At 45.3% G+C, this 72,089-nt stretch overlaps 2 protein-coding genes across 4 annotated transcripts in view; both read right to left on the bottom strand.

The window, feature by feature from the left end:
• Positions 1-10,665: 10,665 nt before the first annotated feature.
• LOC148511935 (platelet glycoprotein IX-like) lies at positions 10,666-42,394 on the bottom strand. 3 transcript variants are annotated; one of them, XM_088482484.1, is made up of 2 exons: positions 42,323-42,377; positions 10,666-11,574 (listed from the first exon to the last, which is right to left on the bottom strand). In XM_088482484.1, exon 2 carries the CDS (start codon positions 11,555-11,557, stop codon positions 11,018-11,020), a length of 540 nt encoding a protein of 179 aa, XP_088338610.1. In that variant the 5' UTR covers positions 11,558-11,574; positions 42,323-42,377; the 3' UTR covers positions 10,666-11,017. The 3 variants fall into 3 exon arrangements, 2 of the variants coding, with proteins under 2 accessions (XP_088338610.1, XP_088338611.1); XM_088482485.1 differs by lacking the exon at positions 42,323-42,377 and adding an exon at positions 37,703-37,719; XR_015880209.1 differs by lacking the exon at positions 10,666-11,574 and adding an exon at positions 37,730-37,810 and having other exon boundaries at positions 42,323-42,394.
• Positions 42,395-54,938: 12,544 nt separating this feature from the next.
• LOC148511936 (platelet glycoprotein IX-like) overlaps positions 54,939-72,089 on the bottom strand; it is an 18,371-nt gene continuing 1,220 nt past the window's right edge. Inside the window, exon 2 of the mRNA XM_088482486.1 lies at positions 54,939-55,729. Coding sequence (XP_088338612.1) covers positions 55,119-55,718 — 600 coding nt within the window. The 5' untranslated portion in view covers positions 55,719-55,729 and the 3' untranslated portion in view covers positions 54,939-55,118. The remainder of the gene's footprint in view (positions 55,730-72,089) is intronic.

Consider the following 72,089-nt stretch of genomic DNA (forward strand, 5'->3'; position numbering starts at 1 on the left):
CACCAATATTGTGCGGGCATTAACATCTGGGCAAATTCCAGCACGTCCCATGTTTTGCTCACACAATAAACTTGGTGGTGCAGAATTTTCTGAAAAGCGACAGGGGCGTGCAGGAGACGCTTTGGGTGGCCCGAAAAATTTCTGCCCACTTTTGCCATTCAGCGACTGCGTGCCGAAGACTGGAGCGCCAGCAAACACTCTTGAACCTGCCCCGCCATCACCTGAAGCAAGAGGTTGTGACACGGTCAAACTCAACCTTCTATATGCTTCAGTGGATGGAGGAGCAGCAAAAGGCCATACAAGCCTATACATCCACCTATGACATAGGCAAAGGAGGGGGTATGCACCTGACTCAAGCGCAGTGGAGAATGATTTCCGTGTTGTGCAAGGTTCTCCAGCCCTTCGAACTTGCCACACGTGAAGTCAGTTCAGACACTGCCAGCTTGAGTCAGGGTCATTCCCCTCATCAGGCTTTTGCAGAAGCAGCTGGAGAAAGTGAAGGAGGAGCTAAGACGGAGCGATTCCGCTCGGCATGTGGGACTTGTGGATGAAGCCCTTCATTCGCTTTGCCAGGATTCCAGGGTGGTCAATCTGTTGAAATCAGACCACTACATTTTGGCCACCGTGCTCGATCCTAGGTTTAAAGCCTATGTGGTGTCTCTCTTTCCGGCCGACACAAGCCTGCAGAGGTGCAAAGACCTGCTGGTGAACACACTGTCAGCTGAAGCGGAACGTGACACGTCAACGGCTCCTTCTTCATTTTCTCCCGCAACTGGGGCTGCCAGGAAAAAACTTAGGTATCCTAAGCAACCCGCTGGCGGTGATGCAGGGCAGGCAGGACCAAGTTTGGACATCTGGTCCAGACTGAAGGACCTGGCAACAATTTCTGACATGTCTACTGTCACTGCATATGATACTGTCACCATTGACAGAATGGTGGAGGATTACATCGGAGACAGCATCCAAGTAGGCATGTCAGACTGTCCATACCTGTACTGGCAGGAAAGAGAGGCAATTTGGAGGTCCCTGTACAAACTGGCTCTATTTTACCTGAGTTGCCCCCCCTCCAGTGTGTACTCCGAAAGAGTGTTTAGTGCAGCCGGGAACCTTGTCAGCGAAAAGCGTAGGAGGTTGCTTCCACAAAATGTGGAGAAGATGATGTTCATAAAAATGAATTATCAGCTCTTCCATGGAGACCAGCCTCCAGAACGTACAGAGGGACCTGTGGTGGTGGATTCCAGTGGGGACGAGTTGATACTATGTGAGGATGAGGATGTATACACTGAAGAGGGTGAGGAATCGGTGGATGAGGAGGATGAGGATGACATCTTGCCTCCGTAGAGCCAGTTTGTGCAGGGACAGATTAATTGCCAGCTTGTTTTGTGGGGGCCCAAACGAACCAATCATTTCAGCCACAGTTGTGTGGCAGACCCCTGGCGCTGAAATGATTGGTTTGTTAAAGTGTGCATGTCCTGTTTATACAACATATGGGTGGGTGGGAGGGCCAAGCACAATTCCATCTTGCACCTCTTTTTTTTCTTTGCATTATGTACAGTTTGGGGCCTAGTTTTTCAAACTGCCATCCTGTCTGCCACTGCAGTATCACGCCTAGATGGGTCACGTGTTTGTGCTGCCCACTCGTGTCGCTTAGCATAGTCATCCAGCTACCTCGTTGCAACCTTTTGGACATAAAAACACTATTGTGAGGTGTTCAGAATAGACTGGAAATGAGTGGAAATTAAGGTTATTGAGGTTAATAATAGCATAGGAGCAGAAAAACCTACAAATTCTGTGATTTTAGCTGTTTTTATGCTTTTTTTCAAAAAAATACAGATCCAAAACACAAAACCCAGAACCCCAAAACACGGAAGGGTGGTTTTGGCAAAACCAATCCAGATCCAAAACACGAAGAAAGATCCAAATCCAAAACCAAAACACAAAACACGAAAAGTGGCCGGTGCACACCCCTAATATATATACACACACACACATATATATATAACGATTACATAGTCGAGTCACATTATTATGACAATCAGCTAATAGCCAGGGTAACGGCCGTGTGCAGCATGGACAGCAGTTAGACGGGCTGGGAGTGACTCAATATGGTGCTGGTAGGTTGGCACAGTATCTGGATCCATGCTGACTACATGAAACTGCGCAAAAGAAACAATAGCTAAAAATTCACAATAAAACATATTTATTAAAAATGTATCATCCAAACATTGCAACATAATGTATCTTTATATAACCAAATAAATCACATATAACATGTAAAACAACCCCTCAGTAACCCCTTGATCAGGGGCGTATCTATAATGGGTGCAGGGTGTGCGGGGAACACGGGCCCCTGGGTCCAGGGGGCCCCCGCACCGCACACCCTGCACCCATTATATTACTTACCTCTCCTAAGTCCCACATCGGCGCGGGGGTCCGGTGCTGTAAAACGACTGGAAAGTGGCTGCGGTGGCCATTTTCCAGTCGTTTGTGCATGCGCAGTACAGGGAAAATGGCCGCCCATTTTCCCGGTGCCCTGTGCATACACTATAGACTCTGGGCACACTCTAGTGCCCAGAGTCTATAACTCCGGCATTGGCCGCTCACAGCTCAGTGCGCTGCCGGCCGCAGAGCGGAGAGGAGGGGGCCCGTGTCTGAGACTGCACAAGGGGCCCCCTCCTCTCTAGAAACGCCCCTTCCCTTGATGTTTGTTCCTATCGGAATGAGCACATTAGAAAATGGTAATCAGAAATGTTAGAGTCCCAAACTCCAACTGATAATACGATATTATACGTAGTGTGCAAACCTGAGAGCTAGGTCAATTTTCACCAAATTCCAAGGTGATTTAGCCAGAAGGCTATTTACCACCCTGCAAACGATGTGAATATTATGCAGGTTTTAATAGTTCTGTCTGTCCTGATAATAATAAGTACCCTTTAAAGGGCTATAGCTGTAGTAGAAGAGGCAGTGATAATATTCACACACACAGTCATCCGTGTATTAATGCTGCAGCTCTAAATCAGCGTATACTGTATACACTGGAATGTCCCATCCGTCTTGAGAGGTACTCTTTTTAGTGGGTTGTAAGCTATATAGCTTCCTCAGCTGACTTTATGTGATTATTATGTGTTTTTATATGTCATTTTCTATGTGTGTCTTATCATTATTTTAATATCTTTTTTATAGATAATAAATTGAGTTTAATATACTAAGGTGTTACTCATATGTTTCCACTTAATTATCAGAGCACAGTGTTTTTTTCATATTGCTCCCCCACTGGCTCTCAGTCAAAAGTGCCCATTATGCAATGCCCCCTGTATTTGTGCCCTTTATACAGTGCCCCCTGTAGTTTTCCCCTTTATGCATTGCCCCCTGTAGCTTAGCTTTGCCCTTATGCAGTGCCCCCAGGCTGGCCCCTTATGCAGTGCCCCCGGGTTAAAATAGTGCCCATTAGGCAGTGCCCCCAGACTGGTCTTGGCCCCAGCCCAGAACTTACCTTTACTTGCTCGCTGCTCGCGCTCCCACTCCCATTGCCTCGTTCTGACTGGATCTAACTAGATCCAGCAGGCACGCGGGGCAGGCTCCTCACGACACGGGTGACGTCATGACGTCACCCACGCAGTGCATCACTGGGAACGCTGGCCTCTGAAGCGATCGGAGGCTTCTTTAGCCTCTGGTCACTTCAGAGGCCAGCGTTTCACAGCAGGGGTCGGCGGGGAAAGTGCCGGGCGGTAGGTTGTTTCTGCCATGCGATGCGCCCGCAGAAAACAGCCTGTGGAGAACACTGCAGTGCCCCCAGTAGTAGTCCCCCCTATGCTCCATTGCCTCCAGTAGTAGTCCCCCCTATACAGTGCCCCCAGTAGTAGTCTCCCCTATGCTGCATTTCCCCCAGTAGTAGTCCCCCCTATGCTGCATTACCCCCAGTAGTAGTCCCCCCTATGCTGCATTGCCCCCAGTAGTAGTCCTCCCTATGCTGCATTGACCCCAGTAGTAGTCCCCCCTATACATTGCCCCCAGTAGTAGTCCTCCTATACAGTGCCCCCAGTAGTAGTCCCCTCTATACAATGCCCCCAGTAGTGGTCCCCCTATACAGTGCCCCAGTAGCAGGCACCGCTCCCCCCATAAAGTTCCCCCAGTAGCGGCCACCCCCTATACAGTGCCCCCCCCCTGCTGTTCCAGGCTTACACAGACAAGAAAAAAAATACAACTTACCTGATCCCCCGCTCCTGACGCGACTGCCGCTGTCCGCTCCAAGTCCCGGATCTTCTTGCACTATGGGAGAGATATCATCACGTCTCTCCCATCATCCGCTGCGGGGACAGCCGGAACACGGAACTCTTGAGTGAGCTCCTGCCGACTCCCTCCGTGGACGATGCAGCAGCCAATGAGAGTCTTTCTGACTCTCATTGGCTGGCTGCTATAACAAACACACAGCCGCCGTTTGGCTGCTGGTGGCACTGCAGGACGGCACCCCCCCTTTGGTCGGCGCCCCTGGCGAGTGCCATCCTGGCCAATGGGTAGATACGCCCCTGATCTCGACTGTCAGGATTTTGACCAGATCCCGTTTGTTCAACCCCTTTAACCAAGGTTTAGGTTTTGGCAGTGCCCCACACCTTGCTTTTTATAGTGAAGTTAGAGCATCACCCTGTCCTAAGCAATTTTTAAATGACTGGATAGATGATTGAGAAATTAATGTATTAATGGATAGGTATTTCCAACTGTGGGGTTTCTTTCTCTTTAATTACGGCATTAATATTGCTTCTCCTTTAAGTGAATTTCAAAATCAGATATTTGCTTACATTCTTTTCATCAGCTATGATGATAAGTGAAATAGTATGATTTGCAAACACTGAAAGCAATGCCAGCAATTGTTTATTTGGATTGTGGAGAAACTGACAGAGAGGAAGATGGATTTATAGCTGAGATGCCAGAATGTGCCACGTCTAGCAGATGGTAAATGCTACTTGGACAGAAGCAGTGCAGAGAGATGCCGAAATATTTGCTAGGCAGATGGAATCCAGCTACAATAAATTAGCCTTGATCCAGCAGGATAGCTTTACAGAATTCTGAATAACACTGAGAATATGGAATAGTTATACTTTAATTTACATCAAGGGGAAACCACTGTAATTATCTGGAAGGAGAGATAAATCAAACAGTGGGAAGATAAATTTCTCCATCATAAATAAACAAGTGAGATTGTTGATCACATATTTCAGCAAACTGTACAATTTGTAACTGGATAGAAGATAAATATCAACTAAATATATGAATAGAATTTTAATTGTAGTTAATTATCAGAGAGCAAACTTTCTCATTGGCCATCATTATGCACCATTTCTTGGTATTAACCTGTTATGGTGAAGATACAGGTAACAGCATCCTGGATTGATTGTTGTTCCTCTTGGGATCCCTGATCAATGGATAGACTTCACAGATAAGGGAACTTGGAAGCAAAGTGGCTGTATTTGCGGATATCCATGAAATTCAGATTTACTAATGAGTTTTATCACCAAAACGAGTGATAAATGTCACTGTGTATGATAAATGGTGCTCCAGCCAATCAACTCCCAACTGTCAACTGTTAGAAAAATGACAGTTGGGAGCTGTTTGGCTAGAGCACCATTTATCATACACAGTGAAATGTATCACTCGTTTTGGTGATAAAACTTGTTAGTAAATAGGGGCCTTACTACCTTATGCTAATGTGACACTCTGTTCAGCTAATGTGAGGGTCCATCGGGAAATGGAAAGCTGGGCCACCCTTTGGTTTTACACCAATGGCCACAACTGTAATCATCAGTATCTGCACTTGCACAAGCCCCAAGACAGGTCCAAGAGATACGTCAAAAACAGGCTTCTCTTCCCCGTACGTATCACTCAGTCACATGGAGCTTTTCATACACATCCACGACACTCACATGGCACACCCACAAGTCAGGGAGCTTTTCCATGTGGTCGCATTATAGACAGCGAGTTCTCTCTCCAAAATGACCAGTTTCACAGAAAGACAGATCCGGCCATGTTCTGCCAGGTTCACAAAAGGCCTGAGATATGAATAATGCATAAATACAGAAACTGGCTGTTTGTATCCATGCACAGAAATCGGTCCGACTAAGAATTACCCCAATGTGCTCCTGACGGAAATGCCCGATGCACAGAAAGGCATTGAGCTTGTCTCTTGTAGCCTCCGAGTTAAGCTTGATCTTTTCACTTGTCACCCACCTCTAGGGAAGATCAGCCAGTCCTTGATGTATGAAGCTTAATTCTGTATTGCACTTACGAACAGGATACCACTATCTGACTTCACACTACACAGATTTCTGACAAGGTGTGGTACCCCTAGTCTTGGGAGTGTCATTTTTGAGTACCAGTAAATGTAAAATCTCTATATATGTACATGCAAGGGTGTATTGATGGTGACCTTTAACTGTATTTCGTCCATGGTATTGTCCCCATTTATGGACTGCCCTGCCTGTCAGGGACTCCAATTGTGGCATGGCATGAGATCAGGATTTCCCCATGGACCTTAGCAGGGGAGTCCTGCTTGTCTACGAGCTTGGAGCAGAGTGGCTCACGCGACCCCGGCGGGAAGAGAGCCGGCACGTGCTGAGGTACCCGGAGGTAGAGTTTATAAAAAGGACTGCATGGGTGATGGTTAGCTGAGTCCTGAGGCAGCTGAATCAAGCACAGGGTCTGCGCACTTACTGTGAAGCAAAGAGGGCCACTGAGAGGGTCCGGAGGGGGTAAGTTGGGGGCAGCAGTCCGTTGCGCTGTGGTGATCGGCAGCCGGGACATGACTGCCTAGTGCTGGTCCCCGGGAGCAGAGCGGCTGAATGGCAGGGAACTCCCACAGCTTGATTGACGGAGGCTGCTGGAGGCGGAGCTGGGGCCGGACTGGAGGAGAGTCAAGCCAGCCCTACAGGGTATTCCTCATAGAGCCAGTAGGCAGTCAGGAGGCAGGCTGAGGGCGGCGACGAGGTACTGAGGGTACAGTGTAGGATGGAGCCGACTGAAGGGGTGGTGATTATCCGGAGAAGCGACTCCCATCTCCTTACTAGGCACTTCAGGAGAGGTCTGTAAGCGCACAAACACAGCCTGTCAATTCACTAATTAGCCGGCCACTTGAAGTCAATACCGACTTGTCAGTGGTAGAGAGCTAGCTCCTACTCTGATACATTATTACACTCCATATAATCAGTGTAACCAGTATAGCTTCTACAAGGGAAATAAAGTGCAAGTATTGCTAGGTACTTCCTAACAAGAGGATTCATTGCAACCCTTCTCCATTAGCAGCTTGCTACAGTAGTATCCTAATTAACTGTCAACACATAGATAAAATAAAGCAATTGACACTGAAGACAAAAGGACAATTCAAGTGTCATTTATTGAACTTATGGCCCGGAACAATTAGATCCGGGGAGGAGCTACAATCGAGGAGTTGCTACATAAGTTACTACATAGACCAATTAATTGCACCACAAGCTCAACTACCCTACTTTATTGATTCAGCATTCTTCTCAGCTTTAAACCCTTGTTGGGCAGGATAGGATTATAAAGCTACTACAGTGCACCACCATTAAAGAAATATCTGGCCAGCAACTGTTATAAGGTATAGACTTACATAGTTAAAGCTAGCTATTTAGGTTTGCAGAATATATATATAGTGAGCAAGGTTGTAAAGTTGTACAATATTCTCTTTTCTTGCTGTGTGTCTTAAACTCATCCAATCTCGCAGGCATACCGACCGGGAAAGGAGGTGGTTCCTGTATAATAAAACTTAATCGGAACACTTGTGTTTTCTGTGTGAACTCTGAAATTGAAATGTACCTCTTAATGTGTCTGTATGAACCAAAGTGATAATTCCACTGTTTGCTCTATCTTATATTTTTTCCTGTTATTGCTAATAAAATATAGCCTTGAGTACCAATTGGTCTGATATTGCTGGAATCACAGGATAATTGACATATCCCAGTCTCGGGTAACTTCACAAAGAGCTCCCTTAAATAGAACCCTATAGCGGGGTATTACACAAGGGAGCAGTTCCCCCATCTTAGCCCCACTCACACCATCAGCTGTGACCCATATCTAGGTAAACTATTAAGGTCTGATTCAGAGGCTGATGCTAAGTCCGCCGGTGCATTTAGTTGGAAAAGTGTCGGCTGCGATAATATGCAAATGCCAGTATCAGCCTTCCCCTGGTGCAATAGCCTGCGTTTCATGTGCAAAGAATAAAACACCCACTTTCCAGTGTCTCTGCATGCTGTAACCCCTGACAGTGATTGTTTATAAGCCACAAACTGCATCATGTGCACCATTGCTTGCACCATCAACACTTGCACCAGCCCATCTGACTATGGCCTCTGCGACTGTGCATATGGGAATGCAGCCGCTTACACTGACATATCCACAATATTCCCACAACATTCCCATAATACGCTCATGAGAAGGACTTTTTTTGCATTCACTTCTGACCACCTCTCAGTCACCGCCCAGGAACACCCAGCACTTTGCCTCCCCATTTTTGATACTGCCTGTCCTGATTGCAATAGCACCTTTTTTGTGTAAACTTTGTGTAAAGCGTGCGCTGTAGGGCTATTCAGCATTTTTCATGCATGCACAGTTGCAAATACAGTAATCGCTTACTCATGTCAGAGCTTACTATCTAACCAGCTGAGGAGCACCCGGTGTCTCACTTACTATACTGACTGAAGTAGCAGTGTTACTGATAGTGGAGAAAGTTGCTTTTCAGTGGTGGTGGTAGGGGCAGAGCAAACTGGGTCACCTCACATTATTTATAGGTAAGAATGGCACATTTTATTCTGACACTGTCTCCCTGTACTTCTCTGATTGGCTGGAATCAAAGATGGGGATGGGGGAACAGAGAGAAGGCTGGAAGCAGTGGTATCACAAGGGGGAGGGGGGGTGCGGCCCGCACCTGGGTGTCACCCGCCGTGAGGTGACACCAAGGTGCAGACTCCCCCTCAGTGACAGGAGCCAGATTCTGCACTGTAGTATTAAGTGCAGCACTCGGTTCCTGACATTGTGAGGGAGTCAGCACTGCAACCACAAGGAAGTCCGCACCTCCCCTCCTGCACATCCGACTTCCCCCACCGGTAAGAAGAACGGGACCACGGAGGTTCGGCCCATAAGGCCACGCCCACATCCTGCAAGGTAACGCCTTGTCTCACGAGGCCATGCCCTTTTTCAGCATCCCACCCCGGGTGACACCGCAGGGAGGGACGCCACTGGCTAGAAGACAGACGTTTTTGCTGCTCTTCTCACATCAGCAGGGTCATCATTACGCCATCCTGAGATGACACTTTATTTTTTAGAAGTGACACAGAAGCTGAGCTGTCCTACTATGAATCGCTCTCCCAATACTACTATATGTATGGGTAAGCGATATGTACCCTAATCGGGCACAACTGGAGAAATCTGAGTTTTCTCCACGGTAAACCCTTCTCTGAATTGGGTGAAGCAGTGAAAAACCCTGTTATCACTGATAAAGGGTGTTTCACTGCAACATGAATATACCCCTAGGTCTCTATGTGATAGCTGTAGCAAAAACAAATGGAATGTAGTTAGTATGCCGGTGAACGGGATGCCGGCCGTCAAAATCACGGCATTGGAAGCCCGACCCAGGACTAAAGATAGGCCTCGATATCACAACGCCAATCTATATCCCAATGCCAGAATCTCGACAGCCACCATCCCAAACGAACTTACATCGGGGCATCTTAGCTGTTAATCGCGGTGGGGAGAGGGTTAGGTTTAGGCACCACAGGTGGTTTAGGGTTAGGCTGTGGGGGGAGGTTAGGGTTAGGCACCACTGGGGGGTTAGGGTTAGGCATTAATGAGGAATGGTTAGGTTTAGGCACCAAGGGGGTTAGGTTAGGTTTAGGCACTAACAGGGATGGTTAGGGTGCGGGATGGGTAGGGTTTGTGGGAGAAAGGGAACGGGTTAGTATACTTACCCAATCCCTGTCAGGATACCGAGCATCAGGATGTCGCTGTCTACATTTTCACAGCAGGCATCCCGACTGCAGGTATTTCATACCCAACCCAAACAAACAACAATCGCCAAAGGTGTAGGCTATAGTTGTATTGGTATTTAAGTACCTAGATGGTAGATTGCACAATTTGCAAATTCCCAAGTATGGCATCTCTAAAGCTGTATACAGTATACAGTATATCCCCAACTGTCAATATTTTGTTAAATCTTAATATGATAATTTCTTTCCATCTTCTACATAGTTCATGTCAATACATTATTTTCAAATCAGTTTCCACATTACTATTTATTGTGAAGGTAAATGTGATCACAGCCGCGGAACGAACGGAATGCATAATATTTTATTTTCTCCTTATCAGTTTGAAGTGTTCTGATATGTAAATGAGCAAATGGACTAAAATAACCTTTCCCACAAAACACAGCCGTGTGCTTGTACAGGTTGAGTCTCCCATATCCAAAATGATTGGGACCAGGGGTATTTTGGATAACGGAATATTCCGTATTTTGGAATATTTGCATATCATAATGAGATATCTTGGGAATGGGACCCCAATATACACACAGAATGCATGTATGTGTTATATACACCTTATACACACAGCCTGCAGGTCATTTTATACAATATTTTCAATAATTTTGTGGCTCAGGCAAAGTTTGTGTACAGAAATTAAATTCATTAATGTTTCATATACACCTTATACACATAGCCTGAAGGTAATTTTATACAATAGTTTTAATAATTTGTGCCCTAGACAAAGTTTGTGTACATTGAACCATAAAAAATCAAAGGTTTCATTATCTCAGTCATGACAAAATAATTCCGTATTTCGGAATATTCCGTATTTCAGAATATTTGGATATGGGAGACTCAACCTGTATACAGTACATCTCCTTGTATCTGTGCCCAAGAATATTTTTAATCAACACATTTCACAATTACAGGTATTCTGGGGAGATTTCAGGAATGCATATATGAATTAGATTTTATATATTCCATATTTCATGTCATTTTCTCTTACTGATTTCAAATTTCATCATTTTAAAAGTTTTCAAGCATAATATCATAACAAAGAACAAAACTAAAAGTAAAGTATAAAGAAAAGCATCATTAAATAGAAAGTCTGAACAGAGTCTTGAGGGCCTGGAGCAAGAAGTGATTTGTTTTCCTGATAACTGGCTCACTTGCTTCCCATACAATGAAGATGGTGAGATACACTTTATCCCGCTAATTGTGTCCATGCCTCCATCAGCAAGCCATATAGTTAAGTACCAGATCTTGCAGTCACAATGCAGTGGGTTGGAGGATAAGTTTAACTTTTTTAAGTTTACCAAGTTGTCAAAGGCTCCGGCAGGGACTGTTGTGAGTAGGTTCTCCTGCAAATACAATTCTTCTGTTTCTTCAGGGAAGGATGGGATGTCCTTCAGATTCCTAAGATTGCAGTCCACCTTTAATGCCTTCCCAGTCAAGTTGGTACATTTACATTTTACTGGGCAATCACCTTCCACAGCAACTGTCAGGAACCAAAGTCCAAGAAGAACTAACATTTGTAGTAGCTGCCATCCTGAAATTAGAAGATCAAAGTGAATTGTAGACCTTAGTGCAAAATTATGATGATCACCTGTATAATCAGACGATATCAAACTACACTGCAGAAATACTAGTAAAGTCGAAAGATGGGGAAGGCACTTAATGTACCCACTCTTCCTTATCCTGGCACCTATATACTTAGGGAACCCTTGTATGATAGAGGGGCGTCTCCTCTTTCAAACAATCAACCTTTTAGTAGAAATTTTTATGTACTCATGATACAAAAACACCCTGTACTACAGAAAGCATTGAGAAGTCCAAAAACTATGGATTGCAAGATCCATCTCCTGCACCCTGGTATCAATAAACAATGTCTACTTACTAAATTGCTATGCCTTGTTGGCTTCTCTATTTTTCCTCCATGGTTTACGCATTTCATGCAAATACATCACAATAAAATGCATTATTATTTTCAACTGTAGATTTTATTATAAAAACCTACATTTAGAATCTGGATTTTTGCTATTTTAGAAAGCTGGCGCTTAAAAAAAATAAACATGTTTGCATTTAGTTTTGCGATTCTTTATTAAAAATTAAAAAAAACACTTTTATTTATCTTTTTATGTAGATTGGCTTGTATTGTGAAGGGAAATTAGCAACTGATGGTAATTAGTGGAAATTCAGTCTTTTGAAAATAAAAATAAGGTATTTGTGTAGGTACTGCAGAAATAGTGATTGATGTTGGAATGTGACCAGCCCAAAGAGGCTCAGCAATCATTACGGCATGGATATATAATTTCTTCTTAATTTCTCTTCTAAATCTTTAAAGTGTAAAGGGCATAATCAATTGAGCACGAGGTTTAGCGAGGAAAAAACCTTGCGTCCCTCGTGCCCAATTTTGGATTACTGCAGGTATGCGTGCTCCCGATGCCCGTTGTATCCAATTAAAAAAAAGTGGTCTTATTTTTTCACGCGGCACGGGGTTTCAGCTCTGAAAACCCTGTGCCGCGTGAAAAAAAAAGAAAAATAATTCTACACTTACCTGTCCGGGGGTCTACGATGGTCTCCGCGGCTCCCGGTGGCCTCCCCTCCATCTTCTCACTGGAGAGGGGGCTGCTGGGAGTCCCGGGAGCTGCTGGGAGGCTCCAGGGGCTCGTGGGCGGAGCAAGGGCTGCTGAGAAAAGTAGTTCTCCCAGCACCCATTACGGGGGGCACATAGACACTGGGGGGGCACACACATCGGGGTCACACACGCACAACACTAATACACACACACACTTACAAACACTAACAAACACTCATACACATACTCACCCTGCTATAGAAGACCCGGCTTCTGACGCTGGATGCAGAAGACAGCGCTGCAGAAGGTAAGCAACTAATTGCTTAATTAGTCCTCACATGGGGTGGTGGAGCCGCCGGGGTCCCAGAGCAAGTCCTGCTGATTTTACCTAAACTTAATGATTTTAGACAAAAATCAGATTTACTCTGGAGGTGCGAGAATAAAAAGCTCCCAGGGCTCAAAAAAGGAAAAAATCCGCTCCTAATTGAATAGCAAAAATCCTGCAGGAAAAACCTCACATGTGCTGGATTTTTGCTTTTCTCGCCGCCCGATTGAATATACCCTTAAGAAAGAGAGGGTAGCTGAGGTGCTTTTTATGGCTGCTAAAATCACATAAACTTATATTTATACACCCACAAGGTGCTCCAAAAGTCTCCTAATATAGGGAATATTCCATACATAAGGGAAATTTACACTTTTTAACAAAATGTAAAATATAAAGCTCTTCTTTGGACAAAGGCATTCAACATTTTCTGAATGAAGTTACATTCGGTTAAAAAGTGTTAATTGTCCCTATGTATATACATATGTATATATCTTTAGGACAAGGTCAAAAGAGAGCGCTACACATTAACTGTAATGATGTTGAATAATCTTTAAGAATATATAGAAACAGATAAACAGTCAATAAAATAAGTCCTCAAAAGAGAAAATACGATATCTTGAATCAGTCAAATAAATTTATGTCAGCACATCAACTGATTCAAGATATCGTATTTTCTCTTTTGAGGACTTATTTTATTGACTGTTTATCTGTAAAAAGGTAAGCATACCAAATGTACAATATACAACACTTAATAAAATACTCCCGGGAGTGGGATTATAAATGACAATCTAATTACAATGTTAACTAGTATATAAACATAAGATCAACACATATAAATCAGCTTGTGATAGGTATTTCTCATGATCAAATTAGCCACTATAATGTCGTTTGGTTACAAGAGCTGTCCCAGACAGACCTGCAGCCAGGCCCACCTATGGACCTGGCTGCAGGCTACAATGGTATTCTCTGAAAATGCAAGTTCTTCTAGAAAAAAAAAACAAGGTATTATTTCTCTGGGTTGGGTACTGCATATAAAAATGACTGATCCTGATGAATGCGAAGGGCAGAAATGTGGAAAAATAGGCTCAGCATAGGGTGCGAAAAACCTCAGCAGTGAAAGGGTTAATAAACCTTCTTATAATGCATAAAATCTTTTTCTCCTTGGACAATAGGCCTGATTCAGAGATGTACACTAACGCATTCGCAGCTGTAAGCAGCGGCTATGCGAAAGTACTGTATGCTAATGCTGTAAGTAGCGGCTGTGCGAAAGTACTGTATGCTAATGCTGTAAGTAGCGGCTGTGCGAAAGTACTGTATGCTAATGCTGTAAGTAGCGGCTGTGCGAAAGTACTGTATGCTAATGCTGTAAGCAGCGACTGTGCGAAAATACTGTATGCTAAAGCTGTAAGCAGCGGCTGTGTGAAATTACTGTATGCTACTGCTGTAAGCAGCGGCTGTATGAAAGTACTGTATGCTAATGCTGTAGGCAGCGGCTGTGCGAAAATACTGTATGCTAATGCTGTAAGTAGCGGCTGTGTGAAATTACTGTATGCTAATGCTGTAAGCAGCGGCTGTGCGAAAATACTGTATGCTAATGCTGTAAGTAGCGGCTGTGCGAAAGTACTGTATGCTAATGCTCTATGCAGCGTCTGTGCGAAAGTACTGTATGCTAATGCTGTATGCAGCGGCTGTGCGAAAGTACTGTATGCTAATGCTGTAAGCAGCGGCTATGCAAAAGTACTGTATGCTAATGCTGTATGCAGCGGCTGTGCGAAAGTACTGTATGTTAATGCTGTAAGCTGCGGCTGTGCGAAAGTACTGTATGCTAATGCTGTAAGTAGCGGCTGTGCGAAAGTACTGTATGCTAATGCTGTAAGTAGCGGCTGTGTGAAATTACTGTATGCTAATGCTGTAAGCAGCGGCTGTGCGAAAATACTGTATGCTAATGCTGTAAGTAGCGGCTGTGTGAAATTACTGTATGCTAATGCTGTAAGCAGCGGCTGTGCGAAAGTACTGTATGCTAATGCTGTAAGTAGCGGCTGTGCGAAAGTACTGTATGCTAATGCTGTAAGTAGCGGCTGTGCGAAAGTACTGTATGCTAATGCTGTAAGTAGCGGCTGTGCGAAAGTACTGTATGCTAATGCTGTAAGCAGCAGCTGTGCGAAAGTACTGTATGCTAATGCTGTAGGCAGCGGCTGTGCGAAAATACTGTATGCTAATGCTGTAAGTAGCGGCTGTGTGAAATTACTGTATGCTAATGCTGTAAGCAGCGGCTGTGCGAAAATACTGTATGCTAATGCTGTAAGTAGCGGCTGTGCGAAAGTACTGTATGCTAATGCTCTATGCAGCGTCTGTGCGAAAGTACTGTATGCTAATGCTGTATGCAGCGGCTGTGCGAAAGTACTGTATGCTAATGCTGTAAGCAGCGGCTATGCAAAAGTACTGTATGCTAATGCTGTATGCAGCGGCTGTGCGAAAGTACTGTATGTTAATGCTGTAAGCAGTGGCTGTGCGAAAGTACTGTATGTTAATGCTGTAAGTAGCGGCTGTGTGAAATTACTGTATGCTAATGCTGTAAGCAGCGGCTGTGCGAAAATACTGTATGCTAATGCTGTAAGTAGCGGCTGTGTGAAATTACTGTATGCTAATGCTGTAAGCAGCGGCTGTGCGAAAGTACTGTATGCTAATGCTGTAAGTAGCGGCTGTGCGAAAGTACTGTATGCTAATGCTGTAAGTAGCGGCTGTGCGAAAGTACTGTATGCTAATGCTGTAAGTAGCGGCTGTGCGAAAGTACTGTATGCTAATGCTGTAAGCAGCGGCTGTGCGAAAGTACTGTCTGCTAATGCTGTAAGCAGCGGCTGTGCGAAAATACTGTATGCTAATGCTGTAAGTAGCGGCTGTGTGAAATTACTGTATGTTAATGCTGTAAGCAGCGGCTGTGCGAAAGTACTGTATGCTAATGCTGTAAGCAGCGGCTGTGCGAAAATACTGTATGCTAATGCTTTAAGCAGCGGCTGTGTGAAATTACTGTATGCTAATGCTGTAAGCAGCGGCTGTGCGAAAGTACTGTATGCTAATGCTGTAAGTAGCGGCTGTGCGAAAGTACTGTATGCTAATGCTGTAAGTAGCGGCTGTGCGAAAGTACTGTATGCTAATGCTATAAGCAGCGGCTGTGCGAAAGTACTGTATGCTAATGCTGTAAGCAGCGGCTGTGTGAAATTACTGTATGCTAATGCTGTAAGCAGCGGCTGTGCGAAAGTACTGTATGCTAATGCTGTAAGTAGCGGCTGTGCGAAAGTACTGTATGCTAATGCTGTAAGTAGCGGCTGTGCGAAAGTACTGTATGCTAATGCTATAAGCAGCGGCTGTGCGAAAGTACTGTATGCTAATGCTGTAAGCAGCGGCTGTGCGAAAATACTGTATGCTAATGCTGTAAGTAGCGGCTGTGTGAAATTACTGTATGCTAATGCTGTAAGCAGCGGCTGTGCGAAAGTACTGTATGCTAATGCTGTAAGTAGCGGCTGTGCGAAAGTACTGTATGCTAATGCTCTATGCAGCGTCTGTGCGAAAGTACTGTATGCTAATGCTGTATGCAGCGGCTGTGCGAAAGTACTGTATGCTAATGCTGTAAGCAGCGGCTGTGCAAAAGTACTGTATGCTAATGATGCATGCAGCGACTGTGCGAAAGTACTGTATGCTAATGCTGTATGCAGCGGCTGTGCGAAAGTACTGTATGTTAATGCTGTAAGCAGCGGCTGTGCGAAAGTACTGTATGCTAATGCTGTATGCAGCGGCTGTGCGAAAGTACTGTATGCTAATGCTGTATGCAGCGGCTGTGCGAAAGTACTGTATGTTAATGCTGTAAGCAGCGGCTGTGCGAAAATACTGTATGCTAATGCTGTATGCAGCGGCTGTGCGAAAGTACTGTATGCTAATGCTGTAAGCAGCGGCTGTGCGAAAGTACTGTATGCTAATGCGGTAAGCAGCGGCTGTGCGAAAGTACTGTATGCTAATGCTGTAGCTGCCTGGAAATTTATTGGGACTCCCACTAGCAGCTTCACAGGTTCAAGCAAGTGCGTACAACACATAGCGGTGATCGCAGATACTTATATAATCACACATCTGAGTAACCCTATGGTCATGCAGAATAGCTGCGGGAACTGAGACACTGGTGACATGGTTTCTGCATACAGTATGGTAGTTGTTGGCTGACATATAACACAAACACTCCTGCGTTATTGCTGCCAATCCCCAAATCACCCCCAAATGGTCCCTGACTGTCAATCACTTTGCAAAGAAATTCTTACTGCGAGCGACACCGCTAAGTTACCTTGGCGCGTGCACAGTGCGAGAGTGACACATGCGCAGCCAGATGATAATCGCTCTACTGTGTAAATATCGGCATTGTGTACACCTCTGAATCAGGCCCAAAGTCTGGTATATTCTATTATTTCAGCTTCTTCTAGAACAGTGATTCTCAAACTCGGTCCTCAGGACCTCACACAGGTCACATTTTCCAGGTGCACAGGAGGTGCACAAGTGTATTCATTACTCACTGACACATTTTTAAAGATCCACAGGGGGCACTAATTATTTCACTTGTGATTCTGTGAAGAGACCTGGAAAACATGCACTGATTGGGGTCCTGAGGACCGAGTTTGAGAACCTGTTTTCTAGAAGATCCTTCCCAATGTTGAGTAAATTAATAAGAACATAGGCCCTGATTCAGAGCCGGACGCTCTGACCAGAGCGCTCGCTCTGAATCAGGGCCCACCTCCATTAATATGGAGCGTCCTCCTGGATGCTCGTATAGCTGTGGGTCACCACCCACAGCATATACGAGTGTGCAGGATGATGGTCGCGATGGTCTTGACCATCGCGACCATCGAAACTGCGAGCAAAAGCCTGCGGTTGGGTTTTTCAACCGCAAGGCCAGGAGTGATTTTGGCTCTATCAGAGCCAAAAGCACTCCCACTGACATCACTAGTGATGTCAGTGGGGCCGGCTTCAGACGGTAGGCGTTCCTTTGGGAACGCCTCCGTCTGGCAGGCACGCTCCCGGCACGCCCACCAAAGGGGGCGTGCTGTCACTCACCATCGACAGCACGCCCCCTTTGGTGAGACACTCCGAGCGACGGAAAGTCCTTCGCTCGTCGGGTCTCGCGCATGCGCACGACGGAGCTCCCTGCGTCGTGCGCATGAGCAGTGGGGACCATCGACCCACTTGCGAGCGGACAGCCGCTCGCGAGTGGGTCTGAATGAGGGCGATAATTATCTGTTGATAGTTGTATGGGGTGTGGATAGTTGTATGGGGTGTGGATAGCTGTATGGGGTGTGGATAGTTGTATGGGGTGTGAGTATGTTTATAATTAAACATAAAACTTAGAACTTTCTTCCGCCTTTAAAACTCTGTAACAATTAACCATCTTTGACTTACACATGTTTAGATGGATATTAATTGCTATCTGGGCTCATGGTTCTTCTTTTAGGGAATCTATCATAGAAATCCAATGAAGAGGCATTTTAATTGTCACATTTTTGCTTGTACAGTACATGGCTATTTTCCAAAGCTGATAACATTCTAAGAGGCAAAGATGGCAGTTAAATTTATGGGGCGTGAAATTAAAAGATGAAAATTTGATAAGGCAAATATGATATAACATATTTATAGAAAAAAAGTCTGTTTTCTTACTGCTGTTGGCATAAAACTTAGTTTTAGTTAATTTTGTATCAGAAATAAATATTTTAAGTACAGGTCTAGAAATGTACAACACTCTGAGACAGGCAGCTTCAGCACACTATATATATATAGAATGTGAAAAACTAGTAACAATTTAAATGAGAAGCCCAGATAATTAAAACATTTGAATAATAATACCCATTCTCCAACTAATAGAACCACAGTGGCAGTGGCGTAACTAGGGTATTTGGAGCCCAAGGCAAGTAAAAAAATGTAGCTCCCCCTCCCAGAGTATGCACGTGCTTTAGGCGAACGGCAAAAAAGTGGGCGTGGTCATTGAAAATTGGGGCCGTATCAACATGACATCACCGTTTATCGTCACTCTGGGAACATTCCTCTCCATTCCATATGCACCTTAATGCCCCCAGTAGTAGTGCCGCTCTTGCAATGCCCACTGTAGTAGCGCCCCTTATGCAATGTCCCCAGTAGCAGTGCCCCTCATGCAGTGCCCCTGTAGTAGTGCCCCTTATTCAGTGCCCCTAGTAGTGCCCCTTAATCAATGCCCCCAGTAGTAGCCCTTATACAGTGCCCCCAGTAGTGGTTCCCCCCTATACAGTGCAGTAGTTGCCCCCCTATGCAGTGCCCCTTACATATATAATACAAAGACACACAAAAAAATCCCTAACACTTACCTGACTCCTGCTCCCACCGCCATCCGCTCCTCCGTCCTCCCGCTCGGCACTATGAGAGAGATGTCATGACATCTCTCCCATCACCCACTATGAAAGACGTAAGGCGAAGCTAATGAGTGAGCTCCAGCCCAGCTGTATGACTCTTATTGGCTACTTAATTAGATTCACAGCCGCCGGGTAGTATAAGTGTACTACCCGGCACCTGTGGCAGTGTGTTTGCTTCTGTGTAGTGAAATCACTGTCCTGGACCACGGCCAGGGCACATGCCCTGCTCGACCCTCCCCTTAGTTATGCCACTGCACAGTGGTCCAATATCTGGGAAATTATACATACAGGACCTCATTCAGAGCTGCTCGTAAGCGGCCGCTCGTTCGCTCCGAGCGATGTTCGCACATCTGCGCATGCGTATGGGTTTTAGTACGCATGCGCGAACCAGTCAGTGCGGTCGAAAATCGTGTGCTCGCAAAAAATAGCGAATGTCTGCTAATTTGAGTGACAGAGTGAGGCGTTTGTGGGTGGTAACAGGGGAAGGTGCTTGAAAACGGGGAGTGGAGATCAGAACGCAGGCGTGCCAAAAGGTCAAAACGGGCGTTTTAAGGGTGTGCATAATTAACAAAGCAGCGTCATCGACCACGTCAGTTGGGTGTCTTTTAGCCTAAACTGCTCGCATGATTGCGGTAGGAAAATGCAACCACAAGAATAGCGAGCAGTTCATACACCTTTCGATGTACTCGATTAATCAAATAAATAGCGGAGATGACGTATGATGCGAGCGGCCAGGGGGCGTTTTTTTCTAAATAACGACCGCATGTTTTGTATGCTCGTTCAGACATAGAGGCGTCAACAGACCGCAAAGAGCGAACGGTCAATTTAAATAGCCAGCCTCTTTTTCTGAACGAGCGAGCGCAAATAGCGTCCGGCTCTGAATCAGGCCCACTGTATAATATACAAGACGCACAGTTGCACTGTGAACACAACACGCATAGTAGTGACTGTACGATACCCCGCATACGATGCTGTTCTGATTATTAGCGTTGTGCGTCCGCAACTGCCCCAGGTTAAAAGTCCTCATTATACAGTTTCATACATTTACTGAAACATATAATATGACGAACCCTGCAAAACACGTGCCACGGTGTACTTCACAAACACGTAGACGCACAACGTTATTTAGCGACTATAAGCAATATCCTTACACTTACACACTGCACACTTACATAAAGAGGTTCCCTAGTATTAAGGTTAATATTTAAGGTTTTATTCATTATCAGCAATGTTGTGGAATACATATTATTTGATATCTGAGGACTAGTACATGATAAACAGACCTTGTTTGGTGTCATTCTAAACTACTGTGTATTTGCAGATTTCCGGTTCCATTGGTGAGGAAATTGCAACATGTGTCTGCAAATTATTGCCTATCTCTGTAAGGGCATATATGCAGGCTCTCTGAAACTAGATGGCAGTCACCTTTTCTTTGCTGTTGACAGAGGTCTCATCTTTGATGCCGGGATCTGGATCCAGAGCACATGCGTATGTAATGACTGTACCTTGTGACTGTATAATTTGTTTGCACTAATTGTATTTAGATCACAGCGTGTAACCATCTGCTTTTTGTTGAATAATATCTTTTTGTGCTTTGGAACCACAATCAAAGTCTGAAAGCAATTATTTCTTGTGCGACTCATACGCTAAATAGCGACATTTTTACAGTGTATAGATAGGTAGGAATCGATACTACTCGCTTGTGCCGCCAGCTAGAGAGTAGGAGCCTGGACGGAGACTGCACAGTGGTCCAATATCTGGGAAATTTACGGTTCAGCAGTGGTGTATCTATAATGGTTGTGGGGTATGCAGTGCACACTGGCACCTGGGTCCAGTGGAGTCTACACCGCACACCCTGCACCCATATTTTTTAATACTTCTCCAAAGTCACATGCGCTGCACAAATTACCTTGAAAATGGTGCAGCTGACATTTTCCTGGTAGAATAGTAGCAGGGAAAAAGGTTGTCGTGACATTTTCCTGGAGACCTGCACAGTAGACTCTGGCACATTGCCAGAGTCACCTCGCTTGTGCCGCCAGCTAGAGAGTAGGAGCCTGCACGGAGACTGCACACGGGCTCCCTCCTCACTTAATATGCCCCTGTGGTTTAATGCCTACTCACCGAACTGACAGTCATTTCTCAAGCCATAAGAACCGAGAGCAATGTAAGTACATAACCTACACTGAGTGGCCTTAATGCAGCTGTTCAGGGCAGACCATCTGCTTCATCATTTCTTTTGTTTACTAAACAGGAGGGAATTGAGGCTTTGGACTGTGAGACTGTGTGGTGGATCTACTAGTTGGGGATTGTTAATGTATTGATAAATAATGTTAGTGTCCTGAAATTAACCTTTTAATGAAAAAAAGAATGATCTAGTAGACAAAGCACATCTTGTGCTATATAACTATAGCCACAGCAGCCCTTACTGCTGCCACAGGCCCTGAGCTAGGTCTGAAAATAGTTGACAAGGAACAAGGCAAAGGAAAATGCAAAAGGATAAAGATTGTGAAAAAAAAAATCAGAGGATAACAATAGGCTACACTAATACAAACTGATCCATGGTGAGGCAAAAATGAGTACAGGATCCATAGTTACCGGACTGTAATTATATCGGAATCATTATGTAATGCCGGCTGTCGGGATGCCTCTTGTCAGAATACCGACAGCGGCATCCCGATGGTTGGTATCCTGACAGAGGGCCTGATTCAGACCCGCTCACGGGCGAAGGACGCTCGCAAGTGGGTCGATGGTGCCCGAATGCGCATGCACACGAAGGAGGGAGCTCCGTCGTGCGCATGCGCGACGCCCCGGCGAGCGACGAGGAATACATCGCTCGGGGTCTCGCACCAAAGGGGGCGTGTTGTCGATGGTGACTGACAGCACGCCCCCTTTGGTGGGCGTGCCGGGGGCGTGGCTGCCAGACGGAGGCGTTCCCATGGGAACGCCTACCGTCTGGGTCCGGCCCCACTGACATCAGTAGTGATGTCAGTGGGAGTGATTTTGGCTCTGACTCCTGGGCTTGCGGCAGCGAGACCCTACCGCAGGGTCTCGTCGCAAGCCCGATGGTCGCGATGGTCTTGACCATCGCGACCATCATCATGGACACTCGCATAAGCTGTGGGTGGTAACCCACAGCTATGCGAGCATCCAAGAGGCCGCTCCATTTTTAGGGAGGAGGGCCCCAATTCAGAGCGAGCGCTCTGGTCAGAGCGTTCGGCTCTGAATCAGGCCCAGAGGTCAGGTAAGTATACTTACTCTCCCCCCTAACCCTCCCCTCTGGTAGCCTAACCCTAACCCTTCCCACCCCGCACCCTAACCCTCCCCATTAGTTCCTGAACCTATGTCCCCCTCCTTCGTGCCTAAACCTAACCCTTCCCCCTTAGTGCCTAAACCTAACCCCCCCCCAGTGGTGCCTGACGCCAACCCTCTCCTCTTGCATTGCCTAACCATAACCTCCCCCCCAAAACCTAAGGCTAACTCCACTAACTGGGAGGGCATGGGAGGGCATTCCACAGGGTGGGCGCAGCCTGAAAAAAGTCCTGTAACCGTGCATGGGAATAAGTAATGTGTGGGGATGAGAGACGCAGATCTTGTGCAGAGCGAAGATGTCGGGTTGGAAGATATTTTGAGATAAGTGAAGAGATGTATGTTGGTGTGGTATGGTTAATAGCTTTATGTGTGAGTGTAAGTATTAAATTGAATACGGTAGAAGACCGGCAGCCAATGAAGGGACTGACAGAGTGGATCAGCAGATACTGAACGTTTGGTGAGAAAGATCAACCTTGCAGCTGCATTCAAAATGGATTGTAGTGGGGAGAGCCTGTTTTTGGGAAGACCAATAAGGAGACTATTGCAATAGTCAATGCGGGAAATAATGAGTGCGTGTATTAGAGATTTTGCAGTGTCTTGCGTAAGATGTGGTCAAATTTTGGCTATGTTTTTTAGATGTATGTAACAGGATTTAGAGACAGATTGAATGTGGGGAACAAAAGACAGTTCAGAGTCAAGGATGACACCTATGCAGAAAGCTTGTGGGGTGGGGTTGATTGTTGAGTTGTCAAATGTAATAGAGATATTAGGTTGATAACTACTATTGGCCGGTGGAAATATAATTAATTCTGTTTTGGATATATTAAGTTTGAGGTGGCGAGATGACATCCAAGATGAAATGGCAGAGAGACATTCAGTGACACGGACCAGCACAGATGGTGACAAATTTGGGGAGGATCGGTAAATTTGAATATCGTCCGCATACAGATGATACTGAAAACCAAAAGAGCTGATTAGTTTGCCAAGAGAGGTGGTATATATTGAGAATAGCCTAGGACCTAATACTGAGCCTTGTGGTACTCCAACTGATAGAGGTAGCAAAGTGGAGGTAGAATCAGAAAAGCGAACAGTGAAAGAGCGATTAGATAGGTAGGATGAGAACCAAGAAAGGGCTGTGTCTTGAAGACCTAGAGATTGTAGTGTTTGTATGAGAAGAGAGTGGTCAACAGTGTCAAAGGCAGCAGAGAGATCTAGAAGAATTAGAAGTGAATAATGGCCTTTAGCCTTGGCAGTGAACAGATCATTTACTACCTTAGTCAGTGCTGTCTCAGTGGAGTGTTGGGAATGAAATCCTGACTGAAGTGGGTCCAATAAGTTGTGGGTATTAAGAAAGTGTGTGAGGTGAGTGTAGGCAAGTCTCTCCAGTAGCTTGGAGGGGCAAGGTAGCTGGGAGATAGGACGGTAATTTGAGAGAGAGTTAGGGTCAGAATTTTGTTTTTTCAAAATGGGAGTGATCACTGTATGCTTGAACAGTGATGGAAAGTTACCAGTAGAGAAAGAGAGTTTACAGATTTTAGTTAAGTGTGGAATGAGCACAGGAGACAGAGCTTTACTGATTTGTGAGGGTATAGGATCAAGAGGACAGGTAGTAGAGTAGGAGGATGAGAAGAGTGTAGCTACTTATCAGCGTCTCCATTTAGACCGGCAGCCTCGCAGCCGCCGGTCAGCTGACTACATCCCATTATATCTTCCAACTTACTCCAAAATGTTTTTTCTATATTTCTACTATGGAAAACTAATTAATGATGGTCTATTTAAGTCTTGCAACACATTTTATCGATTTCAGAGAAATATTATTGCACTTTCCCCCTAAGGGCGCTGATTGAAACACTAGTATACGTTTGTAATAAGGATCATTATGACTAGGGGTGTGCACCGGCCACTTTTCGTGTTTTGTGTTTTGGTTTTGGATCTGGATCTTTCTTCGTGTTTTGGATCTGGATTGGTTTTGCCAAAACCACCCTTCCGTGTTTTGGGTTCTGGGTTTTGTGTTTTGGATCTGTATTTTTTTTAAAAAAAGCATAAAAACAGCTAAAATCACAGAATTTGTTGGTTTCTCTGCTCCTATGCTATTATTAACCTCAATAACCTTAATTTCCACTCATTTCCAGTCTATTCTGAACACCTCACACCTCACAATAGTGTTTTCATGTCCAAAAGGTTGCACCGAGGTAGCTGGATGACTATGCTAAGCGACACGAGTGGGCGGCACAAACACGTGACCCATCTAGGAGTGACACTGCAGTGGCAGACAGGATGGCAGTTAGAAAAACTAGGCCCCAAACTGTACATAATGCAAAGAAAAAAAAGAAGTGCAAGATGGAATTGTCCTTGGGCCCTCCCACCCACCCTTATGTTGTATAAACAGGACATGCACACTTTAACAAATCAATCATTTCAGCGCCAGGGTCTGCCACACAACTGTGGCTGAAATGATTGGTTCGTTTGGGCCCCCACAAAACAAGCTGGCAATTAATGTGTCCCTGCACAAACTGGCTCTACGGAGGCAAGATGTCATCCTCATCCTCCTCATCCACCGATTCCTCACCCTCTTCAGTGTGTACATCCTCATCCTCACAGAGTATTAATTCGTCCCTGCTGGAACCACAGGTCCCTCTGTACGTTCTGGAGGCTGGTCTCCCTGGAAGAGTTGATAATTCATTTTATGAACATCATCTTCTCCACATTTTGTGGAAGCAACCTCCTACGCCTTTCGCTGACAAGGTTCCCGGCTGCACTAAACACTCTTTCGGAGTACACACTGGAGGGGGGGGCAACTCAGGTAAAATAGAGCCAGTTTGTACAGGGACCTCCAAATTGCTTCTTTTTCCTGCCAGTACAGGTACGGACTGTCTGACATGCCTACTTGGATGCTGTCACCGATGTAATCCTTTAACAGACAGACGCACGCTTGTCGCTGCTGCTTTGAGGATTCAAGTGCGGCTACAGCCCACACAATTCACAAAGACAGAAAAAAAAAAAGAATATTTTTATTGTTTGTGGAGCACACTTTGAGGGTTACACCACCCTTTAACAGACAGACGCACGCTTGTCGCTGCTGCTTTGAGGATGCAAGTGCGGCTACAGCCCACACAATTCACAAAGACAGAAAAAAGAAGAAGAATATTTTAATTGTTTGTGTAGAACACTTTGAGGTGTCACCACCCTTTAACAGACAGACGCACGCTTGTCGCTGCTGCTTTAAGGATGCAGGTGCGGCTACAGCCCACACATTTCACAAAGACCGAAAAAAAAAAGAACAATATTTTAATTGTTTGTGTAGAACACTTTGAGGCGTCATCACCCTTTAACAGACAGACGCACGCTTGTCGCTGCTGCTTTAAGGATGCAGGTGCGGCTACAGCCCACACAATTCACATAGACAGAAAAAAAAAGAACAATATTTTAATTGTTTCTGTAGCACACTTTGAGGGTGTCACCACCCTTTAACAGACAGACGCACGCTTGTCGCTGCTGCTTTGAGGATGCAAGTGTGGCTACATCGCACACAAGTCACAAACACATTAAAAAAATAGTTTATTATTTTTTGGAACACTTTGAGAGTTACACCACCCTTTAACAGACAGACGCACGCTTGTCGCTGCTGCTTTAAGGATGCAGGTGCGGCTACAGCCCACACATTTCACAAAGACTGAAAAAAAAGAACAATATTTTAATTGTTTGTGTAGAACACTTTGAGGGTGTCACCACCCTTTAACAGACAGACGCACGCTTGTCGCTGCTGCTTTAAGGATGCAGGTGCGGCTACAGCCCACACATTTCACAAAGACCAAAAAAAAAGAACAATATTTTAATTGTTTGTGTAGCACACTTTGAGGGTGTCACCACCCTTTAACAGACAGACGCACGCTTGTCGCTGCTGCTTTAAGGATGCAGGTGCGGCTACAGCCCACACAATTCACAAAGACAGAAAAAAGAACAATATTTTAATTGTTTGTGTAGCACACTTTGAGGGTGTCACCACCCTTTAACAGACAGACGCACGCTTGTCGCTGCTGCTTTGAGGATGCAGGTGCGGCTACAGCCCACACAATTCACAAAGACAGAAAAAAGAACAATATTTTAATTGTTTGTGTAGCACACTTTGAGGGTGTCACCACCCTTTAACAGACAGACGCACGCTTGTCGCTGCTGCTTTAAGGATGCAGGTGTGGCTACAGCCCACACATTTCACAAAGACCAAAAAAAAAAGAACAATATTTTAATTGTTTGTGTAGCACACTTTGAGGGTGTCACCACCCTTTAACAGACAGACGCACGCTTGTCGCTGCTGCTTTGAGGATGCAAGTGTGGCTACATCGCACACAAGTCACAAACACATTAAAAAAATAGTTTTTTATTTTTTGGAACACTTTGAGAGTTACACCACCCTTTAACAGACAGACGCACGCTTGTCGCTGCTGCTTTAAGGATGCAGGTGCGGCTACAGCCCACACATTTCACAAAGACCAAAAAAAAAAGAACAATATTTTAATTGTTTGTGTAGAACACTTTGAGGGTGTCACCACCCTTTAACAGACAGACGCACGCTTGTCGCTGCTGCTTTAAGGATGCAGGTGCGGCTACAGCCCACACATTTCACAAAGACCAAAAAAAAAAGAACAATATTTTAATTGTTTGTGTAGCACACTTTGAGGGTGTCACCACCCTTTAACAGACAGACGCACGCTTGTCGCTGCTGCTTTAAGGATGCAGGTGCGGCTACAGCCCACACAATTCACAAAGACAGAAAAAAGAACAATATTTTAATTGTTTGTGTAGCACACTTTGAGGGTGTCACCACCCTTAAACAGACAGATGCACACTTGTCGCTGCTGCTTTAAGGATGCAGGTGCGGCTACAGCCCACACAATTCACAAAGACAGAAAAAAGAACAATATTTTAATTGTTTGTGTAGCACACTTTGAGGGTGTCACCACCCTTTAACAGACAGACGCACGCTTGTCGCTGCTGCTTTAAGGATGCAGGTGCGGCTACAGCCCACACAATTCACAAAGACAGAAAAAAAAAGAACAATATTTTAATTGTTTGTGTAGCACACTTTGAGGGTGTCACCACCCTTTAACAGACAGACGCACGCTTGTCGCTGCTGCTTTGAGGATGCAGGTGGAATCTAGATGGGATTTGGAACCGAGGACACACTACCTCCATCAATTGTCTAAATCCCACTGCACTAATGTCGGATACCGGACGCACGTCTAACACCAACATAGCAGTCAAGGCCTCAGTTATACGTTTTGCTTCAGGATGACTGCTGTCGTACTTCATCCTCATCGCTAGGGACTGTTGGAGGGTCAATTGTTTAGTAAAAGTAGTGATGTTCCTACTTCCTCTCTGGGATGATGAACAACTCCCAGCAGCAGCAACAGCACTAGGAGGAAGAGGTTCTTGATCTTTCCCTATTTTATTTTTATCGGAGAAAGTTTGGTCCTCCATTTATGTTATATTGATATATATACGTGCGGCTAAAGCGCACACAAACACAGAAAATATTATTTTATTTTTGCTGGAGAGTAGTGCACTTTGTGGGTTACACCACCCTTTAAGAAATGAGCCAGCCGGCTCTTTACTTATGGGACACAGGCGCACGCTTGGCGCTGCTCCTTTGTTGATGCACGTGCAGCCACAGTGCACACAATTCACAAACACAGAAAATAAACATTTTTTTGGTTTGGACTGGAGTGTACTTTCGGGGGTTACAGCACCCTTAACGGTCAAGCCAGCCGGCCCTTTACTTATGACACAGGCGCACGCTTGGCACTACTTTGTTGATGCACGTGCGGCTACTGCGCACACAATTCACAAACACAGAAAATATTTTTTTTTTAGGTTTGGACTGGAGTGTACTTTCGGGGGTTACAGCACCCTTAACGGTCAAGCCAGCTGGTCCTTTACTTATGACACAGGCGCACGCTTGGCACTACTTTGTTGATGCACGTGCGGCTACTGCGCACACAATTCACAAACACAGAAAATAATTTTTTTTTGGTTTGGACTGGAGTGTACTTTCGGGGGTTACAGCACCCTTTAACGGTCAAGCCAGCCGGCCCTTTACTTATGACACAGGCGCACGCTTGGCACTACTTTGTTGATGCACATGCGGCTACTGCGCACACAATTCACAAACACAGAAAATAATTTTTTTTTGGTTTGGACTGGAGTGTACTTTCGGGGGTTACAGCACCCTTAACGGTCAAGCCAGCCGGCCCTTTACTTATGACACAGGCGCACGCTTGGCACTACTTTGTTGATGCACGTGCGGCTACTGCGCACACAATTCACAAACACAGAAAATAATTTTTTTTTTGGTTTGGACTGGAGTGTACTTTCGGGGGTTACAGCACCCTTAACGGTCAAGCCAGCCGGCCCTTTACTTATGACACAGGCGCACGCTTGGCACTACTTTGTTGATGCACGTGCGGCTACTGCGCACACAATTCACAAACACAGAAAATAATTTTTTTTTGGTTTGGACTGGAGTGTACTTTCGGGGGTTACAGCACCCTTAACGGTCAAGCCAGCCGGCCCTTTACTTATGACACAGGTGCACGCTTGGCACTACTTTGTTGATGCACGTGCGGCTACTGTGCACACAATTCACAAACACAGAAAATAATTTTTTTTTGGTTTGGACTGGAGTGTACTTTCGGGGGTTACAGCACCCTTTAACGGTCAAGCCAGCCGGCCCTTTACTTATGACACAGGCGCACGCTTGGCACTACTTTGTTGATGCACGTGCGGCTACTGCGCACACAATTCACAAACACAGAAAATATATTATTTTTTTAGCACTTGGGGGGAGCACCCCTGATGGACAGAGCACCCCCTGGACAACACTACAGCACTCCTTTAGGACTGGGACACTGCACAGGACTTTGGAGTGGACACAGCCCCTATGGAGAACTGACTGCACAACACAGTCCAGCCAGCCCCTATGGACTTTGAAGTAGTGGACACAGCCCCTATTAACAACAGCAGCACAGCACAACACAGCCAGCCCCTATGGACTTTGAAGTAGTGGACAACAGCAGCACTACACTACACTACACTACACAGCCCTAACTCCCACCCTCCCTCTTCACTGTCCACAGCCGAGTGAGAAAATGGCGCCGACGCGGGTACCTTATATAGGATCCAAAACCCGCGAGACTCGGAAGGCGGGATGATGACGTTTTGCCTCGATTTCAGATCCGAGTCAGGCGGGAAAAGTCGAGCCTGACTCGGATCGGACTCGGATCGGGGGGGCTCGGGGGGGTTCGGATTTCAGAAATCCGAACCCGCTCACCCCTAATTATGACCAACAAGTGTTTATTGTGATTATATTTCCCTCCTGGATTTTAGATTAACTACTTATTGTATTTTTATTATTATTTTTATTATTTACTCCTGGGAGATATATTGTATTTATTATATTCAAATAAATATTTATTCTTAATGTTTTGTATTGCATTTCAATATTCTTGAGTGCCTCAGCACACCAATTTCTTTTTGCAGTACTTCTTGTGTGGAGTTAGGCATTCTCCACGTGTTGTTGCTGGTTGGCTGCTAGAATATTACCATTTGTGTTCAGCACAGTTGTTGAGGCAGGCGCTAGGTTATATCTGTTGTCTATATGTGAGGCAGGTGCTAGGTTATATCTGTTGTCTATATGTCAGGCAGGCGCTAGGTTATATCTGTTGTCTATATGTGAGGCAGGCGCTAGGTTATATCTGTTGTCTATATGTGAGGCAGGTGCTAGGTTATATCTGTTGTCTATATGTGAGGCAGGGGCTAGGTTATATCTGTTGTCTATATGTGAGGCAGGCGCTAGGTTATATCTGTTGTCTATTTGTGAGGCAGGAAAGTGCTGGAGAAGTGCTGTATTTAATAGAAAGCGCTACCTGGGAATGTGTGATGGGGAGAGGCTATAAGTGTCTTGGATCCTCACTAGTTGGGAATAGAAAAAGCACATTTGCTGCAGTATCACTAGGACTAAAATGTTCTCTAAAGAATAGATACATAAAATTAGGTGTTGGCTGTTCATATACAACTTATTGTAATGGGTAGATACACTGTAGTAGTGTGCATCCCTCGCTAATATATATAGGTATTTAGAATTTAAATAAGTGGAAATAGAACTTGCAGAACACTCATGAATAGGACTAAAAACCTTTATGGATAGAAATGAAGGATTGAAAATAATGATGATAGGTAGCTATCAGCTGGTTATTGCTGCTACCAATTGCTTTTTTTATTAATTCTTGACTTTATATTAGGGGTGAGCGGGTTCGGATTTCTGAAATCCGAACCCCCCCGAGCCCCCCCGATCCGAGTCCGATCCGAGTCAGGCTCGACTTTTCCCGCCTGACTCGGATCTGAAATCGAGGCAAAACGTCATCATCCCGCCTTCCGAGTCTCGCGGGTTTTGGATCCTATATAAGGTACCCGCGTCGGCGCCATTTTCTCACTCGGCTGTGGACAGTGAAGAGGGAGGGTGGGAGTTAGGGCTGTGTAGTGTAGTGTAGTGTAGTGCTGCTGTTGTCCACTACTTCAAAGTCCATAGGGGCTGGCTGTGTTGTGCTGTGCTGCTGTTGTTAATAGGGGCTGTGTCCACTACTTCAAAGTCCATAGGGGCTGGCTGGACTGTGTTGTGCAGTCAGTTCTCCATAGGGGCTGTGTCCACTCCAAAGTCCTGTGCAGTGTCCCAGTCCTAAAGGAGAGCTGTAGTGTTGTCCAGGGGGTGCTCTGTCCATCAGGGGCGCTCCCCCCAAGTGCTAAAAAAATAATATATTTTCTGTGTTTGTGAATTGTGTGCGCAGTAGCCGCACGTGCATCAACAAAGTAGTGCCAAGCGTGCGCCTGTGTCATAAGTAAAGGGCCGGCTGGCTTGACCGTTAAAGGGTGCTGTAACCCCCGAAAGTACACTCCAGTCCAAACCAAAAAAAAATTATTTTCTGTGTTTGTGAATTGTGTGCGCAGTAGCCGCACGTGCATCAACAAAGTAGTGCCAAGCGTGCGCCTGTGTCATAAGTAAAGGGCCGGCTGGCTTGACCGTTAAGGGTGCTGTAACCCCCGAAAGTACACTCCAGTCCAAACCAAAAAAAAAATTATTTTCTGTGTTTGTGAATTGTGTGCGCAGTAGCCGCACGTGCATCAACAAAGTAGTGCCAAGCGTGCGCCTGTGTCATAAGTAAAGGGCCGGCTGGCTTGACCGTTAAGGGTGCTGTAACCCCCGAAAGTACACTCCAGTCCAAACCAAAAAAAATATTATTTTCTGTGTTTGTGAATTGTGTGCGCAGTAGCCGCACGTGCATCAACAAAGTAGTGCCAAGCGTGCGCCTGTGTCATAAGTAAAGGGCCGGCTGGCTTGACCGTTAAGGGTGCTGTAACCCCCGAAAGTACACTTCAGTCCAAACCAAAAAAAAAATTATTTTCTGTGTTTGTGAATTGTGTGCGCAGTAGCCGCACGTGCATCAACAAAGTAGTGCCAAGCGTGCACCTGTGTCATAAGTAAAGGGCCGGCTGGCTTGACCGTTAAGGGGGCTGTAACCCCCGAAAGTACACTCCAGTCCAAACCAAAAAAAAAATTATTTTCTGTGTTTGTGAATTGTGTGCGCAGTAGCCGCACGTGCATCAACAAAGTAGAGCCAAGCGTGCGCCTGTGTCATAAGTAAAGGGCCGGATGGCTTGACCGTTAAAGGGTGCTGTAACCCCCGAAAGTACACTCCAGTCCAAACCAAAAAAAAATTATTTTCTGTGTTTGTGAATTGTGTGCGCAGTAGCCGCACGTGCATCAACAAAGTAGTGCCAAGCGTGCGCCTGTGTCATAAGTAAAGGGCCGGCTGGCTTGACCGTTAAGGGTGCTGTAACCCCCGAAAGTACACTCCAGTCCAAACCAAAAAAAAATTATTTTCTGTGTTTGTGAATTGTGTGCGCAGTAGCCGCACGTGCATCAACAAAGTAGTGCCAAGAGTGCGCCTGTGTCATAAGTAAAGGGCCGGCTGGCTTGACCGTTAAAGGGTGCTGTAACCCCCGAAAGTACACTCCAGTCCAAACCCAAAAAAAATTATTTTCTGTGTTTGTGAATTGTGTGCGCAGTAGCCGCACGTGCATCAACAAAGTAGTGCCAAGCGTGCGCCTGTGTCATAAGTAAAGGGCCGGCTGGCTTGACCGTTAAGGGTGCTGTAACCCCCGAAAGTACACTCCAGTCCAAACCAAAAAAAAAATATTTTCTGTGTTTGTGAATTGTGTGCGCAGTAGCCGCACGTGCATCAACAAAGTAGTGCCAAGAGTGCGCCTGTGTCATAAGTAAAGGGCCGGCTGGCTTGACCGTTAAAGGGTGCTGTAACCCACAAAGTACACTCCAGTCCAAACCAAAAAAAAAATTATTTTCTGTGTTTAGCCGCACGTATATATCAAATCGATATAACATAAATGGAGGACCAAACTTTCTCCGATAAAAATAAAATAGAGAAAGATCAAGAACCACTTCCTCCTAGTGCTGAAGCTGCTGCCACTAGTCATGACATAGACGATAACATGCCATCAACGTCGTCTGCCAAGGCCGATGCCCAATGTCATAGTAGAGGGCACATACAATCCCAAATGGCAAAGTTCAGGAAAATGACCTTGAAAAAGACATTTAAATCAGCTGAAGAGAAACGTAAACTTGCCAATATGCCATTTACGACACGGAGTGGCAAGGAACGGCTAAGGTCGATCCCTAGTATGTTCATGACTAGTGGTTCAGCTTCACATGACGATGGAAGCCCTCCTCCCACTAAAAAAATCAAAAGAGTTAAGCTGGCAAAAGCACAGCGAAGAACTGTGCTTTCTAAGAAGATATCACAAATCCCCAAGGAGAGTCCAAGTGTGGTGGTGGTTGCGATGCCTGACCTTCCCAGCACTGGACGTGAAGAGGTGGCTCTTTCCACCATTTGCACGCCCCCTGCAAGTGCTGAAAGGAGCACCCACAGTCCACTTGCTGATATGCAAATTGAAGATGTCACTGTTGAAGTACAACAGGATGAGGATACTGGTGTAGCTGGCGCTGAGGAGGAAGTTGGCGAGGAGGATTCTGATGGTGATGTGGTTTGTTTAAATCAGGCTCCGGGGGAGACAGTTGTTGTCCGTGGGATGAAAAAGCCCATCACGGTCATGCCTGGGCAGAAGACCAAACATTCCACCTCTTTGGTCTGGCAATATTTCTATCCAAATCCGGACAACAACTGTCTTGCCATATGTACCATATGTAAAGGTGAAATAAGTAGGGGTAGGGACGTCAACCACCTAGGAACATCCTCCCTTATACGGCACCTGCAGCGCGTTCATAAAAAGTTACTGTCAAGTTCAGAAACTTTGGCTAAGACCGTAAGCAGTCCAGGGACACCTAAATCCCGTTGTCCTGTTGTATCCAAGCGCCTGCAAACCACACCGTCAACTCCCTCCTCGTCAATTTCCTCCTTAGTCAGGATCGGAAGTAGTCCTGCAGGCCATGTCACTGGCATGACTGACTCTCCTATCCGGGATTCCTCTGGAGGATCCTGCATTGCTACGCCTACTGCTGCCGCTGCTGCTGTTGCTGCTGCTGGGAGTCGTTCATCATCCCAGAGAGGAAGTAGGAACACCACTACTTTTACTAAACAATTGACCCTCCAACAGTCCTTAGCGAGGAGGATGAAGTACGACAGCAGTCATCCTGAAGCAAAACGTATAACTGAGGCCTTGACTGCTATGTTGGTGTTAGACGTGCGTCCGGTATCCGCCATTAGTGCAGTGGGATTTAGACAATTGATGGAGGTAGTGTGTCCCCGGTTCCAAATCCCGTCTAGATTCCACTTCACTAGGCAGGCGATACCGAGACTGTACAGAAACGTCAGAAAAAGTGTCCTCAGTGTCCTGAAAAATGCCGTTGTACACAATGTCCACTTAACCACGGACATGTGGACAAGTGGAACAGGGCAGACTAAGGACTATATGACTGTGACAGCCCACTGGGTAGATGTATCACCTTACGCAGCAACAGCAGAAGCGTCTCTAGTAGCAGCATCTCAGAAACGCCAGCTCGTTACAAGGCAGGCTACGCTGTGTATCACCAGTTTCAGTAAGAGGCACACCGCCGACAACCTCTTAGAGAAACTGAGGGAAATCATCGCCCAGTGGCTTACCCCACTTAGACTCTCCTGGGGATTTGTGATATCTGACAACGCCACCAATATTGTGCGGGCATTACATCTGGGCAAATTCCAGCACGTCCCATGTTTTGCTCACACAATAAACTTGGTGGTGCAGAATTTTCTGAAAAGCGACAGGGGCGTGCAGGAGACGCTTTGGGTGGCCCGAAAAATTTCTGGCCACTTTCGCCATTCAGCGACTGCGTGCCGAAGACTGGAGCGCCAGCAAACACTCTTGAACCTGCCCCGCCATCACCTGAAGCAAGAGGTTGTGACGCGGTGGAACTCAACCCTCTATATGCTTCAGAGGATGGAGGAGCAGCAAAAGGCCATACAAGCCTATACATCCACCTATGACATAGGCAAAGGAGGGGGTATGCACCTGACTCAAGCGCAGTGGAGAATGATTTCCGTGTTGTGCAAGGTTCTCCAGCCCTTCGAACTTGCCACACGTGAAGTCAGTTCAGACACAGCCAGCTTGAGTCAGGTCATTCCCCTCATCAGGCTTTTGCAGAAGCAGCTGGAGAAAGTGAAGGAGGAGCTAAGATGGAGCGATTCCGCTCGGCATGTGGGACTTGTGGATGAAGCCCTTCATTCGCTTTGCCAGGATTCCAGGGTGGTCAATCTGTTGAAATCAGACCACTACATTTTGGCCACCGTGCTTGATCCTAGGTTTAAAGCCTATGTGGTGTCTCTCTTTCCGGCCGACACAAGCCTGCAGAGGTGCAAAGACCTGCTGGTGAACACACTGTCAGCTGAAGCGGAACGTGACACGTCAACGGCTCCTTCTTCATTTTCTCCCGCAACTGGGGCTGCCAGGAAAAAACTTAGGTATCCTAAGCAACCCGCTGGCGGTGATGCAGGGCAGGCAGGACCAAGTTTGGACATCTGGTCCGGACTGAAGGACCTGGCAACAATTTCTGACATGTCTACTGTCACTGCATATGATACTGTCACCATTGACAGAATGGTGGAGGATTACATCGGTGACAGCATCCAAGTAGGCATGTCAGACAGTCCATACCTGTACTGGCAGGAAAAAGAGGCAATTTGGAGGCCCCTGTACAAGCTGGCTCTATTTTACCTGAGTTGCCCCCCCTCCAGTGTGTACTCCGAAAGAGTGTTTAGTGCAGCCGGGAACCTTGTCAGCGAAAGGCGTAGGAGGTTGCTTCCACAGAATGTGGAGAAGATGATGTTCATCAAAATGAATTATCAGCTCTTCCAGGCAGACCAGCCTCCAGAAGGTACAGAGGGACCTGTGGTGGTGGATTCAAGTGGGGACGAGTTAATACTTTGTGAGGATGAGGATGTACACACTGAAGAGGGTGAGGAATCGGTGGATGAGGAGGATGAGGATGACATCTTGCCTCCGTAGAGCCAGTTTGTGCAGGGACACATTAATTGCCAGCTTGTTTTGTGGGGGCCCAAACGAACCAATCATTTCAGCCACAGTTGTGTGGCAGACCCTGGCGCTGAAATGATTGATTTGTTAAAGTGTGCATGTCCTGTTTATACAACATAAGGGTGGGTGGGAGGGCCCAAGGACAATTCCATCTTGCACTTCTTTTTTTTCTTTGCATTATGTACAGTTTGGGGCCTAGTTTTTCTAACTGCCATCCTGTCTGCCACTGCAGTGTCACTCCTAGATGGGTCACGTGTTTGTGCCGCCCACTCGTGTCGCTTAGCATAGTCATCCAGCTACCTCGGTGCAACCTTTTGGACATGAAAACACTATTGTGAGGTGTGAGGTGTTCAGAATAGACTGGAAATGAGTGGAAATTAAGGTTATTGAGGTTAATAATAGCATAGGAGCAGAGAAACCAACAAATTCTGTGATTTTAGCTGTTTTTATGCTTTTTAAAAAAAAAATACAGATCCAAAACACAAAACCCAGAACCCAAAACACGGAAGGGTGGTTTTGGCAAAACCAATCCAGATCCAAAACACGAAGAAAGATCCAGATCCAAAACCAAAACACAAAACACGAAAAGTGGCCGGTGCACACCCCTACTTTATATATATTTTTTTCATTAATGGAACTGAAAGCGGGAAACCAGCTAGCTCGGCGAAATTATCACCAAGCCAGCTGAGTATACTGTAGCTCAGTTGCCTCTGCAATATTTTCTTGACAACATATTTCCTATGGGTGCGATAAGCTGGGACAGGAAATCATTGTTAATTCAAGTTTAAGTAGGCCCAGAAGAGTGAGTTTTTGCTCTGGTCACTTTTCTTGATCACATTTGAGCACACGTGCCCCTAATAATTTAGGCCCGGTAAATTAAGCCCTCACTCACCTGTAGTTGCTCATAGTTACATACGCACAGTTACCGAGCATGCACAGTGCCAAAAATCCATCTGCAAAACAGAGATTTTTGCACCTATGAATCAGAGCCTAAATACTTGGGTGGGAGGGTAGTGGATGGAGAGCTTTTTTGAAGCTTTGTATTGTATATTATAGCTCTTTCTCACACCACTGTTCTACTTAGAAGGACCAGTCTCTTGTCGTCATCAGCAGTGCTATATAATGGCACTAATGTACCCAGGGCTGGTCCCCAAGCACATGTGACATCATAAAGTCACAATCAAAGGGCCTGGAGAAGGAAGCACTGGCAACTTTGGGGTGACTCTATAGGCTGTAGGGTGCTGTTCTATGCAACCTACAAGCTAACTAGGAGCAGTGATAGTGTCACCCAATTGGGTGACAGCACTACTTGCACACACCTAATTGTAGCGCGGTTCTTCAGTTATAGTTATAACAAGTAACCAAAGCACACATCAATTAAGAGTTTTATAAATAAAAATAATATGTAGAACAAACTAATAAAATTAAAAACTAGAACAGACAATTAAGATACCTTTATTTATTAACTGAATCCACACAGGCCCATGTTTATATTTCTTCATATTTCCTGACCACCATGGCTGGTTATTCTGATTAATCAACTCTGCTCCTTGTGTCAGACCTGCAGAAGATGAGGAGTAGATCCAGCATTAGTGCAATAAGTAAGCTCTGCATTCATGATGTGTGTGTGACGCAACTGAATTGACACGTCTGGTTGTCAGGAAGAGATAAGAGCTGGTGGTCAGGGCATGTGAAAAACCAATAAGCACACTAGTGTTATGGAACGATAAGGAGTTTGTGAGATATCTTAGTCCAGAGCTGTTAAACAGCACAAAATAATAGTTTGAAAATAAAATGTGTACTGTCTCATGAATATTTCTCATTGGAATATTGATGTTAATTCATTAGAATCAATAAAACCACCATGACATTCTGTAATATGTGTATAGACCAACACTTTTGTTTAATATGGTGTATTCCATGTACTAAGAATACACAGCGCTGTATTAATCATTTTATTTTGTCTACATCTTGAAAACTGTATTTTAATCAAAAAGGGATTAATGATTGTAATGGTGCGTACACACATAGTGATAAAAATGAAAGATTTGAACGATAACCATATCGTTCATATCGCTATCATTCACATCATAAATTTTTTGGTCCCTACCAACCCACCAACGACTAGCGATGCGCGGGCACATATGGATGAGAGCGATATCGTCCACCAGCTGTGCATGCAGGCCAACCTGCTCGATATCGAGCAGGTTACTATAGGGACCCGCGATCGTTAATCGCTGGCCGCTATAGTCGTTGGTGAGTAGGTGGTGTGCTGGATGATCGATATCGATCATCCAGCACACCAGGGAGGGTGTAGGACATTCAGACACCGATATCATTATCGCTGTCTGATCGCTCAGTGTGTACGCACCATAAGTGGTAATACAGGTTTAGTCTCCCATATCCAAAATGCTTGGGACCAGGGGTATTTTGGATATCGGAATATTCCGTATTTTGGAATATTTGCATACCATAATGAGATATCTTGGGGCACTACTACAAAGGGAGCATTACTATTGGGGGCACTAATACAGGGGCATTAATACTGGGGAATTTATAAAGGGGACACTACTACAGGGGGCATTACTATTGGGGGCAATACAACTGGGGACACTACTACTGGGGCACTACAACAGGGACCATTACTATTGGGGGCATTACTGATGGGGGCATGACTACAGGGGACATGACTACAGGGGGCACTACTAATGGGGGCTCTGCATAAGTTACACTACCACTGTGGGCACTGCATAAGGGGCATAAATACAGGGGACACTGCATATGGGGACAACTACAGGGGGCACTGCTTAATGGGCACTTTTGCCTGAGAGCCAGTGGGGGGGAAGCCTAAGACCTGTCGGGATGGAATGGCAAGGGAGGGGGCTGGAATGAAGTGTGTATTATGTGAATCATGTTTTTTCAATGTGTTTTATGTGGTTCTGGATTTAATAATGTATTTGAGGTGGATGTGGTTTTAAAACGTAGTTTATGCGCCTCTGGCTTTTCCAATATATTTTATGTGGAAGTGGTTTGTTGCAGTGTATTTTATGTGGATCTGACTGGGCTCGCTCCCAACGCGACTAAAACCGGGTGTGATGCAAGGTCATACTTCTGCAAATGTCACACCACAGGCATGCACACAGAAATGCGGCGTGGGCTTGTGACAGCTAGGCCACACCCCATTTTTTGAGCGCGCACCGGAGGCGCGCGCATGCTGTCTATCATTTGTTTAGCTACATATATTTTTCAGCGCTTTGCCTCTGACAGGTTAGACACCCCTGTACTCAGTAGTCACAGTGGCTGTCATTCTGTGGTCTTTCTAGATCACGCTCCCTTATTGTGATACCACACCCCCTCACAATGATGCCACGCCCACTCCACAATATTACTGCTTCGAGGGGGGGGGGGCGCATTTTGACTGCTCGCACTGGGAGCCTCAGACCCTAGAAACTGCCCTGTTTGGAGCCCAGGGCAAATTTGAAAAGGGAGTACCCCCCACATGTGCGCGCGCCCAAGGCGCGCGTGGCAAAAAAAATGGGCGTGGTCACTTTAAAATGGGGCGTGTCAACATGACACACCCCTTTATTTTCAAACTGAACATTCCTATCCATATGCACATTAACCCCAGTAGTACCCCCAGTATGCAGTTGTGGTCCTTCTCATGCAGGCCCATAGTAGTGCCCCTTATACAGTATCCCCAGTAGTGGTCCCTCTTATACAGCCCCCAATTAGTTCCCCTTACTCAGTACCCCCAGTAGTGGCCCCCCCAAATGCAGTGCCCCACGTAGTGTTCCCCCTTATGCAGTGCCCCAGTAGCAGTCTCCACAATGCAGTGCGCCCAGTAGCGGTATCCCCTTATGCAGTGCCCTTAGCAGTAGTCCCCCCCATGCAGTATTCCCAGTAGTGGTCCCCTTATGCAGGCACCCTGTAGTGATCCTCCCTATCTAGTGCCCCCTGTAGTGGTACCCGCAGTGCCCCTAGCAGTAAGCCCCTTATATAGTGCCCCCAGCAGTAGTGTCCCCCCTTCCCATGCAGTGCCCCCAGTAGTGGTCCCCCTGATGCAGGCTCCCAGTAGTGACCCCCCCCTATCCAGTGGTCCCTGTAGTGGCCCTTCCTATTATTGCCCCCATTAGTGGTCCCCCGAGTGCAGTGCCTCTAGTAATACTAGGCCCCTTTTAGAATGCCCCCAGTGGTAGTCCCCCCCCAAGTAGTAGTCCCCAGTAGAGTAGCCCCCCCCAGTAGAGGTCCTCCCAATGGCACCCCCAGTAGATGTCCCCCCCAGTAGATGTCCCCCCCCAGTAGTAGCCAACCCCTCCCCCGTTGTGCAGATAGGTAAGGTTTAAAAATAAATAAATATATATAAAAATATACTTACCTGATTCCACGCTGCTCCTGTCCGCGATGCCGATGCCGCTCCCGCCCTCCAGTCCGCCCGGGCTGGCGCGCTCAGCATTATGGGACTGACGTCATGACGTCATGACGTCAGTCCCATTACCCACTGCAGGAGCCGGACGGAAGTCCGGCTCTTGCAGTGGGTGCTGCAGCAGTCAATGAGAGTCTATCTGACTCTCATTGGCTGCTGTTTAACACACGCATCGCCGCCAGCGCTGGCGGCGATGCGTGTGTTATGCACAGCCTGAGCCCGCCTCCTGGCGCTATTGGGCAAGCGCTCAGGGGGAGGGAACGGGCTCAGGCGTGCAGCACAGGACCGGCGCTGGAAGCCTAGCGCCGGTCCTGTGCAAATGTGTAGCACTGACCGCACTCATTGCGGTCGGCGCTACACTGGCTATCTAGGGCGGGCGGGCGGGCCGGTACCGTGGCCGGCGGCGCCCCCCCCGTGCCGCCGGTCCAACGGTGCCCAGGGCACAAACCCCGCTCGCCCTGCCCTAGTTACGCCACTGCCTCTACGAAAGTTATGCATCAGTTCCTAAACATAGCTTTCTCTTGATTTTCTCCCACTCGCACACGATTGCTTATTTTTTGTACAAATAAATTATTTATTTCTTTATCATTGCAAATACACAGAACACTGATTTAAATGAGTTTGTATGAAAACTGCAGATATGCATGATTCTATATTAGTGTATTTCTTTTACAAACTACAAACGTGAACGCGCATGAACAATAATCGTTCATTGTTTGACTCAGAAAGTGAACGATTTTTTCAAACGATTATCGTTAAACGATATCGTTTAACGATAATCATTCAAAAAATCGTTGTGTGTGTAGGCACCTTTTGTCTTTAACTATGAAACAATCATCGAATTAGCAGTAACATGGATATGCCAAAGGGTAGGCTCAGGCTGAACAGGGTAATGTGCTGCAGATTTCCCTAGACCCAGAGGTTGGGAAGCCAATCTGCAAGTCATTAATGCAACAAATAAAGAGCACAACACACTGTTGATACAGTGGATGGAGATAAAGTACCAACCAATCAGCTGCTGTCATTTTTCAAACACAACCTGTAAAGTTACAGTAGGAGCTGATTGGTTGGTACTTCATCTCCGTCCACTTTATCTCTCCCCAAGGCTTAGCACATAAATATTATGAAACCTAGCTACTATCAACATTCCATAAACTATTGAAGGAAGGAAATGTATTGTTCATTTATCAGGACACTTAAAGAAACTAAGATGGGATAATAAAATAATAATTTAGTGTCGTCATTTCATAGAAAAACACCCATTATTTATCAAAGGTCGAATACATAGTTAATGATGTTAAACTGATTTGTGATAAAATTCTGTTGCTAAAGATCATCCATGTATGAAAAATACAACTCGCCCTATTTCTATCCGGCTCTATAATCCCCAGTCAGGTCTCCCTGTTATAGTGAAAGCTAGCTCCCAGTTTGGTCAGTGGTTTGGTGCCACTATTACTGGGATAAGGCAGATAAAAACACCACTCTCCCCTCCCCCTAGGCCAGTGGTTTTTAACCTTTTAAAGTGCGTATACCAAAGGTTCCAAAATATCCATCTGGAGAAAGACGCACTGTTAGTTTATAACCTCTCAAGAGATATGAGGAATGGTCTGGCTTCCCCATAGCAGTTATATAACCCCACAAACGTCTTACCTCAGCAGGTGAATCCAGTCCTCCCCATGGTCACACCAGAAGTTTGTTGGAGAACATATTAATTACTTAGCGAAGGTCCAATGCAGTAAATATAAAGCATGTTACTTCCCGAGTGCTGCTCACACACACATGCACCCGCCCAGACAGACTCAAGATTCTCCAGTAGGTTTGAAGGTGGAGTTTAAAAACAAACAATTTTAGCTTTATCACCAAGATTACTATATTGCAGCACTCGGGTTGTCAGGTCAGATACTGAGACATTGTTTCATTTAAATAAATCATGCATGTCTGCTATTCTAAATCTGCAGATGAGTAACCATGTTGGACTGAAAGTGGTGCTGATGCCAAACTGTTTTTGCATGAAGAACAAATACAGCATTTTCCTGTATGCTGCTCACAGATACTCTACACCTTTCTTTGTATGCTGTATTTCACAGTTGGGCTAGGTCTGGACAACTTTTCAGAACTCTAGATCAGGTTGTGCATTCTGCAGACCCCAGCCCCCTTCCCTCTATAGAAAACAAATATGTTTTAATGTGCAAATGTGGAAGTCACCACTGGAGCATCAACAGGATGACAATTTCCCCACTGGAAGTGCCCCAGATCCTGGGGAATGCCATCAATGTAGCCCAGAGTGGTGAGTTTATGGCATTTCTCAGCATTAGACCATTTAAATCTGTAAATATACAAAATTGTCCAATGGTACTCCACTGCTGTGCACTAATCACATTTTGGCTACTTCACGAGGCGAGTTAATTGGTGCACATTATGGCTCCCTGTTTCTTTATTTCTCACCTTTTTGTGTGTCTATCTTTGTGCCCTCTTTCCATCTATTCACACAAGTTTTTCTCTCATCTGCCCCCGTAACCTATTGTCCTCTTCTGCACATCATCTTTAACTTCTCCCCTTTCCTTCCTCGTTTTCTGCTTTAGTTATTGTGATACTGTAGGCAGAACCAGTACTGGGGGCTACCAATCAGAAGTCATCTGGACAAATTATGGGGTTGGGTATGGGAGGCCGGCCGTCAAAAAACTGACAGCGGCATCCCGATGCTTGGAATCCTGACAGGGCTCCTTAAGTATTCTAACCCTCCCCCCTTCACCTCCTAAGCCTAGCACTCCCTTCCTGCATCCTAACCCTTCCCATGCACCCTAACCCTCCCCGTTAGTGCCTAACCCTAACCCTTCCCCCTTAGTGCCTAACCCTAACCCCCCCACAGTGGTTCGTAAACCTAACCCCACCTATCCGCAGCCTGATCCGCTATAACACGTCCCGCTATACTTACGTTCGGGATGCCAGCTGGCGGCAAAGTAACTATGTCCAAAACTATGATACAACCATGTCCAACTCCACATAATTGAACCTGAGAATGACATGTACTGTAAGCACAATTTTCTTAATTATTTTTTTCTGTCTCAATATTAAACTTTTGTTAACGTGTCTTATTCATCACGCTCAAACTTCCATTAGTCACTTTGTGCACAAGCAAGTGGTGTATTTTGAAATACTGCTGGTCAGGTATTCTGCATTGAAGATTTTGCTTGGGCCAATTTATTGAAGGGTGAAAAGTCCTTAATATAAATGAATAGGGCCTATTCTTGCTACAAGGGCTACCGCAATTGATAATGCTACAGTAATGCAAGCAGAGGAATTACCTTGTATGTGTGGGTTCCACTTCCTAATAACAAGTATCACGGCAGTACTGTACTTCTGTCATTATAATACCTTTACTGTTATTGCCATCTCAGATTTTGGTGTAACAGTATACTAACCACACCTTCTTTGCATTAGCCCCACCTACAGGTTTGTTCCCACCTAAATGAGGTCACCTGCAGAATTTTATTCCCCAGCCACTTTTAAGTTTCCAATCTGCTGACACTAGAGGACAAAAATGTGGCACAGCGAGAGGCGTTGCAGTGGAAGCATTGATAACAGTCTTAGGGGTCTATTTACTAAGCAGTGTTAGGAGACAGAGTGAAAAGTGATGAGGTACCAGCCAGTCAGCTCCCAACTGTCATTTTTCAAACACAGCCTGTGAGAAGGCAGTTAGGAGCTGACTTTTCACTCTGTCTCCTAACACTGCTTAGTAAATAGACCCCTTAGGCTCGTAGCAGACCCCGTGCAACTTTTTATACTATACCTTTTGCAGATCAAAGAAAATTAAGTAGGATCTCTGGGCCTGATTCACTACCGATCCCAACTGCGATTATTCAGGCAGTCGGCCGATTGTTGTGTTCTGCACATGCATCTTAGTGCGCGAGCCGGCCACTGCGAACGGGACTGAGTGATTGACAGGAAGTGGGTGTGACAGGGGGGTGGTCGCAGAAATCCAGGTGTGCCAGTGCGTTTGAATGCCGTTGCAGAGGCGTGCATAATTTAGCCACTGCGATGCCATACGCAGCTTGAGGACTAATAGTGTGCGATGAAGTTAGCAATTTCTAGGTAAAGTCAGACCTTGTGCAAGTGTGCGTGAGGCTGCGATGGTACTCGATTGTACCGATGGTTTTGCAGTCTTGTTAAACCTTTCTGATGTATGTAAGGTAAAGTACGCTTCCTCACATTATGCTGCAGCAGCATAGCGATCGTAGTGGGTTAGCATACTTTCGCAGTGGAACTGCGTGCGTAATCGCTATTGCATTCGTAGTTGCGATCGGTAGTGATTCAGGCCCTCTGTATCATTTGTTATGTGAAAACCTACTGTTAGCCTGTACCTTCTGCGGGAGGCAGTTATTACACCGGCGGACTGAGTGTTCTGCCTGCCTAGTTCCAGTAATTGCTTTTATGCACATTGCTAAAATATCTTTACTTAAAGCTTCATCATTTTCTTATATATAAGTAATAAATATCAATGACTAATTACCTCCACTAGATGGTGTTGTGGTTATTGTTTTTTTTTTCAAGAACTTAACTTCCTCACCATTTGTTACTGTTAATATGAATACAGAAGCTTTTATTTTCCACCAGAACAGATTCATGGGGAACTACATTTGAAGAATTGACTATTCAGACCCATTTGAATGAGTACGTGGCTAGTGCCCTTATGTTAAAAGGCAGAACAACAGGGTGCACATTAGTATTTGTCCGGTGGTTAGCAATGACCTGCACATTTATTAGCATATATGAAGTTGGTACATGAGAGCATTCTTTAAACCCCCACCATCACCACCAGCACCAAAGGCATGCCTCCGAAGTCAGCAATACATAGATCTGAATGAAATTCCTGATATTAGTTGGTGTATGCAGGAGACAGAAAGGTTAAATTCAAAGACAATCAATGTTTTTAAAATACATTAATTCAGTTTTTTAAATACATTCATTAAGCTCAAGGTTGGATCACACTAAACCTAATTCTACACTAACCCTTAATCTCATGCAAAGCTCTATTAGTAACCCTGTGAAACCAAAGCCCTAACTTTATGTAAAAATGGGTTCTGAAGATGTAACTACAATGGTTCATTAGTATGGATAGAAATCTGTCGCTGGGGGACCCAGAGAGTAGAAAACATAATAAAATAGTGTGTACCATTCATCTAACAAGAAGATTATTATTCACTGCATACAGTGCACTCACCAAAGGGAAGTGTTTACATTTGCATATAGATCTCAATACTTCTTCTGAATCTCAGAATTAAGTGTTGGTGCAGTTCTCAAGAGTTTCTGGTAAAAAGAATGAAAACCACAATTATGTACACCTTGGTGCTTAAAAAGTTATATATTATGAACGCACTCACCTATTCAAGGTGATATTGTATCATTGAAAGATATCTTAACATCTATTATGAAGTTATGGATCCATGTTCAAACCGGCATGCTCACAACGAAAAAAAAAGAACAACAAAAAAAGTCCAACCAATTGGTAATCTTTTTAAATATATGAAGAATAAATGAGATATTGTAATCCCACTCACTTAGGGGTAAATTTACCAAGAATCATGTCTGGCCCGAGTTTAAACACGCTCGACATCGCAGGGACACGGGAGAGTTTTGTCAGCTGAAACACTCAAATTTACTAAGAATCGTGTTTTGCTGAATTGTGTTTTCCCATGGTGTATGAGATTGAGTTTTCTCCCCCGTGTTCCCTGTATCTGTCCGCGACCAAACACTTCCGAACATGAAGCCTGCATAGATCAGTGAGATCCGTGCAGGCTTCTGTGTATGTATAGTGTATGAAAAAGTGTAAAAAAATTTTTAAAAAATGGCATTGGGTCCCCCCCCAAACATAACCGGCACCAGGCTTATTGAGCCTGACATGGTTCTGGAAATACTGTGAAAATAGCGTGTTTCAATGAACCAGCACCTGGTTCCTGAGCTGGTCCTGGTTGAGGAAATCTGGGGAAAAAATGCGTAGGATTTCCCTGTATTTCCATCAACCAGCATTTGGCTATTTCTAGCTGGGGGAGGTGTAATGCCACAGCAGGGGTACACGCTTCAATTAGTCTCTAAGCCAAAAGGTTACTCTTTGTCATTCCCACCCATTGAAGTCTATGGGGAAGCTCTTATTGGCTGTGAGAGCTGGGGGCTTGGCTCTCTCAGCCAATAAGCTATAGATTTCTATAGGAAATACCACAACTCCACCTTCATTTTAAAAGTACTGTTCTTTGAGTACAGTACTATTGTTCATGGGCAAGGCTAATTCGTTTTTTATTTTCCTAAGTCCCGTGAAACCTACTTGGAAAAGAGGACCGACTGGTGCTGTGGAGTAGGTGAGTATACAGTTAGAGTGCAAGTGAATGTGTATTAAACTAACACCACATTCGGTGTGTGTGTCATGTCATTTGTTCAATATTTCCTTTACAGTGGGACTAGAGGTGCCAGCAGGCCCTTAGGTCCTGGAATGTCGGCATTTGCTGCATCTCCAAGTGCCGATATGCAGGGACTGGCTTGCTGGGACCAGTAGTCCCACTGTAAACAGACAGCATTTACAGGTTGAGTCTCCCATATCCAAATATTCCAAAATACGGAATATTCCAAATACAGATTTTTTTAGCATGACTGAGATAGTAAAACCTTGGCTTTCTGATGGTTAAATGTACGCAAACTTTGTAGAAGGCAAAAAATTATTAAAATATTGTATAAAATTACCTTCAGACTGTGGGTATAAGGTGTATATAAAACAAATTAATTTCATGTATGTACATAAACTTTGTTTGATACACAAAATTATTAAAAATATTGTATAAAATTACTTGCAGGCTTATGTGTATAAGGTGTATATGAAACATAAACGCATTCTGTGTTTAGATTTGGGTCCCATTCCCAATATATTTCATTAAAGTATGTAAATATTCCAAAAAACAGAAAAATATGATATCCAAAATACCCCTGGTCCCAAGCATTTTGGATATGGGTGACTCAAACTGCATTATATTTTCACACAATTAACCCCACACCTAAAGGCATCAGGGGTGCTGGGAATAGTCCCAGGCTTTCAGCCTTGGCCTGGGGTATGCTCAGGAGGGGGAACCCCTTTATTGGGTTTAGTTTACTGGGACTAGTTTGGGGGTTCATGCTTTGGCCGGCGGACCCCGTGAAGCATGTGCCCCTGCTGTGGCACTAGTAAGAGCCTGGTGCTGGTTGATGGAAATACAAGGGACCTCTATGCTTTTTGTTCCCTGTAATTCCTTTATCAGGACAGGCTCAGGAGCCCGGTGCTAGTTTATTGAATACAGGGGACCCCCACGCTGTTTTTCCCATATATTTCAAGAACCAGGACTGGATCAAAAAGCCCAGTGCTGGTTATGCTTTGAGGGGGGGATGACTCATTTTTTTCTTCTATTTTTTTTTACACTTTTTTTTACACTATACACACACAGAAGCCTGCACGGATCTCACTGATCTGTGCATTCTTCTGCAAACACACTGCTCATACGCATGTATTGACCCGAGTTTAGTGATTTTACAGACGTGTTTAAAAACATGATTCTTGGAGAATTCCCGTGAAGTATTGTTTCCTATGGAAAGTACTTCCGAGCTTGGCCGATGGTGTATCTACTTTTATTACCCCCTGTGTTTTGCAGTTCAAATCTTGTTTTTGTTTTTCTTGCATATGTAGAAATATTGCGCTCACAAGCACTCTGGCTAGAGGTCCAGAGGAATTAATAAAGAAATAGGTGGAAAAAGATCTATTTGCTGTATAAGCATGGACATCCATTTCAACGCGTTTCACAAAATCAGTCAGCTTTACTTTTCCAGACAGTATGGTTTTTTTTTTTACTTTATTAAATTAGATTTCATTTGCTGCAGGTTTTTCATCAGTTTGAACTATTGTATATGCACATTTATTATTTGCCTAAAGTTTTATATACTGTATATGACAATTGAGTTTTAAAATATTATCATTTTGTTATTTTCAGCACTAGAATGCTGCTCTGTATTTGTCTCACTTTTATTTAGCACTTAGGCCCATAGCTGGAAGGTTATGCTGCTTCTGCATTAATTCTAGAGATTATTTACCATCATAATATCTGTGCTATTTTCCCACCACCTTCCACCTGACTTGTTCTGTGGCTGGATATAGGAATGTAATAAATGCGCAGCAGACTCAAGTTTAATGGTTTATTGATTGAGTGATTTATTATTACATCCCTTAGCGTTCAGAGCTGCCGGATGCTTGCAGTAAGTATATCATAGCAGATATGATAGTCACATACAGTATGTCCCATGCAAATGGATCATGGTACAGTAACAACTTCCAGTTCCTAAAAAGTCATTACAAACTGTGTGCACTAGAGACCAGTATTGTATATAGGGCCTGATTCAGACCCAGTTGCAAGGCTGCGTTCGCATGTAGCCTGCTGATGTTTGGTATCTGCACATGTGTACAAGACGCAGTGTGTGAACCAGTCAATGTGATCGGGAAGCATTCGCAGTCTGCACACAGATGCACCGCAAGCATGAGTGACAGGATGTGCCGTTTGTGGGTAGTGACAGGGGTTGGCCGATGGTAACGGGGGTGTGGTGGTGCAAACGCAGGCGTGTCTGTGCATCTGAAAACCATTTTAGGGGCATGTATAATTAAGACGCATCGTCAGCGTACATGTCACATTGGCTGAATTAGACACAGCAGCACTGCTTGCGGTAGGGTATGGTCAACAACAAGTGCTGCGTATGGGTCCAATGTCAGTCGATGTTACCAATTATTTCACACACTTCTTGGAGATGACGTGAGAAAGTGGGCGTCTTGTGTCAGGCTGGTGGGCGTCTAATTTCATACCGCGATTGCACAGCAAAACATAGTGGGTGTGCTAGTGTCTTGCTAGCGATCGCAGGATTTGCCTACTTTGGCTGCGGACAGCTGCGTGTGAACGCAGCCTTGCGCCCTGGTCTGAATTAGGCCCATAGTATGTAGTACACTTGAAATATTAGTCAGTAAATCCCAGCATGCATTGCCAGCCAGAGAATTGTCGGAAATGATGTGTGTGCAAGTGTTGATATTGCAGAGTCATGTAGGTGTAAGAGGTCGGTGTTGGCGCGTGCACCTGCTGCCGTGCAGGTGTGATCGTGGATCTTACCTCCCACACTCCAAGACCCTCACCTTCAGGCAGCTGATGATGCTCCTACCAATGGTCGTAAGGTAAGTCAGACACACTGAGTCTCTGGAAAGAAACAGGACGCCGCAAAAAAGGGTGACCTCTACTGGGATCAGTGGATGGTCATCACTGGCACTTTTGGCCTCAGACTGGTTACACCTATGTGACAAATATGGTGGGCGGTCACTTGGTCAGCGCTCCTAGGGTGGAGTAGGTTAATCACCACTAGCTGCTACCTCTGGAAGTGTCGCAACTTTCTTAATTAAATGTGAAAACAATTAGCATGGCGGAAAGCACCCTGTGGTGGATGTGGTTTGATTATAACCGGATTCTACTGTAACTTGATATATGTGCCAAACACAAGGGTGCAACCCGAACAAAAATGTCTGAAAGGGGAAAGGGACAACACACAAGCACAACACAAACAGCACACAAAACACGGATTACCCTCACTGAATGTACTCTTCTCCTTTTGATGGTGGAATGATCTGGGTCTTGGATCCTGTGAATAAACACAGTGACAACAGTCCACCCACAATTCTGCAACACTCTCTTGGCCTATGGTGTGCAACCCACAACAACCTGGCTGCTCGCTCCTGTATCAGGGCCCTACCTCTTGCTGACCCAGGCTGGGTGTAGTGTACTCCCTTACAGATGTCCCTAATAGCTCTCACGCTCCAAATGCACAATCTATGGAATATCAGTTTTAGACAATACGGTAATCACAATACCCTGGCTGTTGGTGGTTACCTGAGTGGGTCCCCTCACCAACCGCCTACCTTTGATTGGATCTGGACTGTGGGGGAAAATGGCTCTAGCCAGATGCTGGGGCAATGGACAGGGCTGTACATGGCCTACTGTCTGCTTACTCGGGTCAGGCGAGCTCTTCCCTGGGGCTCTCACCACTCTGGCCTAACGTCCACAACACAGGGAATACAATAGACATGTCTAACGCTGACTGAGCAATACCTGCGGGCTAGTGCCGAACAAATACAATACCTGCGGCCTAGTGCTGAACAAATGCAATACATGGTCTAGCGCCAACTGAACAATACTTACAGCCTAGTGCTGAACAAAAATACTGGGGCTTAGAGCCCTTCTGTGGCTCAGGCCTCTGGCCTGCCTAAAGTGGGGGTATACTGCAAAGGAGCCTAGTGCCCTCGGTGGCTCAGGCCTCTGGCCTGCCTATGGTAGGAGTATACTGCAAGGGGCCTTGCACCCTTGGTGGCTCAGGTCTCTGGCCTACCTAAAGGGGATGAAACAATAGGGGCCTAGTGTCCTTGGTGACTCAGCCCTCTGGCCTGCCTAGCTCCTAAAGTGTTGGGCCATGGCCTAGTGCTGGCGGTGGTGATATAGGGTAGTAGGTAGGTAGGAGTACAATAAGCAAAGGAACAATAAAACAAAAGGGGCCTCACTGAAGGCTTACCTGTTCAGCCAGCCAGTCCTGCTTCCTTCCAAGTGCTGCCTCCTGCCCGAACACTAACCCCGTATAGGCTACACGCGTGGCTTAAATAAGCCCTACATTGCCTTCTGGAGTTGATTACGCAGCGGTCCATCACTGAGTCACCCGGTGATGGTGCCAATGAGTTAAGGGGAGGAGGGGCATCATCGTTTGGACCTCCCACACTAGCACACACCAGCAGATGACTGAAATTATGAACAGCCCTGGAACTTAACCAGTGGTGTTGGTTTATTTGATAGATAGCAGGTACAGCCATACTCACTATTTGCTGATTCTTTCCCATATCTTTTGCTGATTCTTTCCCATGTATATATACAAGGGTGGTTCAATAAATAAGGTAACAAGACGTCTCATTGAGTAAATTGATTAAACGTACATATACTTATCTTCAATATTGTGACCTTGGCACAGTATGTCCTCATACATATGTAAGCATTTGTTTTAAAGGCACAGCAAGGCATTTTTCCCGGCATAGAAGTAATCAGTGTCAAGTGCCTGAAGCCAGGACATGACGGCTTGCTGAACTTCATCGTCGTTTGTGAATCACCTTGCACCCAGGTTCTTCTTCAAATGTCCAAAGAGATGGAAACCACTCGTGCCAGGTCAGGGCTGTAGAGAGGATGGTCCAGTACCTCCCAAAGGTAGCACCTTAACAACTCATGTGTGCGGTTAGCTGAGTGTGGCCTGGTGTTATCGTGCAGCAATACAATGTCTGTTCGAAGCATCAGACATCGTTTTTGACAAGTTGGCGATTAATTTTCTGTGCTAATGTGCCCTTTAGATAAAGAAATATGATCACACTATGCACCTCAATGTTTGACCATGTTCCGCCAGCCCCGCCATCTTACAACTGATTTTGGGTCAGTTTGAGGGATATGAGGTGCAGTATAATGGCCGTGTGGGGAAGCAGTGGTCTACCTGCTCTGGCCTGGCGGGAAACTTAGACTGAAATAGGGAACATTACATAAGTGAGAGGTCTTGTTACCTTATTTATTGAACTACCTTCATATCTTTTGCTGATTCTTTCCCTTGTCTTATAGAGTACACATTTTGCTTCACACCTAAGCATCTGATTCCAATGGCTCACTAAATATCATCTGGGCTTGAATCTGTATCGGGTTCTACAGTGACTTTCCACAACCTTTCACTTTTTCATTGCATTTCCATAGCAAACTTTCAGGAGGCTCTGAAGGAAAAAGACGCCTCCTGCCAGCATCTCAGATCTGATACCTGCATCCAAAGATGCAGGATCGGATCAACGTCATAACCATTGGTTGCAATGTTTGCAGCATTGGCCATTTGAGTAAGCCTAAGCTTACTTAGAATGGCCACCTTCTGCCCGCTTGTGAGGCCAGTATATCTGCATTGGTAGATGCAGACACTGACCTTGGCAATCCCAGAAAACGGGGCCGACATGCCCCCATTTCATAGAAATGCAGGCAGCGCCATCCTGTCCTCTCCCATGAACAGCAGCAGCATGGCAATCATGCTGCGGCTTGGGGGCTCTCGCAGAAGGAGACCTGCACATGCGCAGTACTGATCCTGTGCATGTCTCTCGCCATCGGAGTTGCATGCAAACGATCGGGTTTGCATACAACTCAATCAGGCCCACAGTTCTGCATATTTATTCACGTAAAATATATATTTATATATAGATGATGTAATTTTAGCATTTTTAATAACTTTAGAAATACTGATATAGGCAGCTCCACTTTCCATTCTACTGGTTACAATAGCAAGAATGAGCTGTGAGTACTGAAATAGTCACTGCAGCTGTGTGGGTGTATCTGTATAAATGGCTTTTGTGTGATATTCTATGTGTGACCACTATGTTATATTATGCTGCACAGGCTGTCATTTATTAAGCTCCAGATGTGATGGGTTTGTCAGTTTATTCAGTTACAGTTCCGTGATCTCTGTGTTGCAATGTTGCGCAGAGAATCAGGGGATTTCGTTCCTATCCATTAACTTGTAAATTATAACAAATAGTTGTATATTGAATTGCTGAGTGCTCAGAGAGAAAATATTGTATAATTAGCAATCTTACCATATAAAAATGTGCATAAATAAACAAATGTAATGGTACATTGCTATAATTAAATATTTCAACAAACTCTACACACAAATGATTCCAGTAAGAATTATGGATCAGTCAGAAAAATGCCTCCATTGTGCTTTTCTGAACTGAAAATCGTATTTGAGAGCACTTAACAACCAGGCAAGAACTGGCAAGTGCCAAAGGGAGGGCAGCACTGTGCAATTGTTAGGGCTTCCTATCCATATACAGTAGTCAACTCAGCAGTGCACAGACTTGTATGTAGTATCCTTTTGAGGGCTTTCTTGATGTCAAATACCAGGTTTTACTGCATAAGAGAAACAAGCCATAACCATGTTTATCCGATAAGCTGATACAGCTGTCATATAATTATTACTCTCCCTCCGCAATGTCTCCCATTAACTACCTAATACTGCAAATATGGAATTAGTGCCTCAATACTTTCTCTTTATGCCTCTGAATTGAGCTGATTTAGGTAGGACAGTCCTGTTTCTGGTGTTGTTGTTGTGTCACGTGAATTTTTCTGCCTATTTATGTTTGCTGTTATTCAGTAATCTATCAACTGTTATTTCCCCCAATTATATTCCATGTAATGTGCAGTTTGCGTGCCATAGACACAAAAAGAACCATGATATATGTTGATGAATATAATAGGTTATTTGGAGTCCCATGATCTGCATAAACATATATGGTCATGGAACTCCTCTGTGACTTCTAATATCCTTAGATTTTACAATAATGGATAAATTATCCTATTCATTATTATGACTAATATATCTTTATGCTTCAATAATCTCAAATCATGTTTTACATGAGACATTCCATGAATCTGAGTAACAGCAGTGATAGAAATTTCTGCCTTCACGTAAAACCAGGTGCAGTGAGTATGAAAGAATCTTTCCATTCTTTGGGGCATGTTTACCGCAATCTGCATCTCAGATGCAGATGGAATGTGATAAATATGCCAAAAATAGCAATGCGATATGTGAATACATAGCAAGGACATAGCAAATATCACATGCAGGGACAGAGCTTGTGAGAAAGCTTTTCCCTGTGAATCTCGTCCCCACACTTCTCTGAGTATTTTTCGCAAAAAATACCCTGAAAGTGTGACCACGTAAGTGCCGTCAACAAGTATGGGAAATGTGATCTGCTTACTAAAATAATGCAAATTTCAGGGCTTTAAGCTGTTTTTTTTATGATAGCTGTTCCAAAGGCCCTTTAATACATTTAAGTGATACTGAAATAAATAAATATGCCTGTTTAAGAGTTTTAAAACATAAAGCAAATCATTAAATGATCAACAGAAAATGTATTTACTCAAGAAGAATATAAGTCCGAAAGATCATCCAAATTCAGCTGTGTTTTTTGTGTGCTTATTTCTTATATAATAAATTTACCTTTTTTGTATGTATCAATCAATGTCTGATTGTGCTACCTTTATCTCTTCTACGTTAAAAATGTAATTAGTAATACAACACTCCTCCAGATGTAAACAGCAAGCTCCGAATAGGAATCACAAACTTCATAATGGAATTATTTTGCAATAAAAAGCAATTCAAATATCAATACATTAAAGCATCATTTATTTATTGTCAAGCATCAAGTATTGTTGATGATACTTGTAGAAGCATTGAAGATGTCATTGGGGGACATCTGAAACCTCTTGAAGCATTGACCTTGACTTCAACCACAAATGTTCTTATGATACTCCTGCAGGCAGCCTTGAACTTAATAGCATGGTCTGTATTACTTTGACTTGTGACTCTCAGTGGAAGACTTTTTGTGTCTATAGATAGGGGTAAGTGCCACACGACAGGCCAGTCTCCTGGACAATCGAACCACATAAGACATCAAAATAAGGACCACCACAGCAAGGCCAATCAAATAAAGATCCCGCACAAAGAACGTATTGCACTTGATTGGCCATTGTCTGTGACACCCAGTGATTTCATTCCCAGAGAGGTTTTGGAAGGGCCTCATTGATGAAGATTTTGGGGTTGCACACCTCACGTTTGCAGGTTTTATCTGCACAGGTTGGGACTCAAGCCAGTTTTTTAGATAGAGAATTTTACAGTCACAATTCCAAGGATTTTCAGACACATCAACTTCCTGGAGATTGATTAAGTGATCGAAGGCTCCTGGAGTAACAGAGGTAATCAAGTTGTTTTGCAAATAAAGCCTTATTGTATTCTCTGGGATTTCCGGCACCACTGTAAGGTATCGTGAACTGCAGTTGACTATCAGCCCCATCATTTCTATTATAGAGCAGCTGCAAGCGGATGGACATACGTCTATATTGCAGTTACAGAGTTGAACTAACAGAAGGAGCCTCAGATATAGTGCCATCTTTGCCTTGCCTAGAGGAATAAATACAAATTAAAAGTTATATTGTTTGTATTTTATAAATATATTTAATACAAATGCAAAAAAGTAAGTATACCAAACACCATCTAATAAAATGCCACATTTCATAAGGAGTAATTTGATACAAAAATGACGAGAGTTTGTGCTGTTTAGATGTCCATGGAATTCTACAGTGACTGCTAATATCCTTATATTGCACACTTCTTAGTACATTATTTATTTTGAACTTTTGATCCTTGAGATTTGAACCTGTGATGTACCATGAAAACACTATTCATGCTGTAGCCAAACATAAGGTCCTACTGAACCTTTGTGGCGCCATATCAATAAGGATAATAATAAATAATAATATTCTTCTATTGTATAGTAATCTAAATAGCTAGCTTTTGCTTGACCATGGAGCCTATTCATCATCACTTAATTTTTACAAAGGCAGGTGAAAATTAACAGACATATGAGGAAGTACAGTATTTTATATCAGTCTATTGTCATTGAACACACAGGGCCGGAGCAGAGCTGAGAGCAATAGCGTCACAAGGGGGGTGCGGCGAGGGGTGACACCAAGGTGCAGACTCACCCTCAGTGACAGGAGCCGGGTGCTGCACTGTAGTATTAAGTGCAGCACTCGGCTCCTGACATTGCGAGGGAGCCGGCACTGCAACCACATGGCAGTCCGCACCTCCCCTCCTGCACCCCCGACTTCCCCACCAGTAAGAAGAACGGGACCACGGGGGTTCAGGCTGCGAGGCCATACCCCAGTCCCGTGAGGCCACGTCCTTCCATTAGACCACGTCCCTTTTCGGCATTGCGCGGCTAAGCCATGCGCACAGTGTCCCTCCACGCCACGGGTGACATCGCGGGGAGGGACGCCACTGGCTGGGAGTAGTTTGTGCTTACAAAGTATGCCTCCCTAGATCAATGAGTTTGGCGGCGAGCCTCCAGACAACGCTACATGCAGCCCTCAGTTAGAATATTGCTTCAGCAGTAATATGTAGAATACTGTACTCCTCTCTGTGAAAGACTCTTTACGGGTTCCCTCCATAGAATCACAGAAATGTTACAGAATAGAGGAACTACAAGCCGTAGCATGCTCTACCAACTGATAGCTAGCATGGCTATTCTGGGACTTGCAGTTTCACAACTCCTGAAAAGACACAGGTTGTCTAGGCCTGAACTACAGTTTGAATAGAAAACTACCTCAGTCAGAGTTCATGACCATATACAGTATAGTCTTTATTTTCATCCCTGCTCATTGGTCTCACCCAGACAAAAACAAAAATGTAAAGTTGCTACTAAAAATGGTTTAATAAATTCTTGCCCCAAAAATGCTTTTTCTAGTTTATTTACCACTTTCCCTGGCTATACCCATAGCCAGCAGCTCATCCTTGCCCACAGCAGGCATCACCGTCCTGTCTGTAGTTGTAATGCTTATTTTGCTCCAAGCTGGCAGAATATGGGACCCACAGTCAACATTAGAGCATGTCACCATGAGCCACAATGGTTACCTCCAGCAGCTGAAGGCCAATCAAGCTCTTCTTCTGTGGACTGGGAGTCAGAGAAAGCAACATGAACCACATCCAAGCAAAGCAAACATTACAAGATCTAAATAACTAGGGTAGCTTTAGCAGATGGGACAAAACTACAAATTGGGATCTGAAACACAGCTCTTACAGGGGTATTCAATTTGGAGCTGATATTCCTGGGATAAAGTATCGGGCGCGCGGCCGCTTTATCCCCGTATTCAATTAAAAAGCTACGAAAACGGGAGCCGGCAAAATAGGATGGGTGAAAAAAAATGGGATTTACCTGGAATAAATTGTAGGACCCCCCTAAAGCTGTCAAAACATGGGGGACTACTATGGGTACCCCCGTTTTAGCCTGCAAATGAAAGTCTGGGTTTTAAATAGCCGCAGCAGGTGTTTTTTTTCCGACATTGAAGAAGTGATGCAGAAAAGCACATAGGTTATTTTTTTCATTTTTTTAAATGGTCCCATTAAATTTGGGGTACATGGAAATGGGTACTAGCATATTTTTATGTCCCTAAAGTAATTTTTTTAAAAATTCTGCAAAAATGCACCTGCCGCTAATAGCCTATTCTAGAAAACACCTGACGCATACTTGCAGAATAGCCCTGAACCTATTTCCCTATTTTTAAAAACTATTTTCCATTTTTTTTTTTCACCCCAATTTTTAAATAATTTTTTGGGGGAGTCCCTAATTTTATTTTTTACTTTTTTTGACAGTTTATTTTGAAATGACATTCACAGGGTTGCAGGCTATTGTTTTTAAGCCTGCACCCCTAAACCCCAATTCTGCACTTTTTTTCACCACCTATTCAGTGGTGAAAAGTTATCCCCGTTTTTTTTCAAAGACTTTTCGAACCTGCGAAAAGTCTTTGAAATTGAATGCGGGGATAATTTTTGCTACAAATTGAATATCCCTGTTAGACTGTTGCCCAGTTGGCGTTTTGCACTTCACTTTTTAAAGAAGATGCTTTGGTCCTACATAGTTATATTGGGTTTTACCAGATGTCCCAGGAGTCTTTGCTCCAGATATAGGGGTAAACGTAATAGGATGCAAGTCTGCTGCAATATCATACTTGCCTAAGCTCGCTGCGCGTTTTTGGCAAGTTTGCAAAGTAACTCGCTGGATGTAATAGGCTCTGATTGAGAATCTACCAATTCACAGATTTTTTGCACAAACTATACACAACCATTGTATGCATTGGGAGGTAAAAGTCGAGCCAGTTTTACCTCATTAACCCTTTATAAGCCTTGTTTGTGCATATTGAACATTGAGAGATTAGGGAAGGAGATAGGTGGAAGATGGAGGAGAAGAATGTGAGGAGGCTCAGTTTCATGGATATTAAATTTTTTTTGATCATACATAAAAGTGTATACTCACATTTTGAACACACTTTATTCTTAAAAATTACCATAATTATTAGCATAAAATTGTTGATTACAGTATATAAAATGCATTACATCACTACATACAGGGCCGAAACCAGGATTTCTGTCACCCGGGGCAAGGCAGTAATTTGCCACCCTCCCCCCACCACCATAACTATAGACCTGATTCACTACAGTTCGCAATTCTGTTTATACGCATGCACCACAGTTGATAATATCAGCGGTGATATGTAAATATGTGCATTCACATTGCGATTGCATGCTGACATAAGTACGCTCACATCCCCTTACTCACATCCGTATACTAGGGGAACATAGCGAGACCTTCGGTAACATCGAGTAACATCGGACCCATATGCACACTTGCACAAGCCCTGACCTTACTCAGAAATTGCTACCAGCCACACACAGTGCTTTTGCTGCTTATGGCAACACAGTGGATAATTTATGCACGCCCCTGCAACGGCGTTGAAATGCACTGGCACGCTTGCGTTCACCCGACCACCCCCCCGTCACCACCCACAAACGGCACTTCCTGTCAATCACTCTGCACTGGGTCTGTGCAGCCTCTGCAATCGCAATTCTGTTTGCAATTGTTAGTTTGCGCACGGGCACAGCGATGCATACGCATGCACAGAACACAACAATCGACCGATTGTGTGCATCTTGCGATCTGTGATGAATCAGGCCCTCTGACCTTTCAGAAACCCCCCTGGTGTCTCTACAGCAGTCTGTCCCTGCCCCCTCCCGTATCACTGCAGAGGTCTGTGTCTCTACCCCCTATATCTCGTGTTACCCCTCCCCCCACAAACCACCAATTACCTGAAGCTTCTCCTTGCTCTTTCTTAAGGCAGTGGTGGCAGGATCCACACACATTGTTCTTCAGCGTGCGTGATGACATGTCATGTGCGTAGCGCGGTGGGTGATCCTGGTCCCTCTATGCCTGTGTACTGCTGATTAGTCCAGCAGCGTAGGCACGGAAAAATCACCGGACTGGGCATTAGCTAAATTTGGGTCGGGGGAGCTCTGGCTGTGGGGACCCCTGAGAGGGGGGTGTGGGTACTCGCCCTCTGTGCCCCCCCCCCTTAATCTAGCCTGGGCCTATCCACTGAAGCCTACCTCCACCACGGCATGCTTCCGACTCATCGAGGATTTCCCACTTTTTGTCTCTGCCTCGGCCCTCCCCCTAAAATCCAGGCGCATACCTCTAGCCCCCCCTAGTTGTGGTCCTGCTGCATCTGACTAATTATTTACAAAAATATGTACTTATCAAACTTATTTTTTTCAAACATTTCTCAAAGGACACATAACCTTCATAGCTTCCATATCTAATTACATACAGTCCACACAACCTCACATATAGGGCGGGATGCACTACTGAACGCCAAATAATTGCGCTGAATAACGGTCCCTATCGCAGTATTCTCAAAAAAAGTAACGCCGGTATGCATCATCCTGTATAAGGCAGAGAGCTCCAAGCGTTAATCCTACCTTTATGCGATCACCTCCGTCTGATGGCAAGTAACACGTGCGCATGTATGGGGCAGAGCTCATCAGTCACGCGCACTTAGGAGCTCATGCAGAGCCTCTCGCTAGATGCGATCGCTCGCATCCAAAAAGGGGCCGGACATGCAAAAACCGCAATCGCTAGGCATGGCTAAAGGACGTCCTTTATGTGTTAGTGAGCGGCGCCTATGCACTCGCAAGCTCGTGTAATACCGCCCCCTCTACTCTCGCAGCACATGTCATCTCCAGGAAGTGAATAAGACCATCGGTAACATCGAGAGCCATCGGACGCACTTGCACTGCTTAGGGTAGGCCTTGGCTCCCGCAAGTACTGCGAGTGCTTCAGTCAAAAAAAGATACCAGGTGACGTGTACAATGATGCAGCTTTGAAGTTATGCTCACCCATAAAACGCCGTTATGACGGCCAGACACACCTTACCACTCCCCAATTCACAAGCACCTTCCCCTGTTACCACCCACAAATGGCACTATCTGTCACTCAAAGGAGCAATCTGTCTTTCTGCTACGAGCACTCTAATCCTGATCGCAGTGAGTGGTTTACGCACGAGCACTGAGACTAATACGCATGCGCAGTTTGCAACAATCGGCCACCTGCGAGCGATCGCCCCTTAGCGATCATGTCTGAATCAGGTCCTTAGTATGTCCCGATGTCATCATGCTGGCGCCATTTCAGAGTCTGAGGTGAGGTGTTGGCGGCTCTAATGGAGGGGATACTTTCAGTGAGGTCAGTATTTATACTTTTAAGTCTTGGTAAATGTATAGTATTTCTGTCATTTTTTTTTATCTAAAATGTAAAAACCAGAGAAATCGTTTGCTGCAGCTACCGGAGATGATTTTTGTGATTACCATACTAAATTCTCCTCACTTGGAATGACGATGTTTTAATTAGTCACACCGGGGATTTTAAAACGCTGCCCACCATGACGCATACCCGGAAGTCAGGCACATAATTGAATACAATAGGCAGCACAGATGGTGTAATGGTTAGCATTACAGCCTCACAGCACTGAGGTCATGGGTTCGATTCCCACCACGGCCCTACCTGTGCAGAGTTTGTATATTCTCCCTGTGCTTACTTGGGTTTCATCACTGCTGATGTCAGTGGGGCCGCCCACAAAACGCCTCCATTTGTGAAACCACCCCCCTGCCATGCCTACAAAACGGGGCGAACTGTCGATCAACATCGACAGCAGCCCCTTTTGTAGTGAGCTCCGGAGCGAGAGACTTTCTCTCTTGCTCCGGGGCTTGCGCTCACGCAGTGCGGCCGCTGCGCATGCGCAGGGCCTAAATATTCTGACACCGGTGAATAGTAGCACTGGAGGTATAGTGTACTTGCAAGCATACAGCAGGGCACTGTAAAGGTCTTCGGTGGTGAGAGTCTCCTGGTCCGACCTGTCCTCATGAACACTGGGGAGTAAAGAGGCACAGAGACACCGCACATACGCAGTAGCACATGTAAGAGGTCAGACCTCTCATGGCTGAGTCCCGGCAGGACCTAGTGACCGGTAGCTCTATTCTACCTATATAGTGCCGGAGGAAGCGCACTCCTTCCAAGATAAATTACATCGAAATATAATTGTCTTTTATGCTGGTCATTAGTAAATATTTCAGATGACAGACAGTAGACTGTGCAATGTTGCTAATTTAATTAGTTTATTGTGTTTTCTAAGTACTCACATGACCTCATTCAGAGGTGGTCGTTAGTTGCAAGCGGTCGCAGTGAATAAGGGCGGCCGCTTGCATCCTGACCGACCGCCTCCTTGTCGATCGCTAAGCTGTGGGTTAACACCCACAGCTCTAGCGACCGACATGGGTGATGGTCGCGATGGTCAAGACCATCGCAACGATCGGAGCTTACGACCAGACCCTAAGGTTGGGTCTGGGCACTCGTAAGCTCCAGGGAGTTTTCTGCTCTGATCGAAGAGGAAGCTCCCCACTGACATCAGCAATGATGTCAGTGGGGCCGCCCCCAAACGGCAAGCTTTCCGGCGGGAACGCCTCAGTTTGGGCAGGCACGCTCCCTGCCCACCTCCAAAACGGGGCGAGCTGTCACTCACCATCGACAGCTCACCCCCTTCGGTGCGAAACCCCTAGCGACGGAGCGTCAGTCGCTAGCCGGGTCTCGCGCATGCGCACGACGGAGCCAGCTCCATCGTGCGCATGCCCAGTGGGGCAACATCGAGTCGTTGCGAGCACTCAGCGCTTGTGACCGACTCTGAATGACCCCCTCCGTTCTTTGTATACTATTTTATTTTTTGGTCGAGTAAAGAATAAAGTGTTATTTGTAATGGAATAATTTGTCCATGGCAGGAAGTTTATGAGATGTCTCTGACTGATTCCTGTGAAGGAGACATATACATCTAGAGCCTGTAGTGCTGATATTCACAGAGGATAATGTCTCTGATGCACTATCACAGCCCATTTATCAGACCCGTCTCAGCTCAGCTCTGGGATCTGCCGCTCCTTTCAATGGCTCCATATTTCCTTGTACTTCCTGTCACATAATTCCAATTGCTGTTCTCATGAGCGGTGAATTATCCCCAATACATTATTTTCCAAACACCTTGCAGCAAAACATTATTGCTATAGATTATATTTTAGTTGCTGAGTTGTATCTTGTATTAATTCATTTTCAACTTCAGTATCAATTTTTCATCTGGGGGACCTAATTTATCTATCTGCCTATATAGTTTATCTCCACTTTGTACTAGGCCAACAGTTCTGCTGTTGCAGTGAAACTGGCTGGAAATTGGAAAATATATACTTTATTTTTTCCCACTGCCAACGTGTTGCCGTTAGACAGGTCTTTGCATCACTGAGTACATATAAAAGCCTGAGATGTGTTATGAAGTGTCGGCACTAACCTCACAAGGTCACCTTGAACTGAAGGAAAAAATGATTTGTGTTGCTTATTTTATCTTCACAATACACACTGCAGACAGTCTAAAGCTAAAACATATTTTGATATGTTGTAGTGCAGGGTGACTTTCTTTTCTCTGGATGTCATAACAGTTCTGTTTACTCCCCAAATAATGTATTAGTTGCTCTGCTTGGGGTAGCAGCATCTAATCCCACCAGATGGTGCTGACAGACAGTGCTATCAAGATCCATATTGGATTGAGCAGGAGCGTAGCCAGAACTTTGTGGGCCCCATAGCAACATTTTGAAGGGGCCCCTTCCCCTTTCTAGACAGGCAACTCTCTCTACAGCACTTGTTCATTTTATGCACCATAGTAGTGCCCTAGGTCATTTTATGTCACATAGTAATGTCCTAGTTTATTTTATTAATTATAGTGGTTCCATAGTTCATATTATGTCACATTGTAGTGCCCCAATTCAACAATATGCTGCATTGCTGCCTCCAGTACACATGCCACACAGTTTCCCCAGTTCATATTATGCCACAAAGTGCTTAGCGGGCAATTCCTGGAACTAGGTAGACAACTTTATGATCTCGGTGCAGTTGAGTCAAGCCCAGAAGTGGGCCCCCTAAGTCTCTGGGTTCCTACCAATGGCAGTTCCCTGCACCCACTATAGCTACGCCCATGAAATTGAATAATATAGAATGGTGCTTATTACAATGAGAGGAAGGCCCACCATACTCAGGTGTGGGACTAAATTAATCAACCTTGATCTGGAAATTGGGTGCTGTTTGATCACCCAGGAAGTGTAGATCCAGACATAAGAAAATCCGAATTGACCAGATGCTAAAAGCTGGAGAAGGCTAAGCTGTGGGGTCATACATGTACATGCTGGGTACCTGGGCCAGACAACTTAGATTGTTACACTATAGCTACAGTATGACACTGTGTATATAACTTCTGCCTTCGTAAAAGAACATCTATTTACAGTTCCTTCTAAAATCTCTGAATATTTTAGAATATTAAAATCAGCTTAAGCCACTAAATATAAAAAGAAAATATGTTTTTCTAATTAGACAAAGTGCAATAAAAAGCAACTTATAGTCACAAAGCATACACACAGAACATTTATGTCCAGCATACATAGCGTTAACTAGAACAGTTTTTATAGTCAGGAAGTGTGATCATTCTGGTAAATTAAAATCAGTAACTAAGTAACATTAATGCCATATCTAGTTAAGTTAATTTCCATTGGGATGCAGGGCTGAGAAGTGAAATATTAAAACAGAAACTTAATTGTGGAAATGTCTCCAGGAATTGCAAATTAGGTTTATGCACCTTACACAGATTGCAGCTAAATTAGCTTTTTACCTTGAGTTGGGAGATCACAGCTAAATGGATGATTCTAATTGTACTATGGCTGTCCTAATGTGGGCAATATCCTCATATTAACACAAGTTTATAGGTCTAAACATTTTATTATACGGAATATCTTAGGCTGTATACACTCTACAATGATATCTGCACGATTTGTCATTTCCAGGCAGATTGGAATAACAAATCGTGCCTATTGTATCATGCAGTGTGCACACACAATTGCGTGCTCCCATGGGTCGTACGCGATATCTTTTGGTTGGCCGTGCTGCATGGCCAATCAGAAGATATTGTGTACGAGGTGGTGCAGTTTAATGAAGGATGGAACAAGATATTGTTACATCATTCATTAAATTGCACAGTGTGTAAAAGCAATCACGGATTGTCCGTTATGAAAGGAATTAGTCCAAACCATCGTCCCGATCGCCAGTCGTTGCAGTGTGTACCCAACCTTACTTTGTCAACGCTGCTAAACTGTGTGACACGATCACCAGAGATGGCGATAGTGAGCCATGGATTCTGTGTGGGGCTGGAGGGATCCGCCCACACAGGGTAGATAAACTATGTTTTGCCACACCTAGGGGCTGCTTGTGGAGAGAGTCCAGGTTTGGGCTGATAAGAAGGCAGACCAGTCAGGCTGCTGTTGGAGACAGTCTATGTGGGACTGTGGCAGCCAGAGAGCCCAGTGAAGCTAAGCCAAGCCATTGGGGGCCAGGGACCCTAACTCCAGACCTGCAGGAGGCAGGGAGGACCACAACCTCTCACACTGTGTGACGTAAAAGCAGCTAATCTGCAGGATAAGGAAGCCATTGTCCATACCTGTAGGAGGCAGGGAGGACCACAAGAGAAACTGTGTGCATAAGCCAGGCCAGAGCTTGTGATAAACTCTGCGGGAAGCAGAGAGAGACTTTTAACTTTGTTTGCAGACTAGCTGCCCAAGTTTAGTCAAGGGCGAAGAAGTGAGTCAGTTCCCGAATGGGGCTAGACGTTTGTTACTTTTGTGTCCAGATTTATGCTGACAGTGAAGCACTTTTCTTTTATTTATAACCTGAAATGCTATGTGTGGACCCAGATTCAAACACCTACCACTGCACCACTGACACTCTACCAAGCTAATTGCTCCTGTGTTATCACAACTTACAGAATAAAGCTAAGGTGGATTCTGGCTTTCTAGTTATGGCAGTCAAAGATCCACATCTACCTACCTTTGGTTTGTATTTATAGATGAAAAGAAGGCAAGAATATTAGTGACTGACACAACATATACACTGTATTCTTGAAGAATACACTATGAATGACCTGTCACATTGTGGAAGATATTATTTAAAGAAAAATGGCAGAAAACAATTTAATGACATATATAAAAAGTATGTGCCACTGTATATGTAAGGTATTACAAAACTGACCTACTTATGTCAGCTATGGACAGCATACAGTACCTCCCAACATTCCTCCATGAATGAAATAATCAGGATTAAATTAGCAACACCGTCGATTTGCCCAGTTCATGTCCCCAATCCGCCAAGTATGCACTTAATACACTGGTCTTCAACCTTGGCCCTCCAGCTACTGTGGAACTACACATTCCAGCATGCACTGCCACCTTTTTGATATAACAGCATGCTAAAACTATGGCAGTGCATGCTGGGATGTGTAGTTCCACAGCAGCTGGAGGGCCAAGGTTGAAGACCCCTGCCTTAATATGTAAGAGGTTCATCACTTTTGCCCATGGGAAGTCAGAAATGTTGATAGCTTTGATAAACGGTCACCCCAGCATTTTAACATTTAAATCCATGGAGCAATTGAATCTATTAGTGGAAAATAAACAAATATACACAGAGGGCCTGATTCAGCAGCGTACGCAATTGCAAATAAGTACGCAGATCGACCGATTGTTTAGCACTGCGCGTGCGCTGTTATCGCATGGCGATTACGCACGCACATAGGACTCCATCGCAGAGTGAGTGACAGGCCGTGAGCGTTTTGGAGTGGTGACAGAGGAGTGGTTAGAAAAACGCAGTTGTGTCTGTCCGTTTGAATGCTGTTTCATGGGCGTGCATAAATTAGCCACTGCAATTGCATAAGCAGCATGAGTACTCACTGCGTGCGAGGAGACTTGCAGTTCCTGCGACTGGTCACAAGCGGCTCCTTACAAGTCATTTGATAATATTTGCAAATAGAAAGTTCAAATGGACCCATTTGAACTTTTTATTTGCACCTATTATCAAATACATAATTTTCTCATCGGTACATGAGACTTGCGGTCTCGCTGGACAAACAGCCAACAGCTAGGAGTGGAGGCAGGATCGAGACGCGGCCGGACAGACACTAACAGCACTGACTTGTAAGGAGCCGCTTATGACCTGTCTCTCCGGAGCCTACTCCGCCGCTTACTGCATCATACTCGTATTTAACACGGATCAAAGGATTTGTAAGTTATACATGTGACAAGCTTGCTACGAGTAAGGACACAGGCTGCTGTGACGTTGTAACAAATAGTGCATTATCTTCGGTGAGACTGAGGACTATTTAACATAGATGTGAACAGTATGGATTACTATTTATGTTTTTTTAAATATTTTTTGATCCACCTCCTCCAGTGATTTTTCTGATTATTACTATTATTATTTTTGTGAGTTATTTTGGGATAATATAGTAACTTAACAGCCAATTCACTTTTAACATTGCAATTGCTTTTTTTGTATGTGTATATATATTTTTTATTTTCATTTCTATTTTGTTTTCTTATTTTTGACCGGTCATAACGAATTTATCATAGTAAAATTATTTTTTATATTACAATTTTTTGTTCGTATGGTGTTCTGCTCATATCATCTCTTTTGGAATCGCTATTCTTCATATGCTACATATTATTTATAGCATTTAATAGCACAGGTATTGAGCAAATTTTGTAGATTTCACAGCTGTGATCGCAATTGTGATCCATACTGTATCAGGCCCAAAGTCAACAATTTTTTAGTATTGGCAAACATAAATGTTTAATATGTATGGATGTAAGAGGTGTTTGGTACTGATATATTACTTGGCACATTAATAATTTCTGAAGCTTTGCCAGGTTTAGAGCTATATAATCTACTTACCTCCACCCAACATAGAAGAAAATAGGTATACAATTAACCATGAGCCATACACCAACTAGTCATGCCCCTGATGAACACAACCAATTCACATTTAATTGAAGCTTCACCACCCCACCAAGCTAAGCCATAATTTTGGAGGTCCTTCTCCTGTGCATCAGTCCTGGGCAGGACTGTCGTTTTACAGTATGGCTGATATGCAAATATGTACAGTATATTCTTAAATTAAAGTACGGTAATGGTTGCCAGGTCAGCCCTTTCATCAAATATAAGTCTGTGGGTGATAGGGAGAGGCAGAGAGTGGCTGGGAAAGGGTGATAGGAAGAGGAGAGGGTGGCTGGGAAAGGGTGATAGGGAGAGGCAGAGGGTGGCTGGGAAAGGGTGATAGGGAGAGGCAGAGGGTGGCTGGGAAAGAGTGATAGGGAGAGGCAGAGGGTGGCTGGGAAAGGGTGATAGGGAGAGGCAGAGGGTGGCTGGGAAAGGGTGATAGGGAGAGGCAGTGGGTGGCTGGGATAGGGTGATAGGGAGAGGCAGTGGGTGGCTGGGAAAGAGTGATAGGGAGAGGCAGAGGGTGGCTGGGAAAGAGTGATAGGGAGAGGCAGAGGTTGGCTGGGAAAGAGTGATAGGGAGAGGCAGAGGGTGGCTGGGAAAGGGTGATAGGGAGAGGCAGTGGGTGGCTGGGATAGGGTGATAGGGAGAGGCAGTGGGTGGCTGGGATAGGGTGATAGGGAGAGGCAGATGGTGGCTGGGAAAGGGTGATAGGGAGAGGCAGAGGGTGGCTGGGATAGGGTGATAGGGAGAAGCAGTGGGTGGCTGGGATAGGGTGATAGGGAGAGGCAGATGGTGGCTGGGAAAGGGTGATAGGGAGAGGCAGAGGATGGCTGGGATAGGGTGATAGGGAGAGGCAGTGGGTGGCTGGGATAGGGTGATAGGGAGAGGCAGATGGTGGTTGGGAAAGGGTGATAGGGAGAGGCAGTGGGTGGCTGGGAAAGGGTGATAGGGAGAGGCAGTGGGTGGCTGGGAAAGGGTGAGGGAGAGGCAATGGGTGGCTGGGAAAGGGTGATAGGGAGAGGCAGTGGGTGGCTGGGAAAAGGTGATAGGGAGAGGCAGTGGGTGGCTGGGATAGGGTGATAGGGAGAGGCAGATGGTGGTTGGGAAAGGGTGATAGGGAGAGGCAGTGGGTGGCTGGGAAAGGGTGATAGGGAGAGGCAGTGGGTGGCTGGGAAAGGGTGAGGGAGAGGCAATGGGTGGCTGGGAAAGGGTGATAGGGAGAGGCAGTGGGTGGCTGGGAAAAGGTGATAGGGAGAGGCAGTGGGTGGCTGGGAAAGGGTGAGGGAGAGGCAGTGGGTGGCTGGGAAAGGGTGATAGGGAGAGGCAGTCGGTGGCTGGGAAAGGGTGAGGGAGAGGCAATGGGTGGCTGGGAAAGGGTGATAGGTAGAGGCAGAGGGTGGCTGGGAAAGGGTGATAGGGAGATGCAGACGGTGGCTGGGAAAGGGTGATAGGAAGAGGCAGAGGGTGGCTGGGAAAGGGTGATAGGGAGAGGCAGAGGGTGGCTGGGAAAGGGCGATAGGAAGAGGCAGAGGGTGGCTGGGAAAGAGTGATAGGGAGAGGCAGAGGGTGGCTGGGAAAGAGTGATAGGGAGAGGCAGAGGGTGGCTGGGAAAGAGTGATAGGGAGAGGCAGAGGGTGGCTGGGAAAGGGTGATAGGGAGAGGCAGTGGGTGGCTGGGATAGGGTGATAGGGAGAGGCAGTGGGTGGCTGGGATAGGGTGATAGGGAGAGGCAGATGGTGGCTGGGAAAGGGTGATAGGGAGAGGCAGAGGGTGGCTGGGATAGGGTGATAGGGAGAAGCAGTGGGTGGCTGGGATAGGGTGATAGGGAGAGGCAGATGGTGGCTGGGAAAGGGTGATAGGGAGAGGCAGAGGATGGCTGGGATAGGGTGATAGGGAGAGGCAGTGGGTGGCTGGGATAGGGTGATAGGGAGAGGCAGATGGTGGCTGGGAAAGGGTGATAGGGAGAGGCAGTGGGTGGCTGGGAAAGGGTGATAGGGAGAGGCAGTGGGTGGCTGGGAAAGGGTGAGGGAGAGGCAATGGGTGGCTGGGAAAGGGTGATAGGGAGAGGCAGTGGGTGGCTGGGAAAGGGTGATAGGGAGAGGCAGTGGGTGGCTGGGAAAGGGTGATAGGGAGAGGCAGTGGGTGGCTGGGAAAGGGTGATAGGGAGAGGCAGTGGGGGGCTGGGAAAGGGTGAGGGAGAGGCAATGGGTGGCTGGGAAAGGGTGATAGGGAGAGGCAGAGGGTGGCTGGGAAAGGGTGATAGGGAGAGGCAGAGGGTGGCTGGGAAAGGGTAAGGGAGAGGCAATGGGTGGCTGGGAAAGGGTGATAGGGAGAGGCAGTGGGTGGCTGGGATAGGGTGATAGGGAGAGGCAGTGGGTGGCTGGGATAGGGTGATAGGGAGAGGCAGATGGTGGCTGGGAAAGGGTGTTAGGGAGAGGCAGAGGGTGGCTGGGATAGGGTGATAGGGAGAGGCAGTGGGTGGCTGGGATAGGGTGATAGGGAGAGGCAGATGGTGGCTGGGAAAGGGTGATAGGGAGAGGCAGAGGATGGCTGGGATAGGGTGATAGGGAGAGGCAGTGGGTGGCTGGGATAGGGTGATAGGGAGAGGCAGATGGTGGCTGGGAAAGGGTGATAGGGAGAGGCAGTGTGTGGCTGGGATAGGGTGATAGGGAGAAGCAGATGGTGGCTGGGAAAGAGTGATAGGGAGAGGCAGAGGGTGGCTGAGAAAGGGTGATAGGGAGAGGCAGAGGGTGGCTGGGAAAGGGTGATAGGGAGAGGCAGAGGGTGGCTGGGAAAGGGTGATAGGAAGAGGCAGAGGGTGGCTGGGAAAGAGTGATAGGAAGAGGCAGAGGGTGGCTGGGATAGGGTGATAGGAAGAGGCAGTGGGTGGCTGGGAAAGGGAGATAGGGAGAGGCAGATGGTGGCTGGGAAAGGGTGATAGGGAGAGGCAGAGGGTGGCTGGGAAAGGGTGATAGGGAGAGGCAGTGGGTGGCTGGGATAGGGTGATAGGGAGATGCAGATGGTGGCTGGGAAAGGGTGATAGGGAGATTCAGAGGGTGGCTGGGAAAGGGTGATAGGGAGAGGCAGAGGGTGGCTGGGAAAGGGTGATAGGGAGAGGCAGAGGGTGGCTGGGAAAGGGTGATAGGGAGAGGCAGTGGGTGGCTGGGAAAGGGTGATAGGAAGAGGCAGAGGGTGGCTGGGATAGGGTGATAGGGAGAGGCAGATGGTGGCTGGGAAAGGGTGATAGGGAGAGGCAGAGGGTGGCTGGGAAAGGGTCTTAGATAGTGATAGGGAAAGAGTGATAGGGAGAGGCAGAGGGTGGCTGGGAAAGTATGATAGGGAGAGGCAGAGGGTGGCTGGGAAAGGGTGATAGGGAGAGGCAGAGGGTGGCTGGGAAAGGGTGACAGGTAGAGGCAGAGGGTGGCTGGGAGAGGCAGTGGGTTATGGGGAGACAGTGACAGGGAGAGGCATAGTTTGACAGGGAGAGGCAGAGAGTGACGGAGAGAGGCAGACCATGGCAAAATGTCGACATTCAAAATATAAGTCACTACACATAGTTTAATCTGTAGCCAAAATATAATCACGTCTATATTTTTTTTACAATCAACATTTTGACCATATTAAAATGTTATGTCTAGTACCAACATCAGGTCATGTTTTCAAGATTCCTGTCAGTTGGGATGATTGCTGATCCAGCAAAATAGAATAACTCACATGCTCTTGATTATAGAAATCTTGATACATGACCTGTTGGAGGTACTAGAGGACTGGCATTGACAAACCCTGGTGTGAATAATACCAATATAAAGGCCTAATTTAGTAATAAATGCTATCCACAACTGGATGTACAAACTCTGAATGACAGAAATTACAACTTTTAAATGTAAGTATTCAAATGTCTAAGAAACATTTTAAATTAAGGCAAACTACTATAAAATATCAATTATCTCAGCTGCTCAGTGATATAGAGCATATAATGAATTTTATTCAAGCAAAATAGTAATCATTATACATTTATACAATTATGGCAGTAGTCAATTCCCAAAAATTCTCTTTGGGTCAAATATATAACTCTTGAACACATTTTAAAAGCCCAGTTAATGGATTTATCAATAATAAAAACAGAGATTACGGAGAATGTTGTGTAGATCATATTATCTGCTTAATATCACACTAACTCCTGTCTAATTAAACAATGCAATTCTAGAAAAGACTGGAATTTATAAACCCAATATGAAATTAATTGTCTTTCAGTTAAATATGTTCCATAAAACTGATTTTGTCAACTTCATTAAGAGCAGTTATTGAGACATAAATGAACTGAAATGTCCTTTTCAAATTGGATTATTCTTTTCCATGATAAAATCAAATTTAATTGTTTAATTCTTTTAAGTTTTAAGCAGCCTCTGAGAGGCCTATTTTTTAAATTAAGACTTGTCACTATGATTTACCAGTATTTTAGCACTCAACTGCCTTGGCTAAAACTATGCAAAGCTATAAGAGTTACTTATGCTTTTATGTAATTTATTT

Source organism: Taudactylus pleione, unplaced genomic scaffold (genome assembly GCF_031769625.1).
Source record: "Taudactylus pleione unplaced genomic scaffold, aTauple2 ptg000289l, whole genome shotgun sequence".
Lineage (NCBI taxonomy): Eukaryota > Metazoa > Chordata > Amphibia > Anura > Myobatrachidae > Taudactylus > Taudactylus pleione.

Coding starts and splice junctions, on each gene's coding strand:
- LOC148511935 (XM_088482484.1), bottom strand. CDS start 11,557: ATGTTAGTTCTTCTTGGACTTTGGTTCCTGACAGTTGCTGTGGAAGGT.